The sequence below is a fragment of the Pimephales promelas genome, chromosome 21, assembly GCF_988280905.1.
Source record: "Pimephales promelas chromosome 21, fPimPro1.hap1.1, whole genome shotgun sequence".
Lineage (NCBI taxonomy): Eukaryota > Metazoa > Chordata > Actinopteri > Cypriniformes > Leuciscidae > Pimephales > Pimephales promelas.
The window spans coordinates 16,427,101-16,499,189 of record NC_142789.1 but is presented as its reverse complement, the minus strand read 5'-3'; the positions used below and the strand labels follow the sequence as shown (position 1 = coordinate 16,499,189).

The following is a 72,089-nucleotide window of genomic DNA, read 5'->3' as shown; positions in this document are numbered from 1 at the left end:
TATTTGATTCATGATTCAGAGAGCAGACAGAGCGGGTGGCAGGGAGACAGACGAGCCCAGTGAAGGGATGAAAAGACTGCACACATCCTGCTGTTGTATCAGACAGACGAAACACACACCTCCTCCGGTTCGGCTGTCTGCGTTACACTGGCCTACTGGAGGCTTCTGCATTGAGTAAACAACATCTAAAGGTCAAAACAGTCCTGCAAACAATGGCCTCATGCCTTATAGTAGAAAAATCATTGTGTGTTTGGATGTTAGTTCTTCACTTAAAATGAAATAAAGCCCCTACAGAGATTTTCCTGCTTGTCCGCAAAACCACCTCACTCGTTAAAAATGTTCGTATATGGAACTTACAAAGCAAAACTCACAATTAGAAGCACCGCAAATTCATGGCTGGAGACTTGAGAAAGGAAGTTCACCATAATATAATTTTCTCAGCTCTGCTTTACAATAGGGCCGTTTGTGTTTGAAAGGCATGACATCACACAGTCCACCACTGGATCCAAAGCAGCGGTTGTTGCTGCACAACATGGAAGACGCCTCCAGCGGTGTCCTTTGCAAAAATGCATGTCCATTATTTTTGGTATCAAAACAAGTAAATTGATCTATATTAAATTCCATGCTGTAGTCTATGTATATCCATATATATGTGTATACAGTATGTGTGTATGTATATCTATATATATATATATATATATATATATATATTAGGGGTGTAAATCGGACAGTTAATCACGATACGATATCGATTCATTCTCTCAGGCAGCGATACGATATTTGCCGATACCTGAAAAAAATTATACGATTACGATTCGATTAGATTCAGGGCTTTATCTATCGATTAATCGATATTTATGAGCCAAGTGTACTATGTGCCCAAGATGTGGAGTGTGTCAAAATAAAGGTACCGTATATCAATATTTTGTGTGTGGTATCGTATCGTTAGACGTTTGATCGATGCATCGATGTATTGTTTCACCCCTAATATATATATATATATATATATATATATATATATATATATATATATATACATACACACACACACACAACCACATCTCATTTTGTTTTACATACATTTTTCATTTTATTATAAATCAAAAATATAATTTTTTATAACGTTGTATTCTGTGTTAATACATGAAGAGTCATTGTTCAACATTGAGGCTGAAGCAAAGGCTGTTTGACATCAATCAGTGTATGAGTCCATTAAGACCCTATGGTGGGCCATAAAGCCTCAAATCATGTGACTGATGACTGTTCACTCCTCGCATCAATATATGAGCCTCCACTCGGGTGGGTTTACAGAGAAATCGTGCGCTGATGTAATGGTGGTGCCGTTGTCTTTTACAATCCAGAACCTTCTATATTCAAGAAGCAGAGATGTTCTTCTGTTATATAATCACAAAAAAATCTCATCATTTATTTTGTGCAGACATTCTGCAGTAATATGCTAATATCCTGAACCTGCTTCTCCCCCTCTAGAAAATGAACAAAAGCCCTCATTAATATTTCAGTGATTTTAAAGGGTTAGTTCACCCAAAAATGAAAATTCTGTCAATGATTAATAAATTACCCTCTCATGTCGTTCCAAACTCGTAAGACCTCGTAAGTTAATCTTTAGAAAATAAATGAAGTTATTTTTGAACAGTGTATATATTATGACCTTCTGACATAGAACCAGGAAGTGCTACACTGTTTACACTATCAACAGTGTTGGAAAAGGAAGTGTAAGAGGAGTCGAATAAATCCGTTATAATTTTAAATATTAAACCACTGTAGTCACATAGCCTATTATAACGATATATTTTCTGGGCCTTGAAAGTTGCATTGACGTTTCTGCCTATGGGGAGGGTGGATTTCATCAAAAATATCTTAATTTGTGTTTTTAAGATGAACGAAGCTCTTATTGGTTTGGAAAGACATGAGTGTGAGCACCATTTTCGGGTGAATTAACCGCTTAATTAAGCTTGACCCTATTATGAGGACTGGAGTGACTTAAAAAACATAAATCTGATACAATCAATACATTCGTCAGGTGTACATTTCAGTCTTCAATCTAATGATTTAAAAAGGGTGAAATAGTCAATAGTAAAACTAGTGTAAAGATTTACAAAACTACTTCTATGGCCACATGCTCATGTTTTACTCTGTTAGAAATTATATGATCAATGAGTTAAGCAATTTATACTAGATTTAACTAATTTAAGTCAGTTTTATGTAATTTAAGTTGAAATGACTTAAACATCCAAGTTGACTGTACTTAAAAATTTAAGGCAGCAATTTTTTTTTTACAGTGTATGGTAGTTTTAATGAATAACAACATCCAGATGATTTTATTCAGTTGAGTTCAAATCAGCCACATTTAGTGTTATCTATAGATTTTGTTTTATCTATTGATTTGAAATCTTCAAATGATCTTGAATTTAGTCTTAAAATTAAATGTAATTAAAGCTAAATGATTAATATTAAATTAAATAATTATTAATATGATATTAAAATAAAAACAAATTGCAGGTCAAAGTGCATCTCATCAGATCTGACAAGGTCATCTAACCCAAAAATATCTACATAATATGCTGTAATAGATTGTGCAACAACGGATATGAACTGAACCTGTCATTATGACACTTAAACAAAAAACAGGTTTGCTTCCTGAACCTACTTGCATCTGTTAACAGGTGGAATGAAGAAATGTGCCGGTTTCACCCCAACCTGTCGGACAGGTCCCGCCTAGAGAGCAGGTGTGTTACAGTCAGTCAACAGTTTGCTGGTGGAGCAATTTTGTAATCTCTTGTATTCAGGATTGAATAGTACGTACTCCCCATTACCTCCATTTGAGGCTTGGGATTGAAGGATGAGCAAGTGGAATTCAGTGGTATATATTTAAATGTTTAAGCACAACATCTTAGCAAAGTGTATCTGCTTCAAAGGCATTTTGTAAAGTGCAGCTTCCAGCACAAGATATGTGAACTATTAAGCACAAGAGACAAAGCTAGGACAGAAAACCAGAGATAACGTCAGAAGGGACTGGTCAGACGAGATTCCTGAAGTTCCAGAGCTCGTAGCGCAAACAGGGGGCATGGAGACGCATAAACATCCAGCAGAAGATTCTAGAGCTCTTTTACTGTGTGTTAAGCAAACAGGTGACGTTTCTGGCACTGGATATTTTAGTCAACCATTTCTCATTTATTTGCTTTAAGAAGCCAAACCTCCACAGAATCAGGTGTCAACTCAAAGAAATAAACTACACTAACGACACACACGGCAAAAAGTGAAGAGGAAAACATATGACAGACACAAAAAGGTAGGAAGTAATGGAATCAGGAAATGATACTGAGGAAGTGACACTGGTCAGGGCTAAACAGCAGAAAGGGCTCATCATGTTGTCTTTGACTGGATTTCAAACTTTCCCAGCATCTGTACAAGCGCTGCAGTATCTGAGTCAGCAAACAGTATTAAATTGAATGCAGCTTATGCCAAACATTTTCCCCACCTCAGCTCTTGAACTTTACTCAGGGTGTATTTCAGCAAAGTACTAACAAATTGACTTACAGTTGACAACAGACTCAGTTATAGCCCTTTAAATATCTAAAAGCCTCTACATTATTCATTATGCTCTATATATGGATTTTTACATTTTTGCACATCAAAAATGTATCCACCCTTATTTATGAGTTGCAGAACAATGTTACAGAAAAAATTAAACCAACTGATTGAAAAAGAATCAGTGGATATATATATATATATATATATATATATATACACACACACACATTTAATTATATACACAGATTACACACAGAAAGATACAGATTATAGTAATACACCACTAGGCCGGAGCTCCAACAGAGAATGATATTTTTACACATATCTGGCAGGACTCAAACTTAAAGCTGCAGTCCGTAGCTTTTTTTGGGGTTAAAAATGATCCAAAATACATGTTTGAGAAAATGCATCCAGCCAGTGTTCAAAACTATTGAATAACAATAGTGACAACAGATTCACCCGCTGTAAAATGCAAAAGACTTCGTTCGGACTTCGCAATGCTGATGTTGTTAACATTAACAATTTAAGAACAAAATATAATTTGCACGGTTTTGCGTGATGTGATAACTTACAAGCGATTGTTAGATTTAATCAGTGTGATTTACAGCAAATCTCAGAACCAGAACAAAAGTGGATGTTTCTTACGAGTTCAGATGACAATTTCCAGTGAAATTATTATGTTGGTCATACTTCCAAAAATAATAATCCATGATTCTGAATGCTACAGTAGTATCCACACCGGCGCGGTGAGCCTCACATCTGCTCAAACATTGTGTTCATCCACGCTGTGCCGTATCGAGGGTGTCGAAGTACAACTTCAACCTAAAGTTGATAATTCTGCGAATGACTGCAATTGCATATTTCGAACAAGGATGGCGACAAATAGGAAAAACGCCGGACTGCAGCTTTAAATTTCCCATATGCGCACCAAGGCTCAATGTGATTGGAGCACATGTGGCTAACCACTGGCTTCAAAAGAGGTCTTTCTTAATGTACGGGCGGATGAGATAATGAGTGAAACTGGATGTGTACGGACACACTAAAAATAGGATGCCAGTGTGCAAGAGGGAAAAAATTAAATGAAAAAGGGAAAAAGGAGGCTATGCGATGGGGACAGAGGAAATGAAGTGCTGAAAAGAGTAAAGGAGAGATGCTGCAGTCTGCACTTTTCAAATAAGGACAGTGCGCTCCACAGAGACATCTAATTGCAATACCTGGCAACAGGACTTATTCAATTAGGTAATGTAGGAAAGAGTCTGCATGTGTATATGAGCCCAACGATGAGATGAGGTCAATGTAAACTTCTCCAAACAAAACATGCTGAGAGAGGGTAAAATATAAGCAGCAGAAAGCCTTCATAAAATGAAAGGTATAGTTGTCATATCGTTCCAAAACAGTATGCAGTTACTTTTTCCCCTACAATGACAAACGATCACCTCTGTGAAGCTCCAAAATGGACCAAAAAAAAACTATAAAATGTCAAGTCTTCTGAAATTATACGATAAATTGAGTGAGAAACAGACCAGAATTGACTGGCTGAATCGATCGGATTTGTCATACCCAGTTGATTAGCAAAAAGGTCAAATATCATCTGTAAACTTAGTCATTTCTCAAAACCTCTCTCTATTTTGAGAATGACCTCTAAAGGATCTGAAAAAAGTCCAAGTGTAAGAAACTACAAAAAAAACCCTCAAATTCTCCTCCCTAATCCCAGTGACTCCTAAGAAACAAAATTTGTCTCTGTCTTTATAATTGACCTAACAAGAAAAAAAACTTCAAAGTCTGAACTATTTTTCCCACCACAAAAAAGCGACAGATGGAGAGAATTGGTTCGTCATGCCTATTCCTCCCTTCCTCTCAGAGGTGCTGAAGACAACTTTGTTTTCCTTCCATATGTAATGAAGGAGAAGAGGTCTAAAGCATAATGCTAAAGAGGAAAAAACTTTCCTAAATGAAAAACAGACACCAACTGCACCGCAAGGCAACTTTAGCCCTTTAGCTTAGCATAAATTATTCCCGCCCAACTATCCACAGAAAGCAAAAGAGGTGCAGATTCAAAAATGGCTACCAGACTTCAGGAAAGGCCTCCTTTAAAGCTGTTGGTGCAATTACAGGGTATGCCAGTAAATCAGTGCCATACAGCCTAATTTAAACTGACGCTGCTATATTAAAGGGTTAAGAATAGCATCAAATGCACCACCCTCATCTTCACGCTTTTCTGCCATGAAGTTTGAGGAAGAGAGATGGATAGAGTGAGAACGCAGAAGGACTGGTGGTACAACAATATTCGACATTAAGGCTTGTACGTCAGCCTGATTATGTTTGCACTGTTTGATTTGTTTCAGTTTGCTGTATATTTATTTATTTGTTTATGTCCTACATTTTAAAAATATATAATAAAACGTATGCATCTAATACGAATTTAGCATCAGAAATATCAATTTTATTCCATTAGTATTAACATTTTGATTCTTTGTTTAAAAAAAAAGATGTTTCCTTGCAAAACATGTTTATTTTTTAGAAATATTATTTTTTTTTTTTAGTTTGCGCCTTTCAACAGAATATCATAAATGGTTATAGTTACTTAAATTATAAATAGAGCCAGACCGATATATCGGCCGATATTATGCATTTTCCAAACTATCGTTATCGGCAGTTATAATGGCCGATAAATGAATATTTCAAAAATAAAATAAAAACGGACGAAACACACTTCAATCATCTCTCTTTGGTCTGTTATATTGAAAAATGTTTTTCAATTTGCAGTATGACGTTATCTATTGCTAAATTATGGCTCATCATAGACTAGCTAACCACAAAGCTGGCTAATGCCACTATCATCAGTGGAAGACCGCTAATGTTGACATTAATGAGCTTGGAAACCACAATGAACTTTTTCTGCCTAAATAAAGTAATGATTACTGTATTTCCAACTAGCGTATCTCTAGTTACAGTCCCTGCATTGTAAAATGTAAGTTAGACTTGCGAGGAGTGAACATTTAGACAAATTATCAAACGTATCTTGTGCATACAAGTTAGCTTTTCTTTTACATGTGTGTGAAATCCAACGACTGTCGTTCTGTAATGGATTTAGAATCGCTATATAGTAGGTTTTACGGGGCAGGCAGCAACTGATGATTGAAAATGGTTTGATGTAGCTTGATGGAAAGAATTTAAAAAGTGCAGATAAAGGGATAATCAAGCTGACATTGTAATTATAAGGTAGCTTATAGGGCAATATAGCTATCTATTATTTTATCAGAACTTTAATATATTTTGATGTTCCTCTGTTCTGTTGTGACGATAAAAGAAACAAGTTTCTTTTTAAAATGCTTCATCATATTATTTTACTTAAAACTCATAAATAACTACAAATAACTATGTTAGAGAAATCTGTTAATGTTTTGTTGCGCATTTCTTAAAAAAAAATATCGGCCGGAATATCGGATTTTAAAACCCCAAAATATTTGTATCGGTATCAGCCTTCAAAATCCTTTATCGGTCGATCTCAAATTATAAACAACTGCATTGTGATATATCCTGTCACATAGTATGAAATTACTCATGCCAAGGCTTAAAATTAAATTAAAATTAAATTAACACAGATAAGATATGACAAATCGGACCAATGAGTGGATGACAAAGAAAAGAGAGAAATTACCCAGCTGACTTACTGCAGGCAGAATATGATGGATCTCAACAGACAATGTGTGCATGTGCGTGCGTGCGTGCGAGCGAGTGCCTCTGACCCTGTCAATTGGGACGGCACTGCTCACGCGGTCACATAAACGCCACTGAAAATCACAACACCATGACTTCAGTTACCATGGTGAGAGAGACAGCCATGAGAGACACAACGGAACAGCATGTAAAGTCTAATTAATGAACAGTGAAAGAAAGCAATTAAAAAGGTGTTGATAAGAGGTACAATGTCTCTCTCTCACACTTACACACAGCAATAAAAGACACAAACAAGGAAAAACCTGCATAGAATCCAACCCCATAAATTAATACAAGATTGCACACACTCTAATTTCATGGTAAACAAAAATGGGGACAATGAGAGCAGATGCCCTGTACAGTGGCTGTCAGGAAAAATCCTACTGTAAACATATGGCAGCCTCACCTTAACAGCTGCGTTCTGTCAAACACACACACAATCCTCCTCCGTCCCACCATAAACATGCAAACAAAAGGCATCAGGACGGTTTTAGACAATCGACACGCTCCAGTCATTACATTCGGCACCACAAGTGTTTTGAATCACGCTGGAAATGTAGCAGATGTGGGCTTTCGCAATTCAAACTGAAGATCTGATTTGTTTGGAAATCAAGAACGGCACGTTACTGTGTGAGAAATGAATTAAAATCATAATAACTGACAAGAAGCAATCACAGCTAGATTTCTTTGATTTAATAACTGAAATGTACAGAAAAGGTTATTTATATCAGAGGCGGAATGTTCCGGGAGGGTTTGTTGTGGGAGCGATTCCGACTTCCTTCTGTAAATACGAACACATGGTTATTAAATTCAATAGCTTGATCTGTTTTCCCTTCCGAAAGTGGGGTGCATCCTTCCACGGGTGGGTGTGTATGTGGTCGGGTTGTTGTTTAAGTTCCTCCTGTTCAAACATCAGTCTCTGTCTCCGAAACAAACTCCTTTTCAAGCAAGTTTTTAAAAAAAAAAATTATTAAAGGGAACTATTGAAATCTATATGACATTCATATGCATCAAGACTATTCTGATGTCTATAGAAAATCAGAACAAATAAACTTAAAGGAGTAGTGCACTTTAAAAAAAAACTTTTGCTGATAATTTACTCACCCCCATGTCATCCAAGATATCCATGTCATTCTTTCTTCAGTCGAAAAGAAATTAAGGTTTTTGATGAAAACATTCCAGGATTTTTCTCCATATAATGGACTTCAATGGGAACCAAACGGTTCAAGGTCCAAAAGACAGTTTCAGTGCAAACTGTTCAAAGGGCTTTAAACGATTTCAGACGATGAATTAGGGTCTTATCAAGCGAAACGATCGCTCATTTGATAGATAAATAACAAAGTTTAAGTCTTATAAGCTCAAATGCTCGCCTTGCTCTGTTCTGTGATGCGCGTTCGTGACTCTCTTGTTCGAACTCATTTATCAAAATGAACGAATCCTTTTCGTGTCATATGGTTCATTCAGCGAACAAAATGAACGAGTTGACTCGGCAAAAGATCATTCGTTCATTTTGATGATAGAGTTTGAACAGGAGAGTCACAAACGCGCATCACACCCTAACAGAGCAAGGCGACCATTTGAGCTTATAAAACTTAAAATTTGTTGTTGTTTTTTTTTTTTAAATGGGCGATCGTTTTGCTTGATAAGACCCTTATTCATCGTCTGGAATCGTTTAAAGCCCTTTCAACAGTTTGCAGTTTGCACTGAATCTGTCTTTTGGACCTTGAACCACTTGGTTCCCATTGAAGTCCATTATATGGAGAAAAATCCTGGAATGTTTTCATCAAAAACCTTAATTTCTTTGTGACTGAAGAAAGAATGACATGAATATCTTGGATGACATGGGGTGAGTAATTTATCAGCAAAAGTTTTTTTTTTTAAAAGTGAACTACTCCTTCAATGCATACATGTAGGTTGCATTAATTTACATTTTAAATCTCTGGAATTAAGCATTTTGCAAGAAAACGGACTTGAAAAGAGCAAAGTGATTAGCTCATGCACTCCTAACATGAAAAGCAACAAGAAAAGCACAATAAAAGAAGGCACCAAAGAAGGATCCATGGGCCGCCGCCGACCATATCGGACACCGGAGTGGCACAGTGTGTTGTCTGTCTGCTATTGTTGACAACAAAAGCCTGTCTAAATCCTCTTGAACTAGTCTGACCCCCTCCGAACTCTCTGCGAAGCACCCCATGCTCTTTTTCAGTAATAAGGCCGTATGAGAAGAACCAGAGAAAGAAAAGGCCTCTTCTTTAATGAGATCTGTGTATTCAGACCCCTGGGCTTTGGCTGAACAGAACCGTGCTGTAAAAACACATCGTGCTGGACACACACGGCAACCTCTCCAGAGACCCAGGGATGATAAAGCATAACCCAACCGAATATAACAGGGTATGCGATTAAAAGTTCCAGTACACATTTCTTTATAGTACAGACAATCAAATCTAACAGTTTCAATAGCCAATATGGCTTGTATGCTATGCAATGTGCACTGCACGAATACTTTATTCACAAAAAAAACTTTACATTTGAGCCAGACAAAGACAATCAAGTGGATGAGTGTTCATGAACCCCAAAACACTAATTGGTTGTCTTCTGGAATATAGGGACAAATTGACTATTCACGCCAGGTCAGGACTATCCCGAGGTTAAGTTCAGTTTAGTGCCTGTGTGAGAGACTGCTCTGAAAATCATCAAGAAAAGAGGGCAACGACAGCAGAGCTATGCACGGCTATGCATGGCTGATCAGAACATCTGATGTGTGCAAGTATGTTTTCCCTGCAGGAGAAACCATCAAATCGTGCCTCTCTGCACTAACCATAGTCTTTTGCAGACGTCACGTAGAATAATATTATCTGAAGGATATATTTTCCAACTTTCATCAATGTCCAAGTCTGGTTGAGAATGTTGGGAATCAATGCAATAACAAATGTTTTCCAAACATTGTGCATTCTTTCTTCCACAAAATTAGAAAAAGAATCATTCATTGAATCGGAGTCATTCATTTCTTATAATTCCCATCATTAAACAAGTTTCATTTGTCATAATGACTCTAAAATAGGCCAGATTTCAGCTATAAACAGGGGTGCACATGTCTTTTGCTTTAAGCGGCACACTTATCCTACAAACTGTCGTCATCACTTTCTGCTCTCCTCACCATCTTCTTTTCTCTCGAACATGGTAGATGATGGAGTTGTTTTTTTTTTACATTGATGACTCCAAAATATTGCTGGAACAGCTGGAATATTAGGCTGCTGTCACTTTAAGAACGAATGCACGGACCGAATATACTGACACACATCCGTTTTCTTTCTTAACTATTTACTTGAGACATAACCGGGAGAATACTTGCCGAGATGTGTATTTTGGCATAATTTTTTGTGCATGTGTCCATTCAAGCTCAAGCAAACAGGACCAGAGATGGAGAAAAATCCATCTCCAGTAACTAAACTTTTGATTCCCAGATTAACAACCGACATGATCCCAATTTATTCAGCCATTCAGCAAAAGAGTTGTTGTTCTAACAGCCATCACTCACCACACACTTACCTTTCACTTTCTTTCAGTTCTTGTCTGACTAATTGATATTCGCTGGTCGACTAGAGACTGAGTGTGACAATTAAGTGCCTCCCTAATGGAAAATTGGAGCAAAAAAAAAAAAAAATAATAATAATCTTTCATAAGCACAAACTTGCATGGCTTGCTGAGTGCCTTGACCGTGAAGTTGTGAAACATGTGGGGCCAGCATCACTGACAATGCTGAAAGGTGACAAAAGCTTTAAGAGAAGCTACAATAAAGAAAAGTTATATTTAAAATCAGATTAAACTGAAAGAAAAAACAACATTCAGAGAAAGAGACCAGATAACATAAGATTGAGAGAAAAAAAGATATAAGATTTCATAGGGTTTAATTTGTCTTGAATCAGTATGTTTGAGTATGTAAATGTGATATCTTGAGAAATGTGACAGACAAAACAAAGACGAAAGAGTTTTATCTAAGAGCCACCCCAAACTTTCCCCAGAAACCTCTATTGAGACAGGTAAGCTGTTGACACATCACTGAGCACACACACCAGCCCCAAGTATCTGACATTCAGCTAAATGTTTGCTCATTGCTTTGGTAACCGGGGCTTCAGATGAATGGAAGTAGTCACTATAACCTCCAACACTCACACGCACGTACAACAGAAAAAAAAAACTTAGTGTCACCTGTGAAATGTAAAGACATAAAGATACAGATGTGAGAAAAATATATATAGTTTTCACAAATAGTTTTGAGATGAGATATAAAGTCCCAATTGTGAGACAAAAAGCTGTAATTGTGAGATAACAGCCAATTGCAAGATATAAAGAAATAAAGTAGGGCTGTGCAAAAATGAATTGCGATTAATCGCATCCAAAATAAAAGTCTGTGTTTACATAATATATTTGTGTGTGCTGTTTCTAATTATTTTGTATATATAAATACCTATGCATGCATGTATATATTTAAGAATTATTTTATTATTTTAAATTCTGTATATATATATATATATATATATACATACATAATCTAAATTATATAAATATAAATATTTTATATATGAATAACACATTTTCTTAAATATATACATGCATGTGCGTGTATTTATATATACAAAATAATTATATACAGCACACAAAAATAAATTATGTAAACACACACTTTTATTTTGGATGCGATTAATCGCAATTAATTTTTGCACAGCTCTAAAATAAAGTTAACTACGACAAAACTACACTGCATTACAGAATTAAAGAGTCAAAATTATTGTAATATTGTAAAAATGTAAAGTCATATATCGTAAAAAAAAAAAATGCAATTCTATGAAAAATGTGAAAAAAAATTAAAGCTGCAGTCTGAAGTTTTTCCTATTTGTCGCCATCTCTGTTCGAAATCTGCAATTGCAGTCATTCGCGGAATTATCAACTAACTAGCTGTACTACGGCACAGCGCGGATGAACACAATGTTTGAGGAGAGTGTGTAGCTGTCAGTCACCGCACTGGGAGTGTCCATCATGGATTTTTGTTTTTTGGAAGTATGACCAACATAAGAATTTTCATAGGAAAATGTCATCTGAACTAGTAAGAAACATCCATTTTTGTACTGGTTCTAACATTGCTGTAAATCGCGCCAATTAAATCTAACAATCGCTTAAAAGTTATCATATCACGCAAAACCGTGCAAATTATACATGCACTGTTAGACCTTACCAGGTTTTTTACAGTAAAATACTGGCAACACTGTTGCCAGTAATTTACTGGCAACACTGTTGCCAGTAATTTACTGTAAAAATGCACTAAAACTCAAGTTAACTAAAAAATACAACTTATTAGTTTTAGTGCATTTTTACAACACTGTTGCCAGTAATTTACTGTAAAAATGCACTAAAACTCAAGTTAACTAAAAAATACAACTTATTGGTTTTAGTGCATTTTTACAGTATTTTACTGTAAAAAAACCTGGTAAGGTCTAACAGTGTAGGCTATACGGTGTTCTCAAATTGTTAATGTTAACAACGTCTGCATTGCGTGACTACATGTAATGTCCTTCCGATATGTATCCTTGTTTTCGCATAGGTCCGGTTGTCAATCTCTTTTTTTTTTCTGTAGCCACTCTGAAGTCCGAACAAAGTCTATTACATTTTACAGCGGGTGAATCTGCTGTCACTGGTGATTGTCGTTTGAACCTTTCTGGACCCGCCATAAAATTGATAAGTTTAATTTTATCAAGTGCTGTGAGAAAAGCCTATAAATCTCCACCTCCAACATCCTCACACGCAATATAGCCTACTAACCGATACTCTTCTTTATGTGTACAGATGTGACGTAATGACGCAAAGACATGCTCGAATCTCCCGCGGAAATCCACCAGTACCACTGGAATTAAAAACAGCTAAGGCAAGCAGATCGTTTTGAACACTGGCTGGTTATGTATTTTCTAAAATATGCATTTTGGATAATATTTAACCCAAAAAAAACTACAAACTGCAGCTTTAAGTAGGAATTGTGTGATATAATGTAAAAATGTAATGAAACTGTCAGACTTGCATGAAATAAAGTCACAATTCTGAGAAAGTCACAATTAACAACACAATTTGCTTCATGTCATGCATCACACAATGTGGGTCAGCTTTTCAAACAGCAAGCAAGAAAGCAACAGTTTCGTGAGTCTGAGAGCAGAGGGGAGATCTCAGATAAATCTCACCGAGCACATAGCAACAAAAAAAAAAAGACACTTGGTCGGTCATAAAGATTTGTGCTCCACAACATCAAGAAAAGTGGTCCTTTCCTATCCAAGCATGGTGTCCAACTCCTTGTCCAGGGTCTTAGTCTCTCTAAGAAACACAAAAACCCCTTCCTGAGTTAAAATCCTCACTAATGGCACGACCTGTACTGTTTCAGTTGTGTTTGATCAGGTTTGCAGGAAGGTAGATCCCCAGGAACAGGATTAGGCAACCCTGCCTTACTCGTAATGTACACAAATTGCTTTTGCATAACCATATGTGGATGCATGAACAAGCGGTTGAGATCATTTGGTTATTCATTCGCTCCTTTATTGTCCCTTCCTCTTTTTGAAGCACTGAAAGAATGGCTAGCTGTCCTTATTGTTTTAAGTTGTTCCGGCTTACCGACTGCGATAGGAAGCAGAGTGGGTTCCTCTCTTTCTCCTGAAGAACACAGATGTTTAAACTGAACTCAGGAAAAGGAAATAAACACTTCCACATGAAATCTACCCACTGAGGCCTCCACCCTCCCTTCAGCTAATTTACACTGCCGTAAATCTATCAGCCGGCCATATAAAAAACGACAATATGTATATATGAAATGGAATTGTGTTTGATATATGTGAAAAGCATCAGGACTGATATTTGACTGTGTAAACAATAAAAATGGTTGCGGAACGTAAGGGCACAGCCTTGACAGCCTGATGTGATCCAGATATTAAATAACTTCATGCTTGTAACCCCTTGACCAGTGGCTTAATGGCATTTCACAGTCCCCTTTCTAATGGTTCAGGGTATTAGCATGATCCCTGTGCAAACCGAGGCTCTGAACATGCTAAACACATTACACACACATGCATTTTCTCCCCAGTCATTGCCTAATCCAGCTCGATGTCAAATCCCACACAGAAGCACCCAGACAGAGGGATGTAGAGCAGTGTGTCATTCTCCCCTTCAGAAAGCAGCTCAGATCCAGGATCAGCATTTGTTTACAATGAGCGCAGACATGGGAGAAATCTGATACAGGAGAAATTGTCCTACTGTGAAATGCATCATAATAACAACAAGTCAACGGTCCATCTGGAGTCTGGATGGACATTGTATTTGCATTTGCAGCGCGATTAAAAACTTGGCATGAAAGAGTTTAACCAAAAAAAAAAAAAGAAGAATCTTTTGATTTGAAAATATCATTTAAAATACATAGACTATTCTTTTAAATGTTCTATTTTCTATTCATGTTTGATTCATTTGGCCTCAAAAATGATAATACTATTTTCAGTTTCAAAAATGACCCAAAAAAATGTCTGGTATAACCATCAAAATAACACATCTTAATAAATATATTCTAGGGTTGTACGATTTATCGGCATCATATCGGTATCAGCCGATTAATATATCGGCCAAATTTTCTTATCGGACCGATAGCGATAACACTAAAATTGAACATAATCAGTCGATACCGATATGATGCCGATATATCGTGCAACCCTAGAATACATTTATTAAGATGTGATTAAGATGTGCATCATTTAAAATACATAGACTATTCTTTTAAATGTACCATTTTGTATTCATGATACTAATCAATGATACTAATATTTTCAGTTTTTAAATTTTACTCTAAAAATTGTCATGTGGTATAACCATCAAAATAACAGATTTTAACATATTCTAGGGTTGCACGATTTATAGGGTATCGGCCAATTATGTTCAATTTTAATGTTATCGCTAACGGCCTGTTAAGAAAATTTGGCCGATATATTAAAGATAAATAATTATTTCCTTCAGCTGAGATGCTTCAGAGGATCACGGTTCACCATTAAAAAAAAATAAAAACATTTTTTCAGATTTTCTTTTCCGATTATTTTTCCAACAAAATCGGTTCAATTATGTTTAATTTTAATGTTATTGCGATCCGATAAGAAAATTTGGCCGATATATTAAAACCAATAAATAATTGTTTCGTTCAGCTGAGATGTTCAGATGATCACTGTTCACCATTTCAAAAAAAAATTTTTTTTTTTTTTCAGATTTTCTTTACTGATTTTTTTCAACATAATTGGTCCGATTGTTTGATTTTAATGTTATCGCTATCTGTCCAATAAGAAAATTTGGCCAATATAGTAAAGCCGATAAATAATTATTTCCTTCAGCTGAGATGCTTCAGATGATCACTGTTCACCACTTCAAAAAAATGAATTTTTTTCCGATTTTTTTGTGTGTTTTTTTTCCAACATAAGCGGTCCGATTATGTTCGACTTTATCGCTTTCGGTCCAATAAGAAAATTTGGCCGATATAGTAAAGCCGATAAATAATTATTTCCTTCAGCTGAGATGCTTCAAATGATCACTGTTCACCATTTAAAAAAAAAAAAAGAATTTTTTTTTCGATTTTCTTTTCCAAATTTTTTCCAGCATAATCGGTCCAATTATGTTTGATTTTAATGTTATTGCTATGGGTCCGATAAGAAAATTTGGCCGTTATATTAAAGCCGATAAATAATTATTTCCTTCAGCTGAGATGCTTCAGATTCAAAAAAATTAAAATACAAGTCTGTCATATAAGCTATATAAAATTATAATGAGAGAACATTATAATTGTGTGCTTGGGACATGGCTTTTAAAGGTGAGACTTTTGTTTTTGTAATGCTCTGAAAAGTTATTTAAAAATTTGGGTTTAAATTTATCTGCAATATATCAGCTTTCAAATATTAAGAATTACCGGCCATTGGTATCGGAAAAATCCCTAATATTTTCAAAAGTTTCAAAATATACTTTTTAAAACATTTCACAATTTGAAAAATGGCACTGTTTTTGGGAAGCCACACTACATGATATTTTACAAACTGAACTAACCTTGCCTTGTAACTTTAATTCGGCTGACAAAACCGTTTCAAATATTTTAATTCAAAATAGCAAAACATGCATCATTGAATTGAATTTCATGTCGCTGAATGACCCATGAATCTTTTTACATTTTCCCCACTTTAAGACGTCCATAACTGCCACCCCATGTAACTTTCAACTCAACGCCGCTGATATTTTCTCAGCTGAAGAGGCTTGTTCCATCAATCAATACAAAAGCATTGAAAGGTATTCCTATTACATATTACCTCCAGAGAGAGCTGTCGGGGCACAGGCCGTTAGTGAGGTCACCACAGGACTGAGAGTCATAATGTAAAAATCAATGAAGATTAATGAGTGAATTTGTTGTGCGCTGCATTAACTGTGCCGAAGGTTATAGATGGGCCGTGTGCTCATGATTAGACGCTGCATTTAATAACGTCTCACACAAATGAACAAGGCCACGTGAAGACCAACAGGTGCTTACATGAACAAGAGTCTCTTGGTCCACAAGAAATGCACTTCAAGCTCAGCTTAATGCATTTCATATCAATTATTCATCCTACAAGTCTGAAGAATGGGAGAGTTTGAGATCATCGGCTTGTTGAGACAAAAAAAAATGAATTTTTGCTCACAAACTCACAGAAACACAGATGGCATTTGTTGCCAAAAACATTTTCATAATTAAGGCTGGATACAACAAAGAATTCACAGACAGCATGATAGATTATAAACAGTGAAACTCAACACCAGAATGTATATGAGGAGAAAGTGTATGAGAGAGAGAGAGAGAGAGAGAGAGAGAGAGAGAGAGAGAGAGAGAGAGAGAGAGAGAGAGAGAGAGAGAGAGAGAGAGAGAGCTGGAGCCTGGCCCAGTGGTGCTCTGGGAATGCAGTCCGAGTTGATTGGCTGGTTTCCTGATATTGTCTGAAGTCATTTGGTGAAATAGGCAGAAGCATAACTCAAACCATGTGATGAGGCAGAACCCTGTGGGGAGTCACCACCGCTTCAGCACAATAGACAGTCTGTAGTCTCTTTACCTGGGAATTACGGTTCACTCATCAACTCCTCATAAAGGACTCAAGTGCAAAAAACAACGAATTGGCTTAGAAATGTGAAGAACTGTATCACATGTGACTTTATTTAATGAGTCGTGCTACAAAGGGTGTTCACCATTATCTGGCCTTCTGTGGTTATTTTTTAAGTTATTTCAACTTAAAATGGGGCAAAAAGTTTCACAATGCTTAATAATAGAGATTCTTTAGGCTACATAAAGTCGAAAACAAAATTGAAAAAAAATTTGCAAAATGCATAAATGTAATGGCATAAATAAATAAATAAATAAAAACACTTCTACTACAACTGCTGCAGCTCAGGGCTTTCCTAGGGAGACACAACCAAGTCATTTTAATCGACCCATAAATAAACTGGAAGAGGCCAGTGAATTTTATCAACAACCAAGATTGTTATTGTTGCAGTGTAGTCATTTAGAATGGTTTCAAAAAAATAAATAAACCCATTGGTTATTGGAAAGCAATTCTTTGATTGGTTGATTCCTTGATGATTTGTTTACAGGAAATGAATCACATGGAAAAAACAAAAGGGAGATCAAAGCACTCTTCTTACCTTGCCTCACAGTTTTCAACCTAATAGGTCCCTTGCAGTTCTTGATCACTGTCAGCACATCATATAGAGGCAATCCAGAGACAGAGAGCGTCTCCACTTCCAGAACTAATTCCCCCTCGGACACTTTCCCATTTCTGTACTGTACGGCATTCCCGTTAACGTGTCCGATATAAGCGAACTCCCCATTCTCCGCACCGCCGAGCAGCTGCACGTTCAGCTCGCCACGGGCGTCCTTAGAAACCGTGCACTCGTTAACTTTGGTGGTCCAGTGGTTCTTTTTCTGTACCACTTTGGACATGATGAATCAATCAAATCCGTCCAGAAACAAGTGGAACCGCTGACAGACGAGAAAAACGAAATAGTTTCATAGAATGAAATATCCCTCGCACACGCGGTAAAGTTTCTTATCCGTCTCCTCGGTCATGAATGCAGTTTCCTCGCAGCCCATAAAAAAAGAAAGAAAAAACAAAACAAAATCAAGCCATTGTCCGGCTGTTCACTAAAAGAAATTCCCGGTCCGACCGCTTCCCTAATTAGTCTGTATTGTTTTCCTCATCTTCTTAACTCCCCCTTTAATCCTCTTGGTTGCGCTCAGCTGCTTGTGTTTTAATTTCATAAACCTCTTTAACTACACTTCTTTAAGTCTTACGCTTAGTTTAGTATATTCTAAAATACTTCAAAGTACAATTCCCGCAGCTTTCCTTGGCGCAAAGGCTGTGTTGGTGAGCGTTTCCCCCTAGTTCACGGCTCCTTTAAACAGGTACAGCGTTGACGTCTGTTTTGATACATTTCTCCTGCCCTGTTCTGCCTGCTCGCGACCAGGGATGGAGCGAGGGTAACGTGCGCGCATGCGCACTATTTCCCTTCGGCCTCTTGAAGGGAATCCTCTCTGCGCCCGTCACCAGGTCCTAAAGCCCGCCCAAGAAATAATTAATACGAACCTATGCTGTGCCGATTTCTGTAAACTCTTGATTAAACGTCTCTCACATTATAAATTGTCCAAGTGCCGGTAATAAATAAATACAAGCATAAACATGTATAAATAATCGCACCTGGACAGTATTTAAGACTACAATCAGCATATAAAATGAATTTTGATAACAAATCCAAAATCAAAGTACTGGGCCTTGGCCATAAATCATTAAAGATTTTCAAACGTAGTTTTTGTCTTTGTTATGTTTAGGACTTGCTGTTTATATAGAGGGATTGTTCCTTGCTTACACTCTAGCACAACAAGTTTTGTCGGTTAAGTGTCGGTAGAAATTGAATGTTTCATCCCATGAATCCTTGTTAATCAGGTTCGGCCTGCCTATCATGTCTATTTTTCATGTATCATGCTCATTCATATCTATGTCTAAGATTTTAAAAACGTTGACATTTTAGATGTAACAGTAAGAGCAGCCATTTTTACCAAATTGTTATTGGATTTAAGATTTTCACTGGAATTATGTAGCCTACATTTGCTATACCCTAGTTAACAATATTATTTATAATATATATTAACAATACAATATTATATAACATGAGCAAGATTAATATATAGGCCTATATTTAGCATAACACTAGGATATTAGTGAACTAAACTCTAATATTCTATGTGTAGGCTATTATATGTTTTCTGTTTTGTTTTTTGTTTTTGTTCTTGTTATTTATAACGAAGAACAGGGTGGCAAGTTAATGGGGAATAGATATTCAAAACTGATCAAAGAAAAAACAATTACCGGTATTGGATTGGCATCCTTATCTGCAAGGCTGCAGTATGGGTATTTGTATATGAAAAAGTGGCAGTCATTGGCCTGTACCAAAATTATTAACTCGATGAATCATTCTGTAACTTTTTATTTGTAAATATGTTTCCAGGTATTGAAAGTCCCTTTTAAATCACACTTTCCCTTTCTCATATATGTCAGCAGTCAGTATATTTTTCCTGCATGTGTTTGTCTGACACCAAGTCACAGCCTGACACGTGAAGGACCGTCGTCTGGATCAGATGGGCTTCGCTGTTCACCTTGGGAAAAGCAAATGAGCTCTCTGATCCTAAAAATAACATTCAAAGTACTCCTTCTCCCTGGAGACGCCAACCATTGGCCTGGATGGGACAGGAAACAGAGTGCTTTTAAGCTTAAACCGTGTAACTTTTCCTCCAATCATCAGCGGAGCTATCAGACGCATGCAGCGTTCATGTCTGCTGCATCTGGGATCTTTGAATGATGATGTAACTTGCCTAACATGATTTCACTCCTGAATTAATCATGAGCAAATTTGAAGTGGTAACTAAATGTTGTTTGGCTCCAAAGACACTGGTAAAACCTGATGTCCCTCTCATTGAATTCGCCGGCCTGCGCCAGCTGAGACTTAAACCTCAATTCGCTTACATGTTATGTGCTTCAATGCCGTATTGAGACTTCCTGATTCGGAAAGGAAGTGAGGAACATGGCATTCACCTGATGTGGAAGTAATTGTTTATTTGAGAGTGCAACTTAGCAACGTCTCTCATTTTGCAAGTCAAATCCTCTATGACGTGAGAGGGGACTTTCTCACCACTGGCCTTCTACCACAAACCTCCCTGCCAGAACACGTCGTTCAAATCAGAGGCTGATGCACAGTGACCCCTGTTTCTCCTTTTTCATTTGATTCCATCTGTCTTTCCATTTCTTCCATTGCAGTGTGTGTGAACTATCTGTATTTTTTTTCTCCCAACCCCCTCCTTGCTCTCAGTCGATAAACACATGAGAAACACGTTTCTCAACTGACCTACAGTCCATTGTATATGCAGCATTCTTTTAATAGACTCAAATTTGGTTTCTGCTTGTTTAGTTTTTTAGTCTCTAATTGACAAATGTACATGACATTATTCATGACTGTTGATTGTGATTGTACTTGTATCAATTGGTTAGTGGCAATCGAGCTTAATGGATATATTGTGTGATGTATTGTCTGACTGAACAGATGACACTCATAAAGGTCATTGTCTCAGAAAAAAAAACACTATTCAGCTTCCTTTTAGTGTAATGCAGCATAGAAAGTGACACGCATTTTAATTCTGCAACACAATAAATCTCTTCATGGCTTAGGAAAAAACTTGTCTCTTTTACTTTCATGATCATTGAAACCATTGTCAAATATTTCTCTCTTTATTTCCCTGATCAATTCATTATGATAATGAATTAGTCATCCTAATAATAAGACAATCAGCGCTGCACACGGGTGGAAGATCCAAATGCAGCTTTATTAGGAGGAGACCAAGACCAAGACCAAGAGTCACAAGACCAAGACCAAGAGTCACAAGACCAAGACCAAGACCAAGAGTAACAAGACCAAGACCAAGAGTAAAGGCCATTGCACACGAAATTTTCGTATGCGTTTTTTCGTGTTCGTCAGCCTAACAATTCATCACGCACAGAAACCTTGCACACTGAGTCCGATGTGTATTTATTAAACCTTTGCGAGAAAAAACACAAAAATTCAAAATGGATTCATCAAGCAGAGAGGATGATTTTGTTGTCCTCTCTCTTATTGAAAAGAGAAGAAAGAGAAAATATTGCGTCCATCAATTGCGCTGAGAGGAAGCACCTCTTTATCAAGGAGTTTCGAATTTATCCCATGCGATTCAAAGTTTACCTCAGAATGTCAGTTTGATGCTTTGCTTGCGATTCTGGAGCCACATTTTAAAAACAAGACCACCAATTTCCGTGAACCAATCCATTCTGAACAGAGACTGTCAGTATGTCTAAGGTATGGACACACAGACACACACACACACACACACACACATAGAACAGCTGTATAGGCTACAGGTTATATATTGTACCCAAATAATACATTAGTTATCGAATTGGCTGCTCAATCACACATTAATCGATTCTGAAATTTCAATCTGATTGAAAGGGGAGGTTATTCCTTTCATAATCCATTCGAGAGAAGAGAACAAACACTTGATCGAAAAACGCAGAAAATCAAACCTGATCCGAATTTTTTTATGACGGACGAAAGTTTCGGAGGCGGTGTGCAAGCGTGATTGACATAACGTAAGGTCGAAATTTTTTTTAACGCGCGAAAATTTCGGATGCGAATTTCGGACTCAGTGTGCAATTGCCTTAACAAGACCAAGACCAACAAGACCAAGACAAAGGCCAAGGCCAAGACCAAGACCAAGCGTAACAAGACAAAGACCAACAAGACCAAGAGTAACAAGACCAAGAGTAACAAGACCAAGACCAACAAGACCAAGAGTAACAAGACCAAGAGCAACAAGATCAAGTCCAAGACCACAGTATAACATAAACAACACAAACACTTTGAAATGAGTGAATGAACACACAGGGTTATAGGCAAACATAAACGAGATAATGGCAAAACAGGTGGCAGTAATCAGAACACGATGAGTCCAGGCAATGGGTTATGGGAAATGGAGTATATGGTGTTTATCATGGTTACTGCAGCAAGCAGGTTTAAAAACAACTCTCCGTGATTCAAGTAAAGTTATTGTTTTATTTTTAGGTTGTACATGTGCTTCTTTAAAGGAATAATTCACTCAAAAATCTATATTCTCTCATTTTACTCCACTGCCTTTTGTTCATCTTTAGAACACAAATGAAGATATTTTAAATATTCTCTCATAATTTTGAAATCTTTCCATCTATTTAAAGTCCACAAAACCAAAATGTTTAGGCTTCAATAAATTCAAAAAGACATTGTAAAAATAATTCATATGAATCAAGCAATTGAATCAAAGTCTTCTGAAAATACTCAGTCCATTTATATGATGAACAGATTTAATTCAAGCTTTAATTCATATATAAACGCACATACATATAGTACATTAAATATGGTAAACAGAACCTCAACTGTGTTTGCTTCACAAGTGATTTTCATTTATGGGTGAACTATCCATTTAAGCTTTTCACAAATCTCAAGACAAGAAACTTGCAGATGGCGTATACAGATTTTGCAGCACATGCCATGATGTTCACTAGTTCAGTGTTCAGTCATTGCTTAGTTTTTTTGGCATTGCGAGCAGTATGTCCTGATCCATAATACCATGACCTATTAACCTCTTTTTGCAGGGAGAGAGAGATAAAGCGGGAAAACAAACATAAAACTGACACACCGATTTTATGTAATCTCCTTTTCCCCTGACTCAGTAAATCTCTCATACTCATAATATGCAAGGAAATAAAAAAAGTACACATTTTTGACTAAAGTATAGCTGAACAAGCTGTTTCGTTTTGCCTGCTTCAAGATTTTAGCTAAAGCCGAAATCATGACTGTTATTCACATGTTTGCTATTAAAGACACTATAATAGGATAAATAGCTGAATTACACGTTTTTATAAATATTTATAAAATTGTGTACGCACTCACATGACAGAATCTTGTCATATTATTGGCCTTATAAATTAAGTTTTATTTTACATGGAGCGGAACACCTCATGTTGAGATCACATGACCTGATGAAGTTGCTTTATCTCAGTATCTTTTGCTCACTGAATAAATTAAAGCTGCAGTCCATAGCTTTTTTGACGTTAAAAATAATCCAAAATACACACCGGTATTTAAGAAAATACATAACCAGCCAGTGTTCAAAACTATCTGCTTGCCTTAGCTCGATTCAAAGCGGTAAGCTTGCAATAATGTTTTTAATTCCAGTGGTGGATTTTAGCGGGAGATTCGATCATGTCTTTGCGTCACTACGTCACATCTGTACACATAAAGAAGAGTATCGGCTAGTAGGATATATTGCGTGTGAATGTTGGAGATGGAGATTTATAGGCTTTTCTCACAGCACTTGATATAATTAAACTTATCAATTTGATGGCGGATCCAGAAAGGTTCAAACGACAATCACCAGTGACAACAACAAACAAAATGAACGAATTGACTCAGAAAAAGATTATTTCATTTTGATGAACAAGTTTGAACAGGAGAGTCACGAACGTGCATCACAGAACTGACCATGGCGAACATTTGTTGTTAAAATTTAAACTTTATTTATTTATTAAATGCTTGATAAGACCCTTATTCATCGTCTGGTGTCATTTAAAGCCCTTTGAAGCTGCACTGAAACTCTCATTTGGACCTTGAACCGTTTGGTTCCCAATTAAGTCAATTATAAGGAGAAAAATCCTAGAACGTTTCATTAAAAACCTTAATTTCTTTTCGACTGAAGAAAGAACGACATGGACATCTTAGATGGGGGTGAGTAAATTATCAGCAAAAGTTTTTTTTTTTTTAAAGTGAACTACTCCTTTAATTATGTCTGACTGCTAATGACACTGATATCGTGTTCAATGAGGCTGAATCCACACCATTAGATGCCATGTTACAACAAATAAAATAAAATAAAACTGAGTGCAACTGAGTAATTTAATAACATATTTTAACAAAAATGTAAAGCATTTTTGCCAACAATGACTTTTGTCAGTTATTATTTCATGTGGTTAGATACCATCACATGAAAATTAAATAAATTGTTTATATTCCACGAAATGTAATATGGTGAATTTAACTAATATAGCTAAATGAATATTAATTTGATATTACAGTGTCCAAGTTAACGCATTAATTCAGTGATGTCAGCATCACTCTTGCTGCATAATCTTTATTAACTAAACCAGGTGACTGGATGCTCTTTCTTTGCTCTTCCTCTCCTTTGTCTTTCTTTCTCTGTGGCTGCAATCCTGTTCATTAGCTTAATATGAATGCACTCTGAGTGCTATCCAATTGCTGGAAAGTACCATAAAACCCTTCAAACATCCTTTGGTCAGAATATGATCCCTTAAAACTCTTCAGTGGGTGGATTAAAATAATCTTTTTTTTTTAAATTCAGTTTGAGTTTTGGATAAGCTTGAAATGTTTCCATCTTTGAAAGTTATTATCAAAACAAAGTTAAACCTAAAAAAAACCTTATTGGAATTCATTGGCTATAGATGAAAAGAGGCACATGAAAAACTTCTCTATTAAACCAAAAATGGTCCCTTTACAGTGTTGTGCAATGTATTCTAAATAACCTGTCACTCTAAGCAGGGGGAGACATTTCAAATCAGCCTTGATCGGCTTTAAATACAAGATGGATGAATAAAAGGCTTTTGTTCTGCTTTAATTGAACCTCTGTCCTTGCAAACATGTCTATGTTTGATCTGGTTGACTGTGTGAAGAGGAATGTTAAATGCCTGGATGGGAACTTTGTGACCTTGCTTAGACTTTGACCCTGGGAGTGTGTTTATGTGCACAGATGAGAAAATATTTTGTGGGTCTGTACAAATCAATCATGTGACATTCTCTGTTCACCATATTGCTTTGATAATCAACTCGGTTGTTTTTATGTCATTCATGTATTCATTTATTCATGATTCCCATTTTGTTGTTTTGCTTTGTACTTTTTGTCATCAGTATCAATGACAAATTAAATTAACAGGTGAAATTTGTTCCCGTGCATGTAGCCTACATATTGACAGGATTTAAAGTGATCCTATTATGTTTTTATGTTTTTGTTTCTTCAGTCTCTTGGTTAACGTGCATCCAAGTTCAAAAACACTTTAATTTTCTCTTAATATACATTGCAGCATCACCTCTTCTCAGTGTCTAAAATGGTTCGATAAAGGTTTCCGTCTCTCTAAACCCCGTCTTTCCGAGAGCCAACTCTGCTCTGATTGGTCAGATGACCCAGTCTGTGAACTGGTCCACAGTTTACAGTGCGTGTCGGAAATACATTTCTGAATTTCAGCTCCGGAGGCTTCCTCAGCCCTCGATACACAGCGGAAAAAAACAGTAACGATGTTTTAAGCTTCACCATACCAATTCAAAAGTCCTCATCCTTTAGAAGTGCATGCAAAGTGGCAGCAAAAAAAAAAATGTCGGCAGCAAATGAAGAGACTGGCATTATGCAAATTTGTTACAAACATAGGTTCATGCAGGAATTAAAGGGATAGTTCACTTTGAAATTAATTTTTTGGTATGTTTTAGTTTACCTCAAGGGCATACAAGATGTTTGTGTCTTTTTTTTCCACAGTATTTTCAATTTTGATATTTTTAGGTCGAACCGTTCTTGTCAGGCAGTCATATAATGGAGATCTATGGTCACCACCTCAAAGAGCATGCACAGAGAAGTCCAAATTAAACATGATTTAATGTCTTTAATGTCATGATTTTTAAATGTAAATACACATTGATGGCCTAAGACACGAAACGAGCGGTTATCGATGTGTATCAATGCAAAGTGTATCAATGCAACGAGCGCAGACAGAAGAGCCCTCGCCCTCAGAGTACTTGGACGTGACTGTGATTACAAGAGGTAAAAACGATATAAATACAGTTTGTTTTCTCACACAATCCGCTCGTTTCGTGTCTTAGACCATCAATGTGTACTTACATTTACGAGTCATTATCATGTTTAATTTGGACTTCTCTGTGCATGCTCTTTGAGGTGGACCCCGTACACCTCCATTATATGACAGTTTGAAAAAAATTTAAAAAATTGAAAATACTGTGGAAACAAAGACACCTACATCTTGAATGCCCTTGTGTTAAGCTAAAACATATCAAAAATTAATTTCAAAGTGAACTATCCCTTTAAAGCTGGAGTTGCTCGTTTCGGACAGTTTAGAAACAGTTCTTTAATTTGGGAGGCAATAAGTCAATTTATCGTGCACTCTGATCTTTTAAACTTTATACTTAAAACTTGATACTAAACTTTATAATCTTTTATTTCAAACAGCTGTGTTACAATCCATGAAAGGTGATGTCCAAAAAACTTTACATTTTGGGGCGAACTGTCCCTTTAAGTGTATCTGCTTCTATCAATGCTTCAATTCAGCTTTGGCTTTTGCTCCTCAGCACCCACTTTGTGGGGCTTCTTGTACAGATTCCGCAGACCGCAGCTTTATAAGAGCACCTCCTGCTCTCTTAATGTGTGTAGTATGTGTAGGAAGCTCCTGTAGAACCTGGGACAGCTCCAAAACATGCATACAGTTGGCCCCATCTCTTTATATGGTTCCATTGTCTGCTTCCTCTGAGACTGCAGGAATGCTTTGAAAGTGATGTGGAAGGATGAGATTCATTCTGGTGTGATCAGTTTCAACAACAATATTATCTACAAAAAACATTGCGTGTTTTATCCTTTCCTCCTTTTTTGGAACATGAGTGGTGAGCAAGCACATAACCTTGACTGGCCCATGAGGTAGACACAATATCCTGACTGTGATGAGGACTGTAATTATAAAAGGGTATGGGTGTGTTTTCACACACACACACACACACACACACACACACACACACACACACACACACACACACACACACACACACACACACACAATTTACATATGCCTCATTGAAGCAAATGTGCCTATAAAGAAATACATTTGCAGAAAAGATAAAAAGTAACTTTGATCAAGGTCCAGATCACTCCCTCTCCACACTGCTGCCTCTAGTGGCAGATACCTTACTCTAGTCTACATTAAACACCAAAGGTGATTTGTTAAAAAAAAAAAAAAAAGGTATTGTTTAGGGTAGACTAACATTAGATGACATTTAATCTTCTAAGTGTGGCCCTGGTGTTCAGTTTGTGAAGTAAGGTTCTCCTTTAAGATGCGCACCAACGGTTTCCGCTCGTGCTCATTGATTCTGTATCTGGATTTTATCATTTGAAATAGTGAAACTGTTCCTGACACACTGTATATAGAAACTAAAGGTCAAAATGGGTTGAACAGGCTCTAAGGCACAGTGAAATAAAAACAGGACATTATGTTTGATAGCTTTTATAAATAGTTGAGCAAAGGAAAAAGGAAAAATATCTGAGATATCTGCGGTATTCAGGCTTTCAGAGACTCCTGGACTTACAAACTGTTTCATTATTTTCCAAAATTAGGATTCTTTTGTTGATATTTGATATATTAATCATATCTAACATAAACGTTTGTGTTTATATAATTTATGCATGTTTTTTATATATATATACTTTGTATATATATATATATATATATATATATATATATTTATTTATATTTATATATATATATTTATACATATATACAGATACACACACAGATATATATACAATATATATATATATATATATATATATATATATATATACAGATACACACACACACACACACACACACACACACACACACACATATATCTATACAATATATATATATATATATATATGTGTGTGTGTGTGTGTGTGTGTGTGTGTGTGTGTGTGTGTGTGTGTGCGTGCGTGCGTGTGTGTGTGTGTGTGTGTGTGTGTGTGTGTGTGTGTGTGTGTGTGTGTGTGTGTGTGTGTGTGTGTGTGTGTGATATAAACGCATACAAATTTTCATGTTAGATGCAATTAATCTCGATTACTTGATTTGAAAGAACTAAATATAATATTATATTATATTGTTCAACAATTTGGGTTATTTTTTTTAAAAGAAATTAATGTTTTTATGCAGCAAGGACACATTAAATTGATCAAAAGTGACATTTAAAAATATTTATAATGTTACAAAAGTGAATTCTGTTCATTTTACATTTAAAAAATATTTATAATGTTACAAAAGTGAATTCTGTTCATTTTAACTTTTCTATTATTCATCAAAGAATCCACAAAAATACTAAGCATGAATAAATGTTTTCAACATTGATGATAATAGAAATGCTTCTTTAGCAGCAAATCAGCATAATGATTTCTGCCGGATTGTGTGCCACTGAAGAACACTGGAGTAATGACTACTCAGACAGTCAAAAATGTAAAAAATAATTCAGAATAGAATAGAATAGAATAGAATAGAATAGAATAGAATAGAATAGAATAGAATAGAATAGAATAGGGCCTTCCACATAGCATGAAAATTGAGATGAAAAGAGCTAGGTGCTCTGTTCACAAACCAGTCCGGATTGCCTCGAGAGAATAAGCCTTAAACTTTTTACGTAACTTTTGGAGATAACCTCTAATTGCTGGCCCACATTTATAGTCTTCCTACAACAGAGACAGAGCCAGCGCTAATTCCGGATAAAGGATTAGCCAGCTAACGCTAGCACATAATTTATGCTAATGTCTCTTGCATGTGTTAAAGTGCACTTTGAGGCTCTGTGTGGCAGGAAGTCTTTACGTTTCTTTATGTGTGAGCTATAATGCAGTGTTGGCTGAAATCCAGATGAAAATAAGGAAAGTAAGCATGTATCAAACATATATGCTAGGATAAAGGGGCCACATGTAGCTAATTGTTACAGTGCCTGCCTATAGTCAATTCAAAACGTATAAAGTTTCAGGCAGTGCAAGACCAGAATAATTCAAAACAGCATCTTTCCAAAATAACTTTCAGAAGATGCATGCGTTACTGGAATTTTGCTATATAGGCCTACTTACAAGGAAAATATTGTTGAAGTCTTTTTAGAGCCTTGCTCTCTCTCTCTCTCTCTCTCTCTCTCTCTCTCTCTCTCTCTCTCTCTCTCTCTCATTTTCTCTCTCTCTCTCTCTCTCTCTCTCTGCTTTGCTACATTTACTCTATTCCTCAGGCTTAACTTGGCACATTCAATTACATCTCTTAGTGCACAGTACGTCAGTTTCTGCTTGTGATATGATTTGAGGAGAACAGGGTGAAATATAGGCTGCAAATATATGCACAGACACAGACTAAATGTACGTGGACACCATTCGTTTTCATAATACTAATGGAAAATTTCCATATGGACCTGTTCTTTTACTTATGAAGTCAGTTCAACTCAACCTGAAAACAAAATAAACCTGATTTTGATTTTTTTTATAGTTAACAATAAATTGGTGAAATCCTGTTTAATTTTTGTTTGTATTGACTTTCTTATTTCACTCAAAAATATGATTAAAAAAAATACTGTATTATTATGGAAATAAAACTGTGGTTGTGAATGCGATTTCAATGCTCCAGCACAATTCCATTTGGTGCCACTATAGTAGAGGAAAAAACAGCCTTTAAAGTTGGCATGAAATGGAAGTTGGGATAGTCCTTTCATCCCAATAGAGTCCAGTTGTCAGGATCCGCAAGTAAAAACTCCATTCATTTTCACCATAGGGAAACTGATTTTGAACGGTCACTTAGAAACCTTTAAAGATAGACTTACTGTGAGCTATATCAGGGGTATTTGTTTCTGCTGGAGCCATCAGCCCACATTATTTTAAATTCAAAATGACTTTTTAAATAATAATGATTAACAGTGGAATTCCTGGTAAAAAAAAAAAAAAAAACATTACCCATGATGCTGTACAGAAAATTACACCAATCAGAGAGTCGAGAAAAAAAAAAAAAAGCTTCACCCACTCCCATGAAGCACTGCCAAAGTAATGGAGTTGACTGATCTACACTCTCAAAATACTTAAATATTTGTATATACATGCCTATTTTGTAATTAACTAAAAATATATTGTTTTTACATTTTTAAATGAGTAGTTTTATATTTCTCCATAGAATATTTGATTATGCTGTTCGCAATGCTTCATGGGATTGTAGTTCTTTCCCGTAATAAAGCCATTAAAGGAGTAGTTCACTTTAAAAAAAAAAACTTTTGCTGATAATTTACTCACCCCGACATCATCCAAGATGTCCATGTCTTTCTTTCTTCAGTCGAAAAGAAATGAAGGTTTTTGATTAATACATTCCAGGATTTTTCCCCATATAATGGACTTCAATTGGAACCAAACAGTTCAAGGTCCAAAAACCAGTTTCAGTGAAAACTGCAAACTGTTCAAAAGGCTTTAAATGATTTCAGAAGATGATTAAGGGTCTTATCAAGCAAACGATCGCTCATTTAATAAATAAATAACAAAGTTTAAGTTTTATAAAAGCTCGCCTTGCTCTGTACTGCAATGCTTGTTCGTGATTCTCCTGTTCGAACTCGTTCATTAAAATGAACATATCTTTTCCAGAGTACCTTGTTCATTTTGTTTGTTGAATGAACCAAATGACATGAAAAAAAGATTCGTTCATTTTGATGATCGAGTTGAAACAGGAGAGTCACGAACGCGCATCACAGAACAGAGCAAGGTGACCATTTGAGCTTAAAACTTAAACTTTGCTATTTATTTATTAAATGAGTGATCCTTTCACTTGATAAGAACCTTATTCAATGTCTGGAATCGTTTAAAGTCCTTTGAACAGTTTGCAGTTTGCACTGAAACCGTCTTTTGGACCTTGAACCATTTGGTTCCAATTTAAGTCCATTATTTAGAGAAAAATCCTGGAATGTTTTCATCAAAAACCTTAATTTATTTTCGACTGAAGAAAAAACACATGGATATTTTGGATAAATAATCAAGTAAATTATCAGCAAAAGTGTTTTTTTTTTTTTTTAAAGTGAACTACTCCTTTAAGTGTGTTGTAGGCCACCTTAGCTGCGGGTTTCAAGGCAAGTTTTAGTTGGCCTTTAAAGATCACTACAGTGCATGAATAAAAAAATATTAATGATGTGCAAGGGTAAATTGTTTGTAATAAATACTGCAATATTCCTTCAAAAAAACAAGCACTGTCCATTTTCATTTCATTGTGACTTTAATCTGATAATCTTGTAACTGTGTATATTTTTATTATATTCTATTATTCATTATATTGTGCAAATAGACATGTGCACAGACTCCTAGTTATATAACAAAGGAGAAAATAAAGTGATCCATGTCAACGAGCAGCTAGTAAAGCGTGAGCTTTGTGAGCCAGGGTATTGTGAGCACAAAACACTGCGTTGGATCATGTGTAAGAGAGAAAGAGAGCAAAGGGTGGCAGAATATTCTGTTTTCCTGTCATCTCCTCTGTATCTCTATGTGTGTATGTACTTGAGGCAAGCTGTCCTGAGAAGCAGATGTAGAAACTAGTAAGATTAGGGAGGTGACCTGCACTAAATAAATACCCATAGCCAGCCTGTCAAATTTGTAAAAGCATGTAAACAAATCATATCATTATTTCTGTTCAATGAAAACTGCAGTCTCCAGCCTCAGTATTTTTGGCTACACGGTTACTTGGCTTGGACTGAGATGAAAGAAAAGCTTAGGTGTGTATGTAACATACTGATGAGATGGCCAGACCTGTGGTCGACCCACAACTGACAGTCATGTTTAATTAATGCAAGAAAAACACAGAGTTTAAAAATTGCTATTACCACCTCTTACTTCACCGTGCCATGAATAATAAAACCCCCTTTTGATGACGAGGTATAAAAGCACTGGACAGATATACATGACAACTAGAAAATACAGTGAAATCATCTATCTTCTCCATCCGCTGGAGGTGAGATCTGGCTTGCATATGAGTCTCATTAAGAGGGGTCTCGCAGGACATATGAAGTTCCCCAGGTCCCAGTGTTAGTGGACTGAAAAATCGACCGAGACATTTCATATAATACCAGTCAATAACAACCTTACTGAGGCGAGGGAAATCAGAGAGAAACCTCACAAAATGAAATCTATAAGCAGGATACACTGCGCTCACGTACGCTCCCACGGAGCACTGGTAATTACTTCTGGACAAAAAAGCAGGTGATCTATGGGTATATTGAAGGCAAGAAACCATTAGTGCATTCAAATGAGAAAACACATGTAAACAATCTGAGATTTCTACTAGGAACTTTCAATGTTATTTAATGGTAAAGCTTCCATTGCTCGATTCAAATTACACAGACAGAAGAACAAGAACCGAGATTCTTGTTCTTGTTCGATTCTTGTTCGAACAAGAATATATAACATAAAAAGTTATTAGGTCTTTCATATTGGAGAGGTTCTGCTGATAAATGGCATACTTCTAATTAAAGTAGCTATTAACCCTAAAACCATATTCTGGACAAATGTGGGCAAAATAGTTTTGATTTATTTTTAAAAAATACTTCCCTTGATCTGAGCAGTACAAGACTTGGCTACTTTTCCAAAGTTTGCCTCCTGAACACACAATTTTTTTTGACTCAATTCTATAATGTTAAGTGGGTAAAAAAAAAAAACTCCTTAATCTTGTATTTGGGTCAAAAATGTGCACCCATAGAAATGAATGGGAAAAACTGTAATTTAGAGCATTCTAAAATAAGCCAAAATAAGCCACCAGGTGACAGCAAAGTCACTTCATCTTTAGGTTTTAGCTCGAAGAACTTATTGGAATGATATTTTAATTAAAAGTTAAGAAAAAACATAAAAATAAGCATAATTTACATAGAAAATACTTCTACTTTTTGAAGTAAATAAATTCAAAAATACACCCAAAATAAAATAAAAACACCATAAATGGATAGACAAAACTTTTTCGAAGACAGTAATATAAAATTTATAATAAATAAAAATTAGGATCACATCTGAGTCTTCTGTGCCCACATTTGTCCACAATTACAGGATTAAGGGCTATAAAGTGAATATGGTTTGAGGACTACTGCTAATAACACAATTAATATTTATAAATGAAATAAATTGCATACATTTATGGCATGTTTTAATATAAAAAAGTAATAATTCTTAATAAAACACAATAAAATATAGGCTATTAAAAACTGTAAACTATCTATATTAAATGTGATGATTATGTTTAAAGATTAAAAAAGTCTCAAGATCAATCAAAGCTACATAAAATGTTGTATAATTTTAACTAAATAAGGATTAAAAACTGATGTATTAAGCATTTTCCTTAGTAAAAAAAAACAAAACAAAAAACATCTGAATGTGCAAAGTACTTTCTAAAGAATATACAGACCCAAGTATGCTTTAATTAGATATAGACATAGATAGTTTATATTCATTCTTATTGTTATATTGACTCCATGCAACAACACATGAAAGCCATTTCTGTTTATGTATTTTGTCCATTTAGTTCATCCTTAAACGTTATAGCTTTTAGGCACTGCAGACTTATGGTTCAGATAATAATCACTGTCACCAATTTGTCTCTGTCATAACTGCTTCATGTAACTTCTTTTTGTTCATATGACATTATGGTGTCAAACTAGTTCTTGTGCTGATTACTGTGATTATTCTGTGTGTCCTTCATTTTAAGTTGCTGTGAAACTATTCAAAGCATTGTTCAAGGAAAGTGACATAACCCATCCAAAAGAGTGTGGGTGTAGGAGTATATTTATAACAAATGTTCTGTAGACAGTCATCGCAGTAATGCAGAACTGCAGGTAGTAACTAACAATATTATCATAAAATTATTGTAAGCTGCAGTCATTTTTATCCAGTAAGTTCAAGGTCAGAGTGGAAAAGCCTGTGTAAAGCCTGGCTGTATTTTTTTTTTCTTTTTTTTTTCGATGAACAAATAGGCTATTATTCAAATAACAGTCAATGCCCATCTTACAATTTATGCAGTTAATCAGGGTCAAAATATTGCATTTGATTAGGAGCAATCATATGAATTAGAAATGAGGGGTTTGTTTGAATGGTGACAACAGATAATATATAAAAAGGGAATGAAGAACCTCAAAGTTTAAAAAGTGATCTACTCTTCTTGATCTCAGGTGAAAATAGCCAAAGCAAAATGAATATTCTCATGAATCTGTTGTGATGTAATCTAATATAATTAAATGCTGACATCTAACGGTGAAAATCTGTCAGTACATTCTCGTGAGACTTTGTTATTGTGGCAGCTAGCCTATTGTTTCTTTTCTCAGCGCGGATCACAATTGATCAGTCAGTCATTTGTGATTACTGGCATGCTATTTAGTTATTTGACAGAGACATCTAATGTAATGAGAATTTCCATTTATGTCGTTCAATTTTAATATATAGCCTAAAAAATGTGTGTAGGCTACGTTAAAAAATGGTTTAAAATGGACTACAAACACAGGGTTAGGGTTAAACACACTCTGTTCAACAAATAAAAAAAGAGCACGTCTCGTCGCCAACAATCTGTAACTTTTTGCTAGCTTAAATCCGTGCTCAAGCATTATTAATTTTTTTTTCTCCCAAGTAGCTCACTACACATAAATAATTCAATAGCACTTTTTGAAGATTTTTTTTTAATTATGTATGGTCACATGTTTAAAAAAAAGTTTAAAATTATGTATGCTCAAAAAAATTAAGTGGGGCAAGTGTTGGTTCAATGTTGACTCGATGACCGCTCGGAACGATTGATTCAACATAAAGATTCGAGTCAAAAGAACGACTCGTTTAAGAATCAGACTAATTAGCCTATAACACACGTTCACATTGTGTTAGTTCTATGAACATACATTCGACCTTTAAGACAAGTAGTTCGCTTTTTAAAAAAACAAAAACAAAAAAAAACACATAGTTTACTCACCCCCGTGTCATCCAAGATGTCCATGTCTTTCTTTCTTCAGAAAAAAAAAAGTAGTTTTTGATGAAAACCAGGATTGTTCTCCATATAATGCACTTTACTGGGCACCAAACGGTTTAAGGTCCAAAAGACCTTAAAGCAAACTTTCAGAGCAAACTGCAAACTGTTTCAGAGCAAACTGCAAACTGTTGAAAGGGCTTTAAACGATTCCAGACAATGACTAAGGGTCTTATCGAGCGAAAAACAATCGGTCACTAAAAAAAAGTTCAAATTTTATAAGCTCAAATGCTTGCCTTGCTCTGTTCTGTGAGACTCTGCTGTTCAAACTCGTTCATCAAAATGAACAAATCTTTTTCCGAGTCAATTCATTCATTTTGTTCGTTGAATCAACCAAATGACTCAACTAAGATTCGTTCATTTTGATGAACGAGTTCGAACAGGAGAGTCACGAACGCGCATCACAGAACAATGCTTGAGCTTATAAAACTTTTTTTTAATTATTTTTTATTTATTTATGTATTTATTTTTAAATGACTGATCGTTTCACTTTATAAGACCCTTGTTCATCGTCTGGAATCGTTTAAAGCCCTTTGAACAGTTTGCAGTTTGCACTGAAACTGTCTTTTGGATCTTGAAACATTTGGTGCCCAGTAAAATATAAAATCCTGGAATGTTTTCATCAAAAACCTTAATTTCTTTTCGAATGAAGAAAGAATGCATGGATATCTTGGATGACATGGTGATTGCCTAAATTATCAGCAAAAGTTTTTTTTTTTTTAAAGTGAACTACTCCTTTAAAACTGAAATGAAGCATTCTCACTGATAATTATTTTCATTTATGTTATTTAATACTTATATCACTAAAATTTATTTTGTACAAAATACAGTTCCGCCATTTACATTTGATGTGACGTTGGTTGTCGTCGCTTGCTTCACACAAACTTTCAGGAGCTGATGAGAGTGAGAACTTTAACAATCACTTCTCTTTTACAAGAAGATCTTTCTATCGTCGATCAGATTTAACCGAATTGTTGCCAGGGTGGATTGACACTAAATAAAGTTATCTTACAACTTAAGTCTGCTGTTTTTGCATTTTAATGAGATGTTTATGATGTGGCGTCAGATAGTTTTGCTGTAACGTTAGTGGGCGAGGTTTGGTCAGCTAACTTACAACATAAACATCTGAAAATGTTGACAAGACTCAACACGCGCTGCTGAGGAATCGCAGGCAGACACCGAATTTTGGGCTGCAGGTAAGTTTCATCTTCTATCATTTTCCTTGAACTTAATCAGTAACTTTACCTGTAACGTTAGAGATATAATATCAAATGCAGTCTAGTTAGGCGGCGGCTCTTTAGGTTTTGAAACAGCCTTTCTCTTCATGTGCACTTGAGAAGTCGCTTCCTATGTTTGTCGCGTAGCATACAGTAAACTTTACTGTAAGCGATGATATAATTTGAATATCTGACTCTTTCGAGGAATGAAATATTCTGTGACTGACATTACTGCCTGAGATGACCTGACCTAATGCATTTCAAACATGGCAGGAATAGCATGGTATCAGAAGAAGGTGAGCCTGACTAACTAACATCTATTTTACAGTAAGTTAAAAACAGAATGTGAGTTGAACGTGGTTAAAAATTCTCCAATGATCTTGTGTCAAAGATTGGAGCATATGATCAGCAGATTTGGGAAAAATCACTGGAACAGAATGAGCTCAAGGTAATATGGCAGTTTGTGTTTTCAGAATAGATGTGGTTCTTGAATATTGTGTCAAATGTATGCAATCCGATGTGTGAAACTCAGTTCCTTTTTTGAGCAGGGCTTTGGAAGCAAACCTAAGAAGACTGGCCATATCAAGCCAGACCTCATTGATGTTGACTTAGTGAGAGGTGAGTTACTATCAAGTTTAGCGTCTGAATTTATTGTGATCTATGATGCTATAGGCTGTCAGATGATACCTGTACTGTAAACATGTATGGTAAATCAAGGCAACGACGGTTGCCAGAAATTCACTGTAAAAAGTGTAATTGTTACAGGATTAAATTTTCATGCTTGTATCTGAATGTTTTACACTTTAAAACAAGATATTATAATTAAAATATACAATATTAATATATCAACTACTAAGTTAAGTAAACATAATCAAGTGGAATGTATCATCGGGGCTGTTGATGTCATGTCAAGTATAAATTGTCTGTAAATTATAAGGTAATATATATGTACTTTCATTTACTGTAAAATTGCACTACCGTTTTAAAGTTTGGGTTCAGTACGATTTTTTTTTAAGAAAAAATTACAATTTTTATTCTGCAATAACACATTAATTTTATTAGAACGGACAGAAAAGACATTTGTAATGCTACTAAATAATTATTTTTCAAATGAATGCTCTTCTTTTGAACTTTCTATCCTTCAAAAAAAATGTTTCCACAAAATATTAAGCAGAACTGTTTTCAGCAGCCAATTAGAATCATTTTTGAAAAGTCATGTAATACTGAAGACTGGATTAATGATGCTGACAATTCAACTTAAATTTAATTCAACTTAAATTTAAAGGAATACATTAAAATGACATTTTAAAAAATATACTCAAAAGGAAAACATCTATTTTAAATTGTTATAATATTACTGTATTTTTATCAAAATCTAAGTCTAAGTATTTGTGAGCATGAGAGATAAAATCGTAATCATTAAAAAATTGTACCAAACGCAAACCTTTTAAAAATGTAAAAAAAAAAACAAAACAAAAAATGTCACTGTATAGATTACGGCAACTAACAGGTAAATAATTAATAGGGTTTTACTTTTATATCGTTGCATTCTTTTCCTATTAAAAATGACTACAGTTTTTGAACTGGTGTCTTTTTGCAGGTTCCACGTTTAGCAAGGCCAAACCAGAGAGCCCTTGGACCGCTCTGACTCGTAAAGGCTTGGTCAGGGTCCTCTTCTTTCCTTTCTTCTTTCAGTGGTGGATCCAAGTCACATCTAAATGCATCTCCACCCTCATCTTGGTTCTGTATTTCCTTCAAGGTATGCAGTTTTTCTTCTTTTCAGTAAACCAATCTCTTGGACACAATGTGCATAATGTGTTTTTGTCTAGTTTCCTTTGTCATTCTTTGAATATTTCAGATTCCACTGAGGGATTATACATGTGGTTTTCTATTGGAAATGAATTCAACTTAAAATTCTCAATATGATGTCATGATCTGATGGATTTGTGTTCTTTGCAGTGGCAGGAGCTGTGTTGTATTTTGAGGTACCAGCAGCCTGTGCCAGTGAGGTTGTGGGTCCATTGTGTCTCATGCTGTTGTTGGGTACAGTACACTGCCAAATAGTATCCACAGAAACCTCAAGAAGCCCAGACAACAGCCCAGTTCCCAGCCGGACAGCCAGCCCTGCTCGCAGGAAAAGGTTAAGCTGCTGATGTGTCAGATTTGTGAAAGACTGACTTGGAGACATAAATGATCAAGTGATTTTTTTTTTTTTCTCTCATCAAATGGCCAATACATCTAATCTTCTCCAAGGCTGGCAGTTTAATCAGCAGTGCCAGTGTTCAGCTGACACGAGTGGGTCAGTGACAAATAAGAGTGTCCACAATAAAGAGAAGGAAAAATCTAGTTTAAAACACGTGTGCCAAGTTCTTATAAATGTACTCATTGTATTCATGTTGATGTCATGTGGTTTTAGAAACCTTATACCATTTTCATGAAAGATTTACATTTAATTGCTCTAAAAAAGGTTGTAGTGAAGTAATAAAAGTAATAACATTTTTCTTACAGCTTAAAATCTTCATTTAAAAAAATATTTATATATTTTAAAATATATAATACATTTTAAATATGTTTTTTAAGGTAAAAAGTTATGTCAACAATTGTTAATTCATCATTTTTTTAGAGTTTCATCAATTTCAAATTATCATATATTTTAAGAGACTTATTGGGTGCTTCTCATTTTTAAAGGGTTAGTTCACCCCAAAATGAAAATTAAGTCAGTAATTACTCACCCCCATGCTGTACCAACCCCGTAAGACCTTCGTTCATCTTCGGAACACAAATAAAGATATTTTTGATTGAATCTGAGAGCTAGATCAGTCCTACATAGGATGCCTAAGGGACTGGCTCTTGACGGCCCATAAAGTCATTAAAGAAAAGGTTTAAATATTCCATGTGCCTACAGCGGCTCAATTATAAGTTGATCAAGCGACGAGACTACTTTTTGTGCGAAAAAAACATAAATAGCGACTTAATTCGACTATTATATTACTTCCTTATGGGCGCATGCGCGAGAACTGAGACGAGGACGTTCTTCTCCTTCGACTACTTTTTGTTACCGGCTGCTCCGCTTAGGAGTATTACCGCCCCCTACCGTATAAGATGATGAACACTGTCGTTTTTTTTAGAAGATTAAAGGCTTTTAAGTGCACCTTGTAGTGCGGAAAATACGCTAATTGAAAAGCGTATGTACAGCGCACATCTTCCTCTGCTTGTAAACAGAAAGTTTTGCGCTTCCAGCTATATCAGCACATCATCTTATACGGTAGGGGGCGGTAATACTCCTAAGCGGAGTTTATATATATATAAACAGTGAAACAATTAGGTTACACTACTTTTAAATTTTTGCTTTTTAAGAACAATATTTTTTTTTTGTTTTTCTGTTTGTTTTTTGTAATGATATCAGGAAAAAATCTATAAAAATCAGTTATACATAATACAAGTTGTAAAGTCATTGTATGTATGGATTACATTTTAATTTATTTTTGGATAAATTAATTGATCTAACAAATTGCACTGATGTCATTGACCAGTCACCAAATTTGATACATCATACTTCTAATATTATATATTATAAAACAGATGGCCTCTGTTTGGTCAATACTGTATTCTTTTGATCTAATTCAATTTGTGTCTTTGTTGCGGTTTATTTATAGACAGAGGAAGAGTAGAAAAGCAAAGAGGTCTGAGGATGAGGGCAGCAGAGAGGAAGGGATAGTAGAACTCAAACCCCAGCAATTTCAAGACGACAACCAGCTCTACAGATCAGAGAAGAGATTGGTAAAACACTTTCCTTTGAACTGCACTTTTTGAAGAGTCATGAACATTCATGTTTGTGTTGATTGAGATCCTGTGGGCTTTGCAGAACTCCCTTAGGAGGCCTCTGTGTGGGGCTTCTGAAGATCTCTCCAGTGAGGAAGAGGAGGCAGATGAAGCAGATCTGCAAAGAGAGAGACTCTTCTCATCAGCACCTCCAAAATATGCCCGAGCACTCAGGAATAGACTTCACAAAGTCCCCAAGAACAATTCGCCACTAAAGACTCAAGTGAGTATCTGGAAACCAAAGGTAAAATCTGTAAAATAGATAAGATTATTCATTACCATTGTTTGATTTCATTCAGGGAGACAGTAATGGGATGCCCAAAGACAAAGACAACCCAGCTCTACCACATGAAGTTGAGCTTCTGCGGTCTTCACAGGGCTCGCGTCCAGCCTCTGACACGGATGATATGTTATGGGAGGAGCTTCTGCATGATCCTGACTCCGCCTCCACAGGAAGCAGTGACAGTGGGGAGGAGGAGCATCACAGTCATAGCCACTCCCTCCCTCTGCCCAGCATCACTCTGACTAGTGATGAGGATGAGGCCTTACCGCAGGTGGGCTGCAGTTTTACTGTAAAAAATGTTACGCGACTTTTCACTCTTTGCTTAAAGGGATAGTTCACCCAAAATGAACCAATAAGGTTCATTCTAGTAAGTGATTGAACTTCCGCAAGAACCAGTGAGGTTTGCTCCCACGCGTCAAGCAGGTTCGGTATGTTTGCTGATCAATGTTGTGAATACAACTATAAATCATCATATAAGTTATTGTGTAGAGAATTTCACGCTAGAAGTAACACCAAAGCACAGAGGACAGTCAATCGCTGTGTGTGTGTGTGTGTGTGTGTTTTAAGCAGCAGTTGAGTCAGTAGCACCTCATAACAGTACATGAGATCCAGGGGGCGGAGTTAGATCCAGATCTAAGGGGTGGAGATGGGTAGGATTAGGGGTGGGGTTAGGGATCAGGGGGTGGAGATGCTTATCATAGAACAACTATTTAAAGTATGGAATTCATAACTGGCCTTAACTCCTTTAATTTACTAGGGTTAACAACCTCATCAAACAGCGGACTCTGACTACATTATTAATTTTGTTCTTAATTGAATCTCCCTGTAGCACCAGTTCTCATGGCTGCAGGCTTGTCACCCGTCCAAAGACCGCGTCAGTGCCATAATCTGGGAGCAAGGAGAGTGTAAAAAAGCTGATATGTCCGTGCTGGAGATCAGTGGGATCATTCTCACACAAGTAAAGTCCTTCTTTACCTCTCTGCCTTATTTATTTCTTTAAACTGCCTGGAAAGGGAAGAGAACTTTTTGTTCAAATTCAATGTAAACATCTCCTTGTAAGCCTTTGAACACTGACTGTTTTAGAGATTTGCATTGGTATTTGCATTTCAGAAGTAATAGGTCAGTTATTCTGTTAACTTACGCTGAATGATTTCTGTTTCCAGGTGAAGGTGGTTGAGCAAGGGATGGGTTATCTTATTTTCGGCAGCTTGGTCACGGCCTCACTGGCTCTGCTGCCTTACTGCTTCAGACTGGCACAGAAGCTGGATGTTGCCAATCTCAATTCTGTTTCCCTCGAGGAACTTCCAGCAGTGGCCATCGGGCCGCCTTGTGCCTTGTCTTATGCTTTCTTCATCATCACCACAATGGAAAGAGTTTTCCTCTCTGGACTCTTCTTCTTCATGATGTGTGTGGCTGAGAGGACGTATAAACAGGTGAAGATGAAAATTAATTCCCTTCAATTTGTATGGTTTTTTTACATTTCAAGTTATATAAATGGGTATTAGCTGATCAATTTTGAGCTAACATGCATTAACTAATGTTAACAAATTGAACTTTATTGTTACGTGTTTTAGAGCTGCACGATTCTGGATAAATTGAGAATCACAATGTTTTTGTTCTAAATAGAAATTATGATTCTCCCACAATTCTAACAGACAACTAACATGTAATTTACTAGAAGTTCTGACAAAATGTTAAAAATTAGTAATTAAAAATGTTTTATTAATTCAATTACTCACTCATGTACCCCTTTTCCACCAAAGCATTTTGAGCAACTAGTTAGAAAATGGAGCAAATCAACGTTTAAAAGTAACTAGTTGCTTCAAATAACGGTTGTACTGGAGAATCGTTGTAAGTTAGGAATAAGGTCATGTGGGTGTTTGAATCGAGATTGCAATCTTTTAACGATTAATTGTGCTGCTCCAGTATGTTTACACAACAACGTTTTAAACACAGGAAACATTTTTTTTTGCGTTTTCTCTGGTGACAACGTCGTCAAAACGTTCCCTGTTCACACGGATCTGTGAAAACAACTAAAAATTCGAGCTTCAGTCTTCTCCGTTGAAATCAATATGGTCACTGTGTCCATTTCTTTTACTGTCTATGGTTTTCACTAATCAAATCTGTATAATGGCAGACAGGATTGTTTGTTCTCAACAAATGTCTTGTCATCCACAGCGCCTTTTATTTGCGAAACTTTTCAGCCATCTCACATCTGCACGCAAAGCCAAAAAATCTGAGATTCCTCACTTTCGGCTGAAGAAAGTACAGAATATCAAGATGTGGCTTTCACTTCGATCATTCCTGAAGGTATCCTCTTCCTGTTACAGTTTCCATGTAGGGATGCTCAATATATCAGTACCATATCATGTGTTGAAATTAGCAATATTTTTTTTTAATTATCAAAACTGAAATTTAACTGATATTTATTAACAGTTACATTTTTACATTTGCATTACATTTCCTGTCATCTAATGCTCACATAATTTTATTCTATTAATAATAATTTATTAACCCCTTTAAATGTAATCTTTACCAAATCTCAAAAGAAATATCTTTGTTTTTGTATACATAATGCTGTTATGCCTAAATTCACTTGTAGCATTGAAAATGACTGATTTGAGTTTTTAGTGTTTTAGGTTTTCATTAATTTTTAGAATTAATAATACATTATATATATATATATATATATATATATATATATATATATATATATATATATTTATTTCAACCACAACATCTAGGGGTAAAAGCTTTTTGTTTGCTTAATCCAAGTCTGTTTATATAAGCACAAATGACGTGTTTCTGCTGGCTGTCACATGTGTACACCTGTTGTATAGAGCAGTTTACAGATACCTTGTTTATATTACATGAAGATCAATTTAATCATTTCTTTGTTCTATTTAACAGAGACGAGGCCCTCAGCGCTCTGTTGATGTCATTGTGTCATCGATTTTCCTCCTGGCTTTGTCTATTGCCTTCATTATCTGTGCCCAGGTCAGCTATTGTTCTACTCCACAATGTTTTTGACACACCCTTTAGGCATGTTTTTTAAGCTTTGCTTTAATGTATATATATATATATATATATATAGACCATTTTGCAAGATGTAAACAACACTGGTCCAGAAGCACTTCCTGTTTCAGTTTTTAACACTACATAAAAGCTGGGATAAAATACAACCAACACAACTTATAAATAGGAATCAAAAAGTTAAACAAACATTTTTAAGATGTTTTCTTTACATGTGAAATAAAGAAAACAGTTACAAACTGAAACAGGAAGTGTTTCTGGACCAGTGTTGTTTACAACTTGCAAAATGGTCTATGTATATACAGTATATATATATATATATATATATATATATATATATATATATATATACTATTCCTGTTCCATCTGTACCTTGAACCCTTAATGCATGAATGTTTCACCAATCATTATTATATATTCGGGTCTTTACCGACGTGGATCTATATCTATTGCAGATGGCTCTCTAACTGCTGCAATAAAAAACTCCTAATATTTGATTAATAATTAAAAAAGAATAAATTAAGCATATTTCGTTAGCGTTTGGAAGTAAGAAGAGTTCAACTTGAGCAGATAATTGTTACCATCATCACTGTCACCAGCAGAGCTCATTTCCCATTACATTCAGCATTTGGCTCATATTCTCAAACATATACTCAAAGCTATCATTTGCAACATCTTTAAAATAAATATTTTGATCGCTGGCAGATCCTTCGCCAGATCCACCATCAAGACAGTGACGCTAATATTTGCACAAAGTATTTGCTCTGCAGTCTACAGTAAAATGCTGGGCCATTTCAAGTAGAACACATAGAGAACAAAGAAAATAAAAAGTGCTTTAAGTTGTTCAGGGAGGTCTAACAGTAGTATTCAGGTAAGAAATACAGAAATTGAATAAAGTGATCAAATGTAAAATAACAGTGCATAGTCTTCTTTTTATAAACCTGCTAAATTAAACCTGCATTATTAAAGCTGCTAAAGTTACTCAGTCAAGAGCAGTCAGTGATTTTCTCTGTATCTTTTGTTGTTTGAATTGACATTAAAGCTACAGTCCGGCGGTTTTCCTCTTTGTCGCCATCTCTGTTCGAAATCTGCTATTGCAGTCATTTGTGGAATTATCAAATTTACATTGAAGTTGTACTAACACAATGTTTGAGTAGAGTGTGTGGATTTCAGTCACCGCGCTGGTGTGGATACTGGCATTCAGAATCACAGATTATTTTTCCGAACGAAGTCTTTTGCGTTTTACAGCGGGTGAATCTGTTGTCACTGGTGATTGTCGTTTGAACCTTTCTGGACCCGCCATCAAATTGATAAGTTTAATTATATCAAATGCTGTGAGAAAAGCCTATAAATCTCCACCTCCAACATCCTCAAACGCAATCCTACTAGCCAAGACTACTTCTTTATATGTGCAGATGTGACGTAATGACGCAAAGACATGCTCGAATCTCCTGCGGAAATCCACCAGTACCACTGGAATTAAAAACATTATTACAAGCAGACACTGGCTGGTTATGTATTTTCTCAAATATATATTTTGGGATCATTTTTAACCCCAAAAAAAAGCTACGGACTGCAGCTTTAAGGACTCAGACAGCAGCAAGTTTAGGCTACTGTCACTTTCAGAACTAATGCACGGATAGAAATGCGATTTTCACTATACAAGAAAAAAACGACTGTTTAAATGAATGCAATATCAATTTTTGTGTGTATTTATCCTTTCATGTGAAAAAGAACTCAATTCAGCGCTGGTATACTGTGAGAGGCGACTTTCGGTGTGCATGCTTCATGAAAACCATCCCAAATTGAGTTATCTTTCGCGTCGTCTTGCGCTTAAATTGTTTAAAATTTGAAATTGGCTAAACACGTGCAAATGCATGATCAAGCTGCTCCGGGCCCTTATTGTTGAGCATTGCATTATTGTAAATTTCTTTGGGTCTGTTTACACCTGGTCACTTCATTTGTTTTTACTGATTGGATAGCATGATCTGATTTGTTTAAACAGTTCCACTTACACTTGGCCATGTAAATGCGTCTCGAATAGAAATCGGATGTTCAATCCCCTCGCTATACATGCAAATCTAACGATTTCACGCCAACTAAAGTGACAGATATGAGCTGCATTTTATTTATCATCAGCGAATTTCAAGATCAAAGACAGCAATAGGAGAGAGAGCGCCATCAGCACTGGTAAGATAATTTAGTCTCACTACTTTAATGAAGATGATTGTGTGTTGACCGTCTGCGACTTGTTTTCAGTTTCATTTGCGGCAGTTTGTCCGTTGCCTCGGCTGCTCATTTGTGGCGATTTACTCCTGTCCAGTTTCGTTTCTCGGACAACCTCCTGAAGTGGTTTGAGTTTTATCGGATTTAAATCCGTCTTGGAAGTGTTTCGAGGGGCATTTACACCTGGTCTATTCACGATCGGAAAGCTATCCAGAGAAAACGCATGAAGTGACCAGGTGTAAACAGGCCCTTTGTGTTTTCACCAGAGATTAAGTTTTCCTTGACATCAAATGTGAAATTTTTACATACAATCGTGCTCAGAAGTTTACATACACCTTGCAGAATCTGCAAAATGTTAATGTTATTTGAACAAAATAAAAGGGATCATACAAAAATGCATGATATATACTGTATATTTTATTTAGTACTGTCTTGAATAAGATATTTTAGATAAAATATGTTTACATATAGTCCACAAAAAAAAAAAATATGTTCAAAATGTTGTTACCTGGATGATCGACATCTGTTTTTTGGGAGGGGGGTTTTGTGATGGTTGTTCTGCAAACTGCCCGATGTTCTTCTGCAAATTCTTCAGTTTTCCAGTATATTTTGCATATTTGGACCCTTTCCAGCAGTGACTGTGTGATTTTGTGATCCATCTTTTCACACTGAGGACAATTGAGAGACTCAAACACAACTATTAAAAAAGGTTAAAATATTCACTGATGCTCCAGAGGAAAACACAATTCATTAAGAGCCAAGGTTGAAAACTTTTTGAATCTGAAGATCAAGGGTAAATTGTACTTAATTTGTCTTCCGGGAAATGTGTAAGTATCTGCTGTTGCTTCTGAGGGGCACTAAATGGAAGGGAAAAAATAATATTTTAACAAAATAAGAAATTTCTTAAAATAAAAAAAAAATCTTCATTCTATTCAAAAATGTTCAGGCTGTTAACTAAAACGATTAAAAATCATGTTAATGTTGTTCACTGAATTAAAGCTAAAATAAAATAAAATATAAAAATGTAAAAAAAAAAACATACACTAACTTAAATGGGGGAAAAAACATATATAAAAATAAAATAGAGAATATGAAAAAATTATAAAAATATAAAATTATAAAATAAAATAGGTTTAAGCTGAAGTATTAAAATGACTAAAAACCAAAACCCGAAATAAAAATAAATGAAAGCTAAATAGTAATATTTAATGACAAAAGTACAACAAAATGACTAAAACTTTAAATTAAATATTTAAAAGAATATATATATATATATATATATATATATATATATATATATATTCATTCTGTCATTTGGATTTAGTAAGTAAACTAGTCATTTGACTAGTTGTGTGTGTCATAAAGTCATCTTCATAGACATAAAAGTGATTTGAGGTGTTTATATAATGTTAAGTATCATACTACTGTGCTCGTGTAAATTTTTTCACAGTTTGAAGATTTGACTGTCTAATATAGCAAAGGAAACGAGAAGATAACGCTTGTTGTGTTTCAGCTTTTGCACAGTCATCACACATTCCTGGACTCCGAGACCAACTGGGAGTTAATGATCTGGTGTGCTGCTCTCACGGTCTTCCTCCTACGCCTCGCTACCCTCGGAGCAGAGACCAACCGAAAATATAGCAACGCTTCTGTGCTTCTGACTGAACAGGTGAGATAAAAATCTCAGCCGCACAGAACAAAGAGGCAGTATTGTTCAGAAACAAGCGAACCATTCTCACGTACGAGAGGCCATTCCGCAGGCGCAAATAAATACGGTCAACATTTCTGCTGCAGATAAACTTGTATCTTAAGATGGAGAAGAAACCAAACAAAAAGGACCAGCTGAACATAGTGAACAACGTCCTGAGGCTGGCCACGAAATTATTAAAAGTGAGACCATTGAAAAAGCATCAGAAAAATAAATATTATAACAATAAGTAATTGCTTCGCATTGACCATCATTTGCTGCTTTCAGGAATTGGACACTCCTTTTCGCCTGCTGGGTCTGACGGTGAATCCGCTCGTCTACAATATCACAAGAGTGGTCATCCTGTCAGCCATCTCAGCTGCTGTCAGCGATTTACTAGGGTTCAACATCCGGGTGAGAGGAACATTTGCACTCTTGTGTACAGTGGTTATCTGCACCTGTTTCCTGGGTCTGTTTTATTGTCCTGCTGAAATGCAGATGTGTGTAATTATTGATCTTGATGATCTGTTTTTTTTATGACTTGAGTCATAAATGCATTTGTAAAACTCCCTGTTATCAGGACAGTTAGAGTTGCTCACTCTTTATAGTGTTTGACTTTTATCATACTGGTGTTGCTGTACAAAAGCAATCTTTAACTAACAGGTTTAACAATGTCCCTCTATTTTGTTTCAACAGCTCTGGAAGATTAAACCTTGATGTGATGCCTTTCTTTACACTGCCAGCGTCTTAACACTGGGGCCAGACAGACTCTTAAGTGTGCTTGTGCACAACCTACTAAATGACCAATTTAACTATTAAAAACTGTGCAAATCTACTGACCAAACCTATAGTTTCCTCAATACTCTGTGCCTTCGGCCAGACTGAGTAAACCTGTGTTCTGCTCAACCTTGTTGTTGAGTTTTCCTCATTTGAATTGCAGTGGGTTTTCTTGATGCACTTAACAGCTTGCTGTTATATTCCAACCAGTGCTCACTGTTTCTCATAAATGTATCCTCTGCAAGTGTGTTATCTCGTCTGGAAGCAACCACTTAAATCAGAACCACTATGTGCCTTGTGAATAGTTGCATATAACAGTACTTTTAGATAAGCTATTTATGAGACTTTGTCAACTATTATGAGATTTGTCAACTGCTGAATGGGCAATTCAATGCAAGTCTTGACTTTTTAGAAAATGGTACTGAAAAACTTGCACACTGAAGCTTTTGGAGGAAGCACTTTCTATTGGCATTGTATTAAAAATAAACAAACCTTTCTCTGAAAGTCATCTGTAATCATCAATCCTTTACCAAATATTTGAGTTTGTGGTTGGGGGATGGGGGGGGGGGGGGGGGTTGATTCCTGGTCATTAAATATGCCCCCATTGAATTATCATTAATGGAAAAGTGTGGATTCAGTGATTTTACTGCTGTACTTTTTATACTGCAATCATTGGTCAAGCTTTATAAACTCTGTATTTCGTTTGTGCACAAATCTTTTTAAAGGGATAGTTCACTTTGAAATTAATTTTTGATATGTTTTAGCTTGCCTCAAGGGCATCCAAGATATAGGTGTCTTTGTTTTCGCAGTTATTTCAATTTGTATATTTTTAGGTCAAACCGTTCTTGTCTGTCAGTTATATAATGAAGGTCTATGGTCACCACCTCAAAGAGCATGCAAAGAGAAGTCCAAATTAAACATGATTTAATGACTCATAAATGTAAGTACACACTGATGGCCTAAGACACGAAACGAGCGGTTTGTGTGAGAAAACGAACAGTATTTATTTCGTTTTTACCTCTTGTAACCACAGTCACGTCCAAGTGATCTGAGGGCGCTGGCGCTATGTGGCTGTGGTTACAAGAGATAAAAATGATATAAATACAGTTCGTTTTCTCACACAAAACGCTCGTTTCGTGTCTTAGGCCATCAATGTGTACTTACATTTACGAGTCATTAAATCATACGAGTCATTAAATGTTTAATTTTGACTTCTTTGTGCATCCTCTTTGAGGTGGTGACCATAGACCTACATTATATGATTGATAGACACGAACGGTTTGACCTAAAAATATCAAAATTGAAACTACTGCAGAAACAAAGACACCAACATCTTAGATTCCCTTCGGGTAAGCTAAAACGTATCAAAAATTAATTTCAAAGTGAACTATCTCTTTAATGAATCAATCATAAAAGCTATACGAATGAATAATATGTAAATTTCAATTTGTAGCCACTTTTGTGTTATAGCTTTCTTGCTGGCTTCTAATAACATCTTTAAAAGGTACTTGTCTTTCTTCATCAAATGAGCTGCTAAGTTGCCCAGGTAAATTGTAGAAATTGTAGTCACCAAAAATAAAATGTGTTATTACCTCCTGCCAATATTACTGAATGGCTGGGCAACTCCAGAATACATGAAAATGGTCTTCCAGCTGTTCCCTCACATTTCCTCCAACATTGACCACTTCCCTTCTCGCAAGAATGAATGGATTTTAACTTGGGGGTTATAAAGTATCTAATAAGATCCCACCAACAGAATTCTCTCCACATACCCGAGCTGGTAGAAGTCGCCTGTACAGAACAGATATTCAGTTTTCCTCTGAAATATCAAGACAAGATTCTTTATCGCATTTTAATCTAACTTTACTTGTTGATTGTTTCTTTATGGATTGAATGTCTAGATAATAGTTTTAAAATAAGTTTCCTATTACCCTTATTTTTATACATTAATAAATGGATCAATTAAATTGGTTTGGTGCCATGTATCGTATCACTTTGGTAAAATAAGTCCTAGTTTGTAAGTACCTAAAAAAAATAATAATAATTTTTCTCAAACCATATTTATCAGAGATCTCCTGAAGGTTTAGAACAAAATGAGGGTGAGTAAATGATGACAATTTTCATTTTTGAGTGAACTTTCCCTTTAAAGTCAACTGTTTAAGTCCTGGTCCACATAGACGATGCGCTGTCATTCTTTTACAGGTATTACGGTAAGTAAAAGGTGACGTAGAGACACACCTTCACTCACGCGATTGGCGCTGGTTGCCATCAAGTGCAAAATCGGCTGGGAGGCAAAGACACCCTGCGGCCTGAGCAAAGACATTGAACCTGCCGGTCGGACCGGCGGATACAGGATAAAATACGGACCCCCGTGGTTGAAGGGGTGACTAACTTATTAGGACGCAGTAAGGTCTCACGTTTTACGTGTCACGTTTTAGTCATAGTGCTTTAATGTGTCTGTTTAATATATTAATTCTACTGTGTTATAAACGTGTGGCTTAGACCTTCAGTGACAGTTGTCAAACCCTCTGTTTGCGGTTATGACGTAACACGGTGTCCTCAGCATCCTCTTCTCTGTTGTGTTGTTACTGCGCTGCGGATGACTGAGAAAATGACGGTGTTGCGATAATAAAAGATGCATGTCACTGCGAAGGGCATGATTGTATACGTGAAATGTTTTCAATTTTCATTAGTTTTCATTTTAATAAACCCTTATCGTCGTTTTCACTAACGTTTTCACTTATTTCGCAGTTTTTTCCTTTTCTCTCTGCCTCTGCAGGTGTACTGTGTTTTTACAGTAGGAAGAGCAAGCGAGTGATTAAGTCTGACAGATTCAGTATGTCTGTGTGGCTGCAGCAGGAGGCTGGTTCAACCAGTTCTGCTGAAGCCAAGAAATCAGAGCCCAGAGGCCAAGAGAAGAAATGCTGTAAGTTACACAACTTGAACATGCTTTCACGTTCCACAAGAAGTTGTTTTGAATCCCAATTTAAACCAGCCTAAGGTGGTCAGCTAATTAGTCTGGTGTGTTTTAGTGGGGTTTGAGGTACTTTTCAGCTGATGAGAATGTTTCTCACAGCCCACTTAACTGTTGTGTCCCTGGTCATGTAATTGACGGCATGAATCAAGTCACAGTTGTCCTTGCCAGCTGTCACTAAGAATGCAAAACAGAAATTCACAGTTGGTCTATGTTAGAAATATACCTGATGTGCTTCCCTTTATTTAGATATGCATTCTGTCATGCTGGTTTCAAATTGCAGATCAAGGTAGAGGCACATTTGCTTCTTTTCCCTGTCATCAAATTGCTGACATGAGTTCATGTTTAATGTTTGGTTGTAACTCATTACAAGTAACTTGAGTTACGTAATCGGATTACTTTTTCATGTAACTAGTAATGTACTTCATTACGTTTTCAATTTACAACAAAATATCTAAATTACTTTTTCAAATAAGTCTAGTTACTTTAATATTTATTGACTGACAGCTCTACTTTGTCCCCATGTTGAGAGAGATAAATTGAGGTGGTGTGTGCACTGTGTAAGCATGATGGTTATTTAAGTTCTAGATTAAATTAACATGCATACTTGTAGAACTTGCACAAAACATTCAATAGTCTTCAAAATGAATAAAAACAGTCAAATGCAACCTCTGAATTGTATGCAAAACTTTAATAATTAATTATAATAAATTACACAAATATACTTTATGTATTTAATCTCACTTTATTAACCAATGTCTTTGCTGCTGACCTTCAATGATCTAATTCAACCATACTTATAAGCAAAAATTACTTTAGAGTTAGAAATAAGAGTGTTGAACTTCCTTCTCCTGTATCCTATAGACTATAGAGCATCACAGTCCCGCCCACAGCCCGAGAGAGCGCTGGCGCCGGAAGTAAATTTCCCATTCATTTCTCCCTTTCACATTTTGTAAAATCCATATCTAAAGAGTATAAGAGCATTTCTGAGGATAACCAGCTACGGCTAAACTCGTTAGCATACAACATATCATTTCTAGTGAAAAAACGAAGAGAAAATCCAAAAAAAGTCAAGGGTACAAGCCTGTGTACATATTTTCATTTCCGAGCAAAGGAACTACTCCTCCCATAAACCACCGAGCCTCACTAAAGTCGACTGAAGCCACCGGGATAGAGACTTTTGAGTGACTTCCAAATCTGGCGACGGCCACGTGAACTTTTTCCTCCAGTAAATTTTATATAGTGAATGTGCAGGGAAACTCATTTTCCTCGATTTACTGAAGCTTATATGTAAAACGCATTTGCAGCTGTATATGCTAAAACATTGAGCATCTGGCTTGCTCATAGGCTGTGCTGCGGCAACTGCACATCCAATGGCGCGGGGGTGTCTCTGAGGTGCGACCAATGAACTTAGCCCTATGTCATTACATGATCTTCAGTCTTCAATTGCCTTCCCGGGGTTTCAGACATGTTACATGATTTCCACCAATCAGATAACCTGGCCCTAGCCAGATGAATTTCGCTCCGCCTAGCTCCACTCATCCATCTGGAACCGATCCATTGAAATGGCGTTTCAGAAGGCTGGGCCTTATTAGACAGCCACTTGTCTGTCATCTTTATCGACGTGCTATTTCAACCACTCACACCGAAGCCAACCCGTGACGCTGATGAGAGCGACGCAACCGAAATATTAGGAAATATTAAATGAAACAATATTAGGTAGATTGGACAACACGGATGAAATAGCAGCATCAATGTTAACGCTTGCTTCCTCGATGCGAGCCGCCATTGTTGTCTGAATCAAAACAGTCTCGCGGTCGCTTCTCCACTACGTCACATCTATGAAACTCCCACCCTGCGTCCTGATTGGCTAAGCCATAAAGTTGGTTGGAGAAATCACTCTCAATGGAAGAGGTTCCAGATGGATGTGAGTGAAGCTAGGCGGAGCTAAGTGGAACGACATTCATCTGGCTAGGGCCAGGTTACCAATCAGATGCATCACTGTGGGATTGTTCAGAATTGTGGGTAATGAAGTACTTATCCAAGACATCGCGAATTAAAGGCATTTATCTTAAAACAAGGTTAGTGCCCCATGAACTTTTGTTTTTTATTTGAGCATGTACAATCGCTTAGTGCAGACGTAGCTGGTTTTAAGTCTACCATGTATGGTTACTTTTTTATATGGTTACGGCTTATATCCCAACTGTCAATGGAGAAATTGTATTGAATTTTTACTTTCAACACCGGCTGTGGGCGGGACTGTGATGCTCTATTGTTCAAGAATGGCAACACAGCTGAAAGGTTTGTTTGTGCGGCGCCCTCTACTGTACAGGCGTGAATATTCATTTCCTTCTGCCTGAGGTGTGAAAGGGCCTTAAAGGTGCAGTATGTGATTTTTAGCAGCATCTAGGGGTGAGGTGCAAACTGCAACCAACAAAAGTTACGGTGGCCGACAGGAAAAGATGTCGTCTGAGTTCAGCAATGATGTTTTTCTACAAAGATAAATTAAGAAATTTTGTTTACTTTATTATTCAGTAAAACAATATGTTACTGTGAATATTATGGTTACTTGTTCATCTTTGTGTCAGTGTTTTTATTTGCTGACTTTAGATAGCTTCCTTGCACGAAGAACAACATAGTAACGAAACGTGTTTCCCAACCCAGTTCCTGGCGGCACACCTACACTGCGCGTATTCTTTGTCTCCCTTATCAAACACACCTGATTCAACTCATCAGCTCATAATCAAATAGGTAAATGAGCTGATGAGTTGAATCAGTTGTGTTTGGTTAGGGAGACAAAGAATACGCGCGGTGTTGGTATGCCGCCAGGAACTGGGTTGGGAAACACTGGTTTAGGGCCACTGTAGAAATGAATGTTGGCGCATTTCAATGTAAGGGGACCCGCGGTTATATAGATAGAAATGACTCATTTTACGGTAATAAAAACATAACGGTTCATAAAGGTACCACTGAAAACATAGCTATGTACAGTATATGATATTGCATTTCTGTCAACAGATCCTCCTAAATATTACACAAGGCACCTTTAACATTTGCCAAAAATATAACTTTTTTTGTTGTTATTAAAAAACAAACAACAAGCAATCCCGGCATAGGTGAGAAAAGTAGCGCAAAAGTAATGTAACGCATTACTGTAACGCATGTAACACATTACTTTTTATAAAAAGTAACTAAGTAATGGAATTAGTTACTTTTTGGGGATGTAAGGCAATATTGTAATGCATTACTTTTAAAAGTTACTTTCCCCAACACTGGGAATGTTTTCTTCATACCTTATATGTTCATTGTTAAACAAAAAATCCAGGGATGTAATTTGCATGTGGTATTCTTTTTTTTTCCTTTGAGAAGGAAAAAAGCAAACCTAGATCTTGTCAGAAGACCAATGTTTGTTTAACAATGGTCTAGAAAGAAATTTAATGCCCCGATTTTTTGTTTTGTTTTGTTTGTTACAAATTACACCAATGTGACGGTAAAGACGTTTAAAATGTTCCAAAAGATTTATATTTCCATTAATTGCTTTTCTATTGAACTTTCTACAATTCTGGAAAATGTAATCTATCACATTTTCCACAAAAACATTAAGCAGCACAACTGTTTTCAACATTGGTAATAAGAAATGTTTCTTGAGCAGCAAATCAGCATATTAAAATGATTTCTGAAGGATCAGTGACACTGAAAACTGGAGTAATGATGCTGAAAATTCAGCTTTACCATCACAGGAATAAGTTACATTTTAAATAACTTATTAAAATAGAAAACAGCTAATTCAAATTGTAATATTATTTTACGATTGATTATTTTAATAATAATAAAAACAGCCTTGGTGATCATAAGAAACAAATTACGACCTTGATACAAGGTGTCAAAAGTCTCAAAGTTTCAGGTCTTATTTTGTATTGAAGTAGTAGAAAGTACCATAAACCACAAACGTGCAAACATAAACTCAAACATTCAGACTTGCATCAGGCATAAAGTAATTGTGTCATTTGATTTTATGTAATTTTTGGTGCAGATGCAGTTGGTGTTGGTATGTGAAATTTTAGTATTTTATATTTGGCAGATTATAATTTATAGTACTGGAGACTATATCTTCCTCCAGTCCATGATGTGCTGTTGACACCGTCTATCTGTTTTTTTGTCTGACCACAGCATGGGCGTCTTACATGACAAACTCCCCAACGTTAATTGTCATGATCGGCCTCCCTGCCAGAGGCAAAACATACATGTCGAAGAAGCTCACACGCTACCTCAACTGGATAGGAGTTCCCACAAAGGGTGAGCTGGATTTAGACAGTTGCGACATGTCAAATGGCACTCACTATAAATATCATTCACATCAGTCTTCTTTTTAAATGCTCCATTTAGCTCTCAGCTGATCGTTTCTATCAATAGTCTATTAAGAGGTTACAGTTTAACATGCATGGGCAACCAACACATTTAAAGGGGACCTATTATGTTTTGTTTTTTTTTACATTTTAAACTTTCTATAGTGTGTAATGTTGCTGTTTGAGCATGAATAAGGTCTCCAAAGTTACAAAGCGCAAAGTCGCTGCAAAGGGAGTTATTCTCAGATCAGTAAGCAATGATTCTGACCTCCCTGAAACACCTCGATTGTAGTCTTGAGGTTCCTTCTGGGAACGTACACATCACAATTTATCGCTCATTTAAATAATTCCCATCCAAGGCATACGCAAAAAAGGGCAAGGCCTGGTTGAGTTGCTTTAATAACAGGGCTGCATCCGAAATCACATCATCTCTTGAGTAGGTACTTATTTTGAATAAGTAATTACTTCACGGCCGTTCACAAATTCAAATAGTAAAGTGTCCATCGTATGCGAGTCTCGTCGGATTAAGTAGGTCATCCAGGTACTTTTTGCCTACTCTTTTATGACTATTGTGAATTCAGACATACTACTCTTTGTCACATACTGTTTTTTCGCCTACTACTCTATATAGTAGGGAAGTATGCGATTTAGGATTCAGCCCAAATGAATCAGCCTCCAGTTAGTGCTTACATCTTATACATTTCCGAAACAGCGGAACAGCGGTTGACCCATCGGAACACACTTTTGGTCCTGCCGACCAATCAAAGCACAAAGCATTGTGCTTTTTCATTGGAGGTTCTTATAGAGACTGGAAATAAACAGTGTTAATGACAGACTGGGAAGAGAGGTTCTGCAACAATGTAAGGTTTTTTTAACATTCAATCATGAAGACCTATCCACAAGTTTCCGAGGGGCGCTCCTGTAAAAAATAAAGTGGGTGAAACTTCCGGTGAGGCGGCGGAAGTAGCATTCCAATGGTATTTTGTGTGTTAGTTAGCGAAGAGGCTAGCTGTTTTTCGGAGAATTATTTTACTATTTAAAGACGCAAATCTTTATGAGAGATGGTGTTACGGAGTTCATGGACAACATGTGCTGTTCGCGGTTGTATGTATAACCGGACTAAACTAGTTCAGTGGCTTAAACGTGATTGTTTTGAACATAAGCTGAAAACGAAATCAGAGTGATCCTGCCAACGACTGTAGTTTCCATCACCTCCCAAAAGACGACGAATCTTCCTGTGTACATTTGTTTAAATTTTTAATATTCTATAAACTTTTATCAGCATGTGTTTGGCTGTTCGCTACTGATGTTGCACCTAAACTCAGGATCAAAGCCTGTGTTGACAGAATACCAAATGTGCCAGTTAATGTATTCAAGCAGCACATTCATTTATAATTTTGAATAAACTCCAAAGCACAATGACCAATGACCAGTGTGTATTTTTTATTTTAATTGTTTGTCAGCTCACACAACTGTCTGTCACCATGCCTTGATGAGTATTGATTATTAATAATGTTATTATAATACTCCCAATCAACTACTGTGGAGGGTAAAGGTACTGTTATTTCACCTTTTTTAATTTCGTTGAGGTTGTGTTCCCACATCGTTAGCTAGTTTGGATCGCTATAACTTGAATGACTGTCAACTGTTGAATGAACGAGTGTCAAGCATGTCAAATCGTGCTTTGTTTACTTCCAACCGGAAGTCGCGCCCACTTTTGACGCAAGGCCTCATGGGGCGTAGGAAACTTGTGGATTCTAGTAGAGCCCAAAAACAAGACCAAGACATTTTAAAAAAGGCGTAAAATGGCTTCTTTCAACTCATTCTCTCTTGAGTGCATCATGACCCACAATACAAGTGTTTTAATCACTGCAACTTACATTACGTCTTTACATACAGAGTGATATCACCATGGTGCATTACAAAACTGATCAAGAATGTGACGATGTAGAGATTAACCATCATTCCTTGTTTATTGGTTTATTGTGCAGTGTTTAATCTTGGTGTGTACCGGAGGGAAGCAGTTAAAGCATACAAGTCATATGATTTCTTCAGACATGACAATGAGGAAGCCATGAAGATACGGAAGTAGGATTATATCTTTTGTGTGTTCCCCCCACAAATGAATATCCTGTCATTGTTTACTCAACCTCATGTTGTTCCAAACCTGTTAGACTTTCTTTCTTAAGTGGAACATGAAAAGAGAAGTTTACTTTCACACGTCCTGTGTAGAAAAGTGCACAATATTTTTTACAGTGTTAATAGTGTATATGTAATAATAATGTATATGCTTTCAGTAAATCAATATGAACTAATGTGACTAAAGTAAGCCCGTTATGTTATGTTAACTAATATGATGGCAGAAGGATTAAGACATTTCCTGAAGGTTACATCAGTGCATTTATGACAGGATTGTTTATGTTTTTCCTGAGAACTGCTGAATTTAAATATATATATTAATGATTATATTTGCATCCTAAATAGACAATGTGCCTTGGTGGCCCTGCAAGATGTCAAGGCCTACTTTAATGAAGAAGGTGGACAAATAGCTGTAAGTTGTTTTTTTTTTTACCTCACTTAATTAATTTAATGTAGTATGGATATAATAATAAGATTCATATTTTATACATATACATATATATATATATTAGGGGTGGCACGGTACATGAAAAAACACCCGAACCGTTCGGTTCGCTTGTCTCGGTTCGGAGCGCGTGTGCGTCTCACGGTTCGACGCATGCGCATTGCGCAATGTAACCTCGTGCCCGTATGTGACGTTTGTTTTCTTTTCGCGCGACATAAACGTGTTCGACTTGGACCGGCGCTGCACAGAGCGACCGGTGAATAACAAACTAGCGCGAGTCGGCTCCGTATGCATTCATCACTTTCGCGGTATTTGATGTCATTACCGATCGCTCTGTGCAGCGCCGGTTCAAGTTAGTAAACAAGCCAGTAAAAGTGGAGTATGGAGCGCTGCAGGTCACGGCACGCGGAGAAATGGCAAGTGGGAGAGATGAGGGAGTTGGAGGATGCGCCAGCGTCGTATGAGTCTATGGTATAAGTCCGGTGTGTGGGAACATTTTGGATTTCATGTTATGATATTTTAATATAACGCTACAGTGGCACTTAATGTATAGATAAGAGCTTCAGTCATACGTTTCCAAATCCTGCACTTTAATTTTAAGTGGAAAAAAGGTACCCTCACATTTTGGGAATAGAAGCATTGTTGATACTGTTTTTGTGTTGAGGCTGAACTTAAATTTCACTTTATGTTTATGGCCTTTGCTATTGCTATAGCTTAATTATCTATAGGCAATGAGGTTTCATGTATATTGACATTTAAAAGACAGTGTTTTAAGAGTTCCTCTCTTTTTCTTTTAAAAGATAGAATTTTGGTAAGTTAGCAGTTGATACATGAAAGTTAATTTCTTTGTGTAAATAAGATTTATGTGATAAAAATGCACAAGTTCTTGTAGAGATAGTGATACACATTCTCCTTTTTTTGCCAAATAAACAAAAAGCATGTCAATGTCTTCTCTCTTGCTGTATCTAAATCTCACCTAGCTTTCCTCTGAGATAGTCCCAAAATGTGCTTAAAGTCAAAGAGTCAAATTCAGTTTGTGCATGATTGCATGAATATAATATATATTTTTTTAATACTGTATCCTAAAGTGTGGATAATTAAGCGATATAGCATGTTGAAGTACATTTCTTGAGTGTTAAGATTAAAAGAAAAAATAACAAGAACCGTACAGAACCGAAAACCGTGACCCTAAAACCGTGATACAAACCGAACCGTGGGTTTTGTGAACCGTGCCACCCCTAATATATATATATATATATATATATATATATATATATAGATAGATGGATGGATGGATGGATGGATGGATGGATTGATATTGATATAAATATTGATATATATTGATATTTATTTATATTTAATCAATACATAGATAACCATGTGACATTGTCCTCATTCTTTTTTTTTTAGGTATTTGATGCCACAAACACAACCCGGGAAAGGCGTGATCTTATATTAAATTTTGTACAGGAAAATGCATTCAAGGTAGCCAAATGTGCAATTTAATCTTCATAAGATGAGTTATCTTTGTGTGGAAGTGATATGTGATTATCATTTTCCTATTTCTGTGCGTTTACGTTTGCAGGTGTTTTTTGTGGAGTCGGTATGTGATGACCCAGAGGTTATTGCTGCAAACATCCTGGTATGTTGTGATGTTTGGTTTACATTTCATTAAACCGATGGTATAATGCGTAAAGCAACATAGCAGTATTACTGTTCATTATCTTCTCAACAGTTGTCTCTTATGTACCTTTTGTATCTTCAGGAAGTCAAGGTTTCAAGTCCAGATTATCCAGAAAGACACAGAGAGAGAGTCATGGATGATTTCCTGAAACGCATTGAATGTTATAAAGTCACTTACCAACCACTAGATCCTGATGAATATGAGAAGTAAGAATGATTCCAAAATCAAACATTATTTTTGCATGTCTGAATGTATATACATTTGCTTTAGAATAAATCTTCTATCTATTTTCCTTCAAATTGCCACTATTTCACTATTTTAAAGGTTCCTAATTTTGTTTTGGGAGGTCTCCTACAATATGTCATCCAAGGTCAAAAAATACTGTAATTTTCTCATAATTTACATTGGTGTATCACCTCTCATCTCAGTGTCTAAAATAGTTTGATAAAGGATTCTGTCTCTCTAAACCTCTCCTTTCAGAGAACCCAGTCTGTTGTGAATGGGCTACAGCTTAAGGCGCATGTCGAAAACGAAATGTCTTTTACCATACAGTATCTAAATTTTCCAGAGGCTTCCTCAGCACTTGTATACACAGTGGTATGAATAGTAACAACGGCGTTGGCTTGACCATATCAATACAATTCCTCATCCTTTGGAAGTGCATGCAAAGTGGATTTGCTTTCACATAGCAGAAAAAAGTGTCGACAACACAAACCAAACTCCTCCAGGTCTCCTCTAGGTCAAGTAGATGTAGTTTTTGGACAGCCAATGAAGACCATAGGCTGGCAGTATGCAAATTTGTTACAAAACTACATAGGTTTGCGCAGGAAGTAAGACTTTCGGGCAGTTCAGAATCGGTTCTTTCGTTTGGGAAGCAACTCCATTTATCATGCACTAGTTTCAAAGATAATTGCAGACCTTTTACGTTCACAAACAGCTGTATTACATACTAAATGGAGGGTTATATCCAAAAAAAAAACATAAGAGGGGCATTTTGAACGTTATGAACAGGAAAAGACGATCTTTTTTTTCTCCAGAGACCTGTCCTTCATCAAGGTTATGAACGTGGGCCGCCGGTTCCTGGTAAACCGTGTTCAGGACTACATCCAGAGCAAGATTGTCTACTACCTCATGAACATCCACGTACACTCGCACTCCATCTACCTCTGCAGGCATGGAGAAAGCGAGCACAACGTCGAGGGCCGCATCGGAGGAGACGCTGAACTCTCCTTCCAGGGGAGACAGGTCTGAACTCATTCATTGCTGCCTTTATAGTGGTTAATCATCAGTAGATGCTTGACTTTCTCTCTTCTTTGTGTGTAGTTTGCGAGTGCCCTGTGTGGGTTCATTAAGGAGCATATTAAGCTCTCTGACTTGAAGGTTTGGACCAGCCAGTTAAGGAGAACCATCCAGACGGCTGAGGAGCTGGGTGTTCCCTATGAGCAGTGGAAAATCCTCAATGAGATAGATGCCGTTAGTATGCCCAGGTCCCAGTGGAGATTACATGCAGTTTAGAGGTATTGTATGTTCATTCATCAGCAAATTTTGCTCTGAAACAGGGTGTATGTGAGGAGATGACCTATGAAATGATCCAGAACACATTCCCAGAAGAGTTTGCTTTAAGGGATCAGGACAAGTACCACTACAGATATCCAGGAGGGGAGGTACAGCATGTCATGAACTTCTCACTTTGTTAAAGTTCTTCAGATTATGTCTTGCTGAGTTTTTCTGTGTTTCAAAATGCTCTCTTTTCTTGTAGTCATATATGGACCTGGTTCAGCGACTGGAACCTGTGATTATGGAGCTTGAGAGACAAGGCAATGTACTAGTTGTCTGCCATCAGGCAGTTATGCGCTGCCTACTAGCTTATTTCTTGGACAAGAGTGCAGGCAAGATGCATTTGCATTTTGAAAAGAATGCTAAAACACACAAAAAACTGCCGAATCTGACTCTACAAATAAACTATAAATAACTATATATAATTATATATATATATATATATATATATATATAGTTATATTTGTATCTCACCTTAAACCACAATATAAACTATATATATATATATATATATAGTTATATTTGTATCTCACCTTAAACCACATATACAGTATACATACATATATATATATATATATATATATATATATATATATATATTTCAAGACCATATATACCATAATATGCTACAATGGTGATCAATACATCACAGAAATGTACATGTTTTTATATTTTGTCTCAGATGACCTCCCCTATTTGAAATGTCCCCTTCACACGGTCATGAAGCTCACTCCTGTTGCCTATGGTGGGTTGGACAGTTGTTTCCTCACTTTTGCAAACATACACATGAAAATTCTGTTCACAAACGATTTTGAATTATGTTTTAGGTTGCAAAGTGGAAATGTTTAATCTGAATGTGGAGGCAGTGAATACACATAGGGACCGACCACTGGTGAGTCCACATCTGTCTCTGTGCTCTCTTTCAGTATGAAATATTAATGGAGATAATTAAATATTCATTTTAAAATAATTGGTGCCACATTTATCTCTCAGAATTGAAATTTTCTTCACTAATGTTTTTGAAACTTTCAACAAGCATGCTATCCTTATCCAGCCTTTGATATCTTTTAGGCTTTCTATTGATTGGTAATTACAATTTCCTCACTGCATGTTTGCCGTCTGAGATGCTTTTTTTTTTTTTTTTGATAATGTTGGTTAAAGCATTTTTCTATCCAGAGCATCTGTGATGTGCTGTCAATTACCACAGGAAATAATTTTGACTCATTTTAAACAAATTGACTCATTAATAGTCCCACCTCTACTCCACATTTACAGCTCAAAAACTGATGCAAGTTCTTTAACGACACGTGTTTTCAAACCATGTATGCCTTGCCTCATTGACTTCTAAACAGTGTAAAATGATTCAAATGGTTTTCGTAAAAAAACAACAACCTGTAATTAAATAAAATATCATATAAATATCATATGGAAAACTTAAATTATAATTTGAAATATTGCCTCTGCAATTAACTGAAAATAAATGCTAAAATCTCTAAAACATTATTAAAATATAAAATATGATCTATAAACTATTAAAATGACAAAAGCACATGACAAAATTACTTAAACTAAAAATCAAATTGAAAACTGAAAATATATATATTAAAAAAGTTGATTCAAAACATTAATACTAAAATGACAATGATTCTAAGTGCATCACTGTAAATGTATTTTTTGTCAGTTTTAACTGACTAAGGGGTCAAAGTTGTTGTCTATGGTTAATTGTTAACCCGTATAACACTTTTTAAGCTGTGTTCTGTTGTTTAATCAAAACTGTCAGTCAAATGGTTTGATTAAAATCTTCTTCCTCTTCTGCTTATTCACCTCATCAGAGTGAGGATCAACCGTTCCCTGTATATGTTGATGATTTACAATATTTGCACAGTTGTATTATAGCCTAGAATCTTGTATGTAAATCACAGTTATGATGTCTCAGCAGCCTGTGGCTGTAATGTAACTCTGCGTTTGTGTTGTAAGTTATGCTGCTTATCCATGTGTTGAACGCTCCATTGAACGACATTGTGCTTTAGACACGTTTGATGTTTTAGAATGTTGAACCTGAAGTAATTTATCAGACTTTTTAGTCTGTGTATATTGATTAATGTGGATTATCTTTGGGAATACTTGGAGCTTTGGAGACTGATGTGTCTTGTTCGCTATTGAGAGGTGTGCTAAAGGTCTTTAAAGATGAGCTATTGGTGTAGGCCAGCGATGTCCAAACTCGTTCCTGGAGGGACACTGTCCGGCAGAGTTTAGCTCCAACTTGCCTCAACACTCCTGCCTGGACGTTTCTAGTATGCCTAGTAAGACTTGGGTGTGTTTAATTGGGGTTAATTGGGGACAGTGGCCCTCCAGGAGCAGGATTGAACACCCCTGGTGTAGGCGGTCTCTCTTTTTAACCCAGCCAGTCTTTCCCATCTCAAACCAGGGGAAAGTCAGACGAGACTCTGCCCCTCTGCTGCTAAGGCGGAATAGTTACACCCCACTTTCCAGCCATGACCAGGTTAAGCGGCCCCGTCTCTACAGCGCTGGCAACCGGTCCTGGCTGCCCCTCACCCCTTCCCCCACCGCCCTGCACTTCCCTGACACACCAGACGGGGCGCTGCTGCTTCAGCAAAGCCAAGTTAGTGTCACAATCTGAAGCCCTGGGATAATAAATGGACTCAATTGACCCAGTGATGTCCTGACATGAACCCACCCTCACCCTGGTGTTCTGAATCACCTGTGAATGTCACACCCAGTGACACCCAGTACTGTTTGTGCTAAATGCATGAAGTCATTTCTGTTTGGCAGTTTGTTCCTTGTTTTTTATGTAATTGCATGTTCCTAACTCCTTGTTCAGCATGAGCTTCTTTTTTTCTTTTTTCTTTTTTTTTTTCGCTGTATGGATACATGCCGCAGGCCATACAATATCCATAACTTACCAGCTAACAGTTCTAATTGGCATTATCCAACGTATACACAACAACAAAATATATTTTTTCTTTTTCTGGATTATTTCTCCCTAAGAAAATCAGTCAGTTGTTGCCAATATAGTTAATGTGCTTACAGGAATAGTTGCCCCAATAATGAAAATTGTGTCATCATTTACTCATCCTTTCTCTTCAAAGATTTTTGTTTTCTGTGGAACATAAAAATGAGAATTTTAGCTGCTCTTTTCCACAAAATGAAAGTGAATGGTGACCAAAAATTACGTAAAATCTAAAATGTCATTTTTAAAGGGGTGATGAACTGAGAAATCAAATTTTCCTTGAGCTTTTGACATCTAAGAGGTCATAATATTATAAGAATATCCTGTAATTTTCAGAACTGAAAACGTCCTTGTTAGTCCAATAAAAGCTTTTATTGACACCAGCCTCTTTAAACGAATCGTTTTTCAAAGTGGGAAACTATGACGTCAAAGAGGATAAAACACCACCCTACTTCAACACGGCCGGTTTAGCCCCACCCACCGATTCGCGCATTACACGCATAGCTAAATTACATTGGCCTACCTCGTGATGTCAAACCCGGATTGAGAGTGAAACACATTATAATATGCAAAAATGTTATCCACTCACAGCAGTGGGTGTTTACTTCCAAGTCTTCAATGCGAGACGCCCATAAAAACCGAGCGTTTTTGAGCTGGGCTCAAAACTAGGGTAAAAAATAGCCTATTACTTATTCATTTTGATGTTTTTTTTATATATATATAAAAACCAAGCGAATGTCATAACTTGACCTAAGAAAACAATATAAAAAAAATTAAAAGCCAGTTCATGACCCCTTTAAATCATACAGTAGGCATATTCAAAGTGGTTACCATGCTTACTAAAAAGATAGGATTCTTACTCATTAGCTTTCATTGAATGGAAGCGAGCAGAGCAATATGTTTTATTTCATACAGAAAACAAAAGTCTTATGGGTTTGGAATGACATGAGGGTGAGTATGATGACCTAATTTTCATTTTTGGTTGAAAACTGATGTTGTGCCTTAGGAATCAATATTCCTTGTCCAAGTTTTACTCTGACCATGCAAATTTGTCATTGCGCTTCAGTTGTCTTCTCCATATTTGTCTCTCCTCTTCCCCCTTCATCCTTCTCTCTCTATTCTCACAGTCTCGTGTGGTTGGCAGTCATCTGTGAGTATATTTCATCGATATGTGTGATGTCACTAACATGTATGTAGATTCTTGGTTGTCTTTTCTGCCTGATTTCTTATAACCTGCATTTATGTTGGAAGATTCGATCACAAGCATGTTTTTATATGTGTGTTTGTTATAACTTGAATTTTGTAACAGTTCATCAGGTTGTCCTGTGTTGTGACATATCTTTGTAGAGAATTTTCTTTACCTTTTAAAAATGGTTTTCAAATTATTACACCTAGTCAAATAGTAATCTAGATACAGGATTAGCATGAGTTATTTATAAAAGAAAGTAGTTTGAATTGTCTTTTAAATTGAAATCTAAAGGTGCCTATATATATATATTCTGAAGTCAGTGACAGCATTTTTTAAATATATTATAGAATTTAATACTTAAAGGGATAGTTCACTTTGAAATACATTTTTGATATGTTTTAGCTTACCTCAAGGGCATCCAAGATGTAGGTGTCTTTGTTTCCACAGCATTTTCAATTTTGACATTTTTTGGTCAAACCGTTGTTGTCTATCAGTCATACACTGGAGGTTAAGGGGGTCCTCCCTCGGTTCACTACAAAAAGAATGCACAGAGAAGTCAAAATTAAACATGCATTAATGACTCATGAATGTAAGTACACACTGATGGCCTAAGACACGAAACGAGCAGTTTGTGTGAGAAAACGAACAGTATTTATGTAGTTTTTACCTCTTGTTAACAGCCATTTCAAACTGATCTGAATCAGATGTTCAACTAAACCGCCTCCAGACGTTACGCCGGAAGTGATCTCTCGCGCGTCTATGTCACGCATTGCTTACACAGAGATTTCGGAAGTTTTACCTTTCACTAAACATATATACGGGAAATCGCAATGGAAGACAATTTCGATATATCTAAATATGTTTAGTGGAAGGTAAAACTGTGTATGACTGACAGACAACAACGGTTTGACCAAAAAATGTCAAAATTGAAAATGCTACATCTTGGATGCCCTTGAGGTAAGCTAAAACATGTCAACAATTAATTTCAAAGTGAACTATCCCTTTAATGATACTGATACTCCTTATATTGAAGTTTAACTTCATCTCTCTCTCACACTTTTTTTTTTTAGGACTCCTTGTGTGAAGGAATCAGCTTTGACTGCCCAGGCGAAGATAATGACTGTTTCCGCTTCTGAGTGAGATGGGAGAATTTCCAAAATCCTGCATGACACTGAAACTTTGCTTTTAGATTCCCTCCTCCTGCTTGCTTTATCAGTGTTAGGACTACATTTCCCATCAACCCACTGCATGACAAATCCCCACTGAATAATGGAATGTATATGAAAGATATGAATATATATGTATTTATGACCCAACAAAGAATATTTATTTTAAGTGATGATGCCTTATTGAAGATTGAACAGAGGAGAATCCTCTGGTCCTCTTGAATGTTTTCTGACAGAACTTGAACACAACGTGGGTTGTGCAACTGATGCTGACCTCTGATACAGACTGTGTGTTGCGACACAATGTGATTTGCAACAAAGCATTTCACAACTATTACAGCATCTTCTTCATATATACCATAGTCAGTCATCGTCAGAAAGAAGACTAGCCTTATTCAGCGAATTAATTGAAGAGAGATTTAATATAGAGGGAGTAGCTTTTGAGGTTTGTTTTGTGGCTTCAAGGAATGCACTAACTGAGCGTACAATGAATCATTCTTAAGTCTTGCACATTTTCTTAATAAGAATGATGTTTATGGGATATTGTACAAAGTTCGCTACTCGTGTCATATTTTTATAGAAATGTATTTGTGTATTGCATTATGTCAAAATGACAGGGATTTGTAGGATTCAGTATGTAAAATGGGTATATTTTGTAAGGTCCCCGCTGATGATGCTAGCAAATATAGTTGTTTATACTAAGGTTTTGAATGTAATGTGCTCTTTAAGATAGGAATGTTTTCTCCGGTTATGTGATTGTTAAAACTTGAATTACTAGCTTAACACTAGTAATCCCTGCATTATTCTCAACAGCATGTCATCAACCAATGACATTTAATACAATAGTTGATTGATGTGCAAAATGACCATTCACTTTTGATGGTTTAATGTTAAGGCAAAAATGTCATGGTACTGTTCACTACTACTTTCCAATTTTATTTTACATGTTTGATCACATTTTTGCCTCAAATCTAAAATGGTGTGACAAATGTATTTTCAAAATTAATTTCATGTGGTCATAAGGTTTTAAATGCTACATGCATGGACAGTAATTACAAATACATTAGTAAAATGCTGCAGAATTGTTATAATGGAGCATACGTCACAACTTCACCTCAACTTTTCAATTTCATGTCAACTGCCCATGATCAGTGTTTAGATGTTCGTTATGTTTGTTCAACCCAGCTTCATAAAATAGCAAAAATCAAGGTCCAGTTTAGGTAACCACGCATGCATTGCCCTGAATGGCTGCTGTGAGGGCACAGTACATATATTGCGCACCATGTGACTTTCAACTGTTATAAATTAGTACATGCTGTACAATGGCAATGCCACTCATATACAGAAATATATATATATTCAGACAATAGAATTTTGCCTCTAACAATGCTGTTCTCATATATACATACAATTAAACAGTCATACTTATGTTATTGTGCAAGTCTTATTTTGTGTGTTTGTATGTGTGGCACCTGTTCTGACGATTCATGCTACCCATCGAGATTTGCTACTTACCGGTTAATGCGCATGTGCAGAACATAGACAGTAGTAGGTGCAGACTCACGGGTTTTGTTTTGTTTTTTTAACAGTGGCCTGATAGCCACAAGATGGCGCCCAAAGACTTATCTGAAGTCTCTTGATGAAAGACAGATAATTTGTTACATTATAGTTAAGCAATTAGAAACTGTGCTATAGCCTATTGTTTGTCGCTGCTAAAGTGGTCGTGTTCTGCAAATACTAAATGTTAAAATGTTATTTTATAGAGAAAATTAATTCCGCTGCAAGTCAAATCACTATTAGTAGTAGGCTACACAACAAAAATCCGCCAGGACCGGAAATTTGTATTAAAAAGTTTGTATTAGGCGAATATTTTTATCATCACCGTTCTTGTAATCGAATGTTGTAGCATTATACTCAAGTTTTTGTTGTAAATTATCTGTCCTAAACAACATTTGCCAGTGATATCGAGCCTCACTATTGTACTTCATCTATAGGCCTATCACAATAGTGTGACTGACAGAAATGAATGGTTGCACCTGGAACACACACACACACACATACAAACTGCCCTCTCGGTGTTGCATAACGCTGATGGAGATAGAGGAGAACCACAAGAAAAGTAGCTTCTAAGTCACTGCAGGTAAAGGAAGAAATATCTATCCAAAATAGCCATGTTTACAATGTCTCCTATTCTGGGTGCAGCCATTCTCTTCCTCTTGTTTGTCTACTTAGACGCTAAATGTATTGTCTTTTGAATGGGGCGCAAAAATAAATCCATTGACTCTCTTTAAAATGAATGTGTCAGTATCATTTCATGCATCAGTGAGAGCTGAAAAGTGCAGGTGCTTCATAAGAGCATGTTAAAAAGCCCTTGAAAACTGTTTGAGGTTTCACTTCAGCATAGTGTTCCAGTCTGACCACAATAGCACGGTTGTCCTATCTAGGGATGATTACATAGATCAACTTTCTGTTATTTATTTTTCCTCTCTTTTCCCCCATTTACTCTTTCTCTGCTTTCCATCTGATTTGTTTTTCCATCACTTTGTAAAGCTGCTGTTGTCTTTCAAATGTGTGGTTGTTGCAGACAGGTAATTATATACTGGCTCCTGAGGTGCATAACAATCTTTTGTTGGTTTTTTGTGTGTAACTACCCACCCAAAGTCCAACAGGAGTCAGGACTGCTTTTGCTCAATATGTCTATTAGTTTAATGTTATATAAAAATAATATTATATAATACCAATAGCTCTTTACATTGGCTCACAATGTAGTATCAAATTCCTACTAAAGCATAAGGAGTGAAGATATTGTTTAATAGGCCTATTATTGATCAAAATATTGGTAACACGAGGTCTTTAAGTTTTGTATTGATGATATCAAAAGTGACAACAGGAAAATACACCATCAAAACGAGATGTATTTAGAAGTGTTTAAAATCTTTGTTTAAAATTAATTAGTATACTAGGCTACTTTTGTTTAGCAAGCTTACATTAGGTTGATGGTGTTCTTGCGAACTTTCTATGCATCAATAAGCCTAAGAAATAGTTTCAACAAAAATATCTGTATATTATTTAGCACAACTGTTTACAACTTTGATGATAAGAAATGTTTTTGAGCACCAAATCAGCAAATTAGAGTGATTTCTGAAGGATCATGCGACACTGAAGACTGGAGTAATGATGCTGAAAATTCAGCTTTACCATCACAGGAATAAATTATATACAATTAATATATATTAATTATATAAAACAGTTCGTTTAAATTGAAATAATTCTTCACAATATTACTGTTTTTACTGTATTTTAATTATCAAATAAATGCTAACTTGGTGGGCATGATATATTTAAACACTTTTATATGATAAACCACTGGAATTTAATACTCTTGACCTTAGTGATGTATGATACTCTGTGACAACAAAAACAGAATGATGTGTAAGGATCACACCTGTGTGTGTGTGTGTGCGCACGCATGTAATCGAGAACACCAGGGAGTTGCAGTTTAGCACCGAAATGTGAGAGATGGAGGTCACCCAAAGCAGCGCTCACCTGTCCGAGAGCTTTCTGGGGAATTTGATATCCTTCACTCACAGTGTGTCAGACTGAAAGAAAAAGCAAATAAAGAGAAAGCAAGCAGGGTGGGAAAGAACCTGAATTGCCACAACCCTCAGAGAAGGCGCTAATAATGATTATTATCGCACAGCTCTCTTGGATACTTGATTCTGATTGGTCAAATACTTTTTTTAGTGACCTTTGACTCACACTGGGTTAGTTGAATGGATCTCCTTCTCTTATAATGAAATAATTGAAACTAAAATCAGTATTTATTTATTTATTTGTTCATGTGTTCAAGTTATTTAGTAGTGTGCAGGTTCAACCGCTTTCATTCAAGTGACTGATTTTAATAGGCTACCCAAGAGCAATTATGACTGGGTTATAGTTAATTCAGGTCATTTTAGACGCCTAACCATCGTGCATTAGATGGCAAATAGGCAAAGCCAGCTGTGTCAAACCGCATCACGCTGGGATCAGGAGCCGTGTCGTTGCATCTGTGTGACTCAAGCATTTGTGGGGCCAGTTTTTATGAGCTGTTTAATGGCAGTGAACTGAACGGAGCCATTTAGTGCCGACTCAGTGCCGCAGTGTGAATAGGGTTTGGTCTGGTACTCTCGTAAAAACACCGTGTCCATTATTATGGGCAGAGAAAGGAGAGAAGGGGTGAACATGGAACAAGGAGGGGCTGTACCTAAAGACAGCAGTAAATCAGGGGTTCGTTTATACCTTCTCTCTCACTCTCACTCACAAACACACAAAGATCATTTCAACTAGATTTTCCATCGTTTTGAGGGTTTGAATGCAGAACTACCTCTCTGTGAGGAACTTTTGCATGGGAAAATAAACCAAAGTAAAAATTAGTATGAGATTTTTTCTGCATAGGTATGCACTTTCATTATAGCCAATGGTATTTATCAAATGCAAGTAAGAGCAAAGTCATTAAAATGCTTGACTCAATTTTCTCAAATTACTTTTATTTTTAGTAGTATTATACCGTATTTATTTTTATAATTTAGTCATTGTAAAAAAATTTTAAACATTTTTTTCAGAGAAATTAATAGTATCACAGTACACTCTAAAAAATGCTGGGTTGGTTTAACCCAAATGTGTGGTTAAAATTTTTTAATTCTGCTTTGCATCACATGAATATATTATCTTTTAAATTATATCTTCACTAAAATCATTGATTTTACTTTTATTGATTTTTGATCAGATAAATGAGCATAAGAGACTGATTTTAAGAACATTAACAAATATTTTATTTGCAACCCCAAACATAGTAATATATATATATATATATATATATATATATATATATATATATATATATATATATATATATATATATATATATATATAATATGTTTTTAGAACAATGTAAAAGTTTGCACAATGTAACAAACATTTTTTCTTTTTTATAATTTTGTATTTATTTATTTATTTCATTTTTTAATATATAATTATTATATAATTTTAAATGTTTATTATTATTTATTTATTTTAATAAACTATTTTATAATTTAATTATTTATTAATTTAAACTATTAATGTTACTATAAGTAACTATTAATATTACTATTAATGTTAATGTTAGATAAATATATAATACACTGTATATATATTTAAACATACATATATATTGCTTTTTACGTGTGTGTATATATATATATATATATATATATATATATTATACAGTGTGTGTCATTATATATTTATTTATTTTCACAACATAAATAGTAATGAGGTTTAAA

General features: G+C 36.0%; 3 protein-coding genes and 1 long non-coding RNA gene across 10 annotated transcripts in view; 2 read left to right on the top strand and 2 right to left on the bottom strand.

The window, feature by feature from the left end:
• The window catches only part of magi1b (membrane associated guanylate kinase, WW and PDZ domain containing 1b), a 142,599-nt gene extending 123,801 nt beyond the window's left edge, over positions 1 to 18,798 (bottom strand). The window contains exon 1 of one of the 2 annotated variants that reach the window (XM_039673294.2): positions 17,989 to 18,798. In XM_039673294.2, the coding sequence (XP_039529228.1) occupies positions 17,989 to 18,286 (298 nt within the window). In that variant the 5' untranslated portion in view covers positions 18,287 to 18,798. The remainder of the gene's footprint in view (positions 1 to 17,988) is intronic. The other variant, XM_039673299.2, reaches the window with a different exon arrangement.
• A 17,331-nt stretch (positions 18,799 to 36,129) lies between these two features.
• On the top strand, positions 36,130 to 48,823 carry phtf1 (putative homeodomain transcription factor 1). Of its 2 annotated transcripts, XM_089125280.1 has the most exons (18): positions 36,130 to 36,466; positions 36,692 to 36,783; positions 36,879 to 36,935; positions 37,036 to 37,105; positions 38,088 to 38,246; positions 38,447 to 38,627; positions 40,144 to 40,267; positions 40,353 to 40,532; positions 40,609 to 40,863; positions 41,422 to 41,550; positions 41,756 to 42,025; positions 42,771 to 42,902; positions 43,503 to 43,589; positions 45,765 to 45,815; positions 47,365 to 47,520; positions 47,646 to 47,741; positions 47,827 to 47,952; positions 48,235 to 48,823. In XM_089125280.1, exons 2-18 carry the CDS (start codon positions 36,754 to 36,756, stop codon positions 48,253 to 48,255), a joined length of 2,124 nt encoding a protein of 707 aa, XP_088981406.1. In that variant the 5' UTR covers positions 36,130 to 36,466; positions 36,692 to 36,753; the 3' UTR covers positions 48,256 to 48,823. The 2 variants fall into 2 exon arrangements, with proteins under 2 accessions (XP_088981406.1, XP_039529582.2); XM_039673648.2 differs by lacking the exon at positions 45,765 to 45,815 and having other exon boundaries at positions 36,131 to 36,466.
• On the bottom strand, positions 46,638 to 60,052 carry LOC148970443 (uncharacterized). Its single transcript, XR_016148653.1, has 2 exons — positions 59,970 to 60,052; positions 46,638 to 46,708 (listed from the first exon to the last, which is right to left on the bottom strand). It is a non-coding gene; the product is annotated as an uncharacterized LOC148970443 (long non-coding RNA).
• Positions 50,547 to 67,488, top strand: pfkfb2b (6-phosphofructo-2-kinase/fructose-2,6-biphosphatase 2b). 5 transcript variants are annotated; one of them, XM_089125281.1, is made up of 17 exons: positions 50,547 to 50,720; positions 51,095 to 51,241; positions 55,460 to 55,585; positions 57,627 to 57,723; positions 58,120 to 58,186; positions 59,630 to 59,704; positions 59,805 to 59,861; positions 59,985 to 60,109; positions 60,941 to 61,148; positions 61,227 to 61,376; positions 61,463 to 61,567; positions 61,663 to 61,792; positions 62,143 to 62,205; positions 62,288 to 62,352; positions 63,889 to 64,083; positions 65,559 to 65,581; positions 66,691 to 67,488. In XM_089125281.1, the coding sequence occupies exons 2-17, from the start codon at positions 51,154 to 51,156 to the stop codon at positions 66,758 to 66,760; spliced, it is 1,644 nt and encodes a 547-aa protein (XP_088981407.1). In that variant the 5' UTR covers positions 50,547 to 50,720; positions 51,095 to 51,153; the 3' UTR covers positions 66,761 to 67,488. The 5 variants fall into 5 exon arrangements, with proteins under 5 accessions (XP_088981407.1, XP_039529636.2, XP_039529632.2 ...); XM_039673702.2 differs by lacking the exon at positions 63,889 to 64,083 and having other exon boundaries at positions 50,548 to 50,720; XM_039673698.2 differs by lacking the exon at positions 65,559 to 65,581 and having other exon boundaries at positions 50,548 to 50,720.
• The last annotated feature ends 4,601 nt before the right edge of the window (positions 67,489 to 72,089 follow it).

What these genes read in the sequence shown, in the direction of transcription:
- phtf1 (XM_089125280.1), top strand. Translation starts at nt 36,754, where the DNA reads ATGGCAGGAATAGCATGGTATCAGAAGAAG. An exon ending in TGATGTTGACTTAGTGAGAG is followed by an intron (nt 37,106 to 38,087) that starts GTGAGTTACTAT and finishes GTCTTTTTGCAG; the next exon opens with GTTCCACGTTTAGCAAGGCC. An exon ending in AGAGAGCGCCATCAGCACTG is followed by an intron (nt 45,816 to 47,364) that starts GTAAGATAATTT and finishes GTTGTGTTTCAG; the next exon opens with CTTTTGCACAGTCATCACAC.
- pfkfb2b (XM_089125281.1), top strand. Translation starts at nt 51,154, where the DNA reads ATGTCTGTGTGGCTGCAGCAGGAGGCTGGTTCAACCAGTTCTGCTGAA. An exon ending in AAGAAGGTGGACAAATAGCT is followed by an intron (nt 58,187 to 59,629) that starts GTAAGTTGTTTT and finishes TTTTTTTTTTAG; the next exon opens with GTATTTGATGCCACAAACAC. An exon ending in TCTCCTTCCAGGGGAGACAG is followed by an intron (nt 61,149 to 61,226) that starts GTCTGAACTCAT and finishes CTTTGTGTGTAG; the next exon opens with TTTGCGAGTGCCCTGTGTGG.